This window comes from Cyprinodon variegatus, unplaced genomic scaffold (assembly GCF_000732505.1).
Source record: "Cyprinodon variegatus isolate N-32 unplaced genomic scaffold, C_variegatus-1.0 Scaffold501, whole genome shotgun sequence".
Lineage (NCBI taxonomy): Eukaryota > Metazoa > Chordata > Actinopteri > Cyprinodontiformes > Cyprinodontidae > Cyprinodon > Cyprinodon variegatus.
Genome location: NW_015150954.1, coordinates 397,497 through 469,290, shown reverse-complemented (window position 1 = coordinate 469,290; position 71,794 = coordinate 397,497). Strand labels below are relative to the sequence as shown.

General features: G+C 38.4%; 3 protein-coding genes and 1 pseudogene across 5 annotated transcripts; 2 read left to right on the top strand and 2 right to left on the bottom strand.

The window, feature by feature from the left end:
• Positions 1-12,725, bottom strand: part of LOC107094686 — a 25,804-nt pseudogene extending 13,079 nt beyond the window's left edge.
• Positions 12,726-17,027: 4,302 nt separating this feature from the next.
• stil (SCL/TAL1 interrupting locus) lies at positions 17,028-28,605 on the top strand. 2 transcript variants are annotated; one of them, XM_015390488.1, is made up of 16 exons: positions 17,028-17,379; positions 18,765-18,872; positions 19,281-19,396; positions 19,470-19,657; positions 19,760-20,004; positions 23,181-23,264; positions 23,350-23,436; positions 23,526-23,679; positions 23,749-23,849; positions 23,924-24,032; positions 24,999-26,135; positions 26,322-26,421; positions 26,489-26,705; positions 27,014-27,104; positions 27,472-27,740; positions 27,818-28,605. In XM_015390488.1, the coding sequence occupies exons 1-16, from the start codon at positions 17,300-17,302 to the stop codon at positions 28,386-28,388; spliced, it is 3,657 nt and encodes a 1,218-aa protein (XP_015245974.1). In that variant the 5' UTR covers positions 17,028-17,299; the 3' UTR covers positions 28,389-28,605. The 2 variants fall into 2 exon arrangements, with proteins under 2 accessions (XP_015245974.1, XP_015245972.1); XM_015390486.1 differs by having other exon boundaries at positions 23,746-23,849.
• A 4,546-nt stretch (positions 28,606-33,151) lies between these two features.
• On the top strand, positions 33,152-46,449 carry serpinc1 (serpin peptidase inhibitor, clade C (antithrombin), member 1). 2 transcript variants are annotated; one of them, XM_015390469.1, is made up of 9 exons: positions 33,152-33,177; positions 33,298-33,368; positions 36,895-37,249; positions 38,717-38,932; positions 40,462-40,599; positions 40,742-40,960; positions 42,986-43,160; positions 43,957-44,021; positions 46,273-46,449. In XM_015390469.1, the coding sequence occupies exons 2-9, from the start codon at positions 33,337-33,339 to the stop codon at positions 46,447-46,449; spliced, it is 1,377 nt and encodes a 458-aa protein (XP_015245955.1). In that variant the 5' UTR covers positions 33,152-33,177; positions 33,298-33,336. The 2 variants fall into 2 exon arrangements, with proteins under 2 accessions (XP_015245955.1, XP_015245954.1); XM_015390468.1 differs by lacking the exon at positions 33,152-33,177 and having other exon boundaries at positions 33,272-33,368.
• A 9,647-nt stretch (positions 46,450-56,096) lies between these two features.
• Positions 56,097-64,490, bottom strand: zbtb37 (zinc finger and BTB domain containing 37). Its single transcript, XM_015390482.1, has 4 exons — positions 64,137-64,490; positions 61,939-62,865; positions 61,768-61,867; positions 56,097-58,480 (listed from the first exon to the last, which is right to left on the bottom strand). Exons 2-4 carry the CDS (start codon positions 62,862-62,864, stop codon positions 57,953-57,955), a joined length of 1,554 nt encoding a protein of 517 aa, XP_015245968.1. The 5' UTR covers position 62,865; positions 64,137-64,490; the 3' UTR covers positions 56,097-57,952.
• Positions 64,491-71,794: the final 7,304 nt, after the last annotated feature.

The window sequence follows — 71,794 nt, the reverse complement described above, 5'->3', positions numbered from 1 at the left end:
TACCACCTCCCCCATGCGCGGCTATTGTAAGGGGAAATGTTATTGTCATTTGCCAATATGAAGAAACCAAAAAAATACAAACGAAATAAGATTGATCTTAATTAGGGGATTAAGATTAAGATATGGGATAAGCAGGGGAAAAATAAAAATAAAACCATTAACAGGTAAAAATGATCTCAGGAAATGAGGCAGTCTGCATGGAGCTGCTGGCTTTTCAGGAATCCCTCTGCCAGAGCGATCCTGTAGAAACCGCATCCTGATGAAACAAAGCACACTGAGGAAGGTTAAAACTTTACCTGGTTTTTGGCTTTCAGCATCAGCAGGTTGGTGACGTCCCCGAAAGGCAGGCCAAGGCTGATCACCTCGGCCTCTGTGATGTCGCCAGGAAGCTTGCGAATGTGGATGACCCGCGATGGCTGAGTGGGACCTCTTATGTCACCTTTGAACTTCTTGCTATCGTTGCCATTTGCTGCAGAAGTAAGACATCAAAATGGTTTAAGACAAAGAAAGAAACTTTTGTCCTGATACTACGTATAGGGATATCCCACAGGCATCTACATAACGACCCCATCTATTTCCCCCACAGGTTGAAGTTCCAACCGAAAAACCTTCTTTTGAATCTCGAAGAAACTGTTGAGGTCAATTATAACCCCCAACTGCTGCAGAGGCAGCATAAAAAGTCAGGCTTTCAGCTTTCATTTACTGACCTGTGGTGCTCATGATATACGGGCCGTTGGAGACGCTGGAGAATAGCTCGTCAGATCCTCTCTGGGAAAAAAGAAAATGAATTATGTTTAAGGTCAAACACAACATATTATGGCTAGATCATAGTGTGAAATAAAGGCAAAGAGAAATAAGATATTTTTGATTTAAAGACTGGGAAAATCATATGTTCAATAAAGAGGGCATTTTCACATCTCTGTTGCAAGTAGGAACCCATGATTACATTATCCTAAATTATTAGAAACAAAATTATCGTTTCTACTTCTGCTTACACAGTATTTGTTGGAAAGGCCCAAATAAACCCAGTTTTGTTCCTCAAATAAATAAATTAACCTTACTCTCAGTTTCAATCATTAATTGAAATCAAATTACGTTTTAGAAATCTAAAACCATTGCTGGTTAAAGGAGTGCCGTCTATTCACAGCATCTCTAGTGATGCAGTCATACCCCACTATCAGCAGGCAGCACCCATGAAGCAACATCTTTCACAGGTCTAAAACTTTTTTATATACCGGTAAATTAAAAAAACTAAGCTGGCACAACACTCCAAACGTGCAACGTCACCCTATCATCACCTGCAGGCTGCAGAACCAGAACCTGTTCTGAAACTCCCTCCTCCAGCAGCAGCCCGGGGGGTAAATTCTTGAGTTGAGGTGCTCAATTAAGAACAGATGTTGACAAACAGGCAACGCCTCCTTTAGTAAACTAACCGAACTCTCCCAATCTCCTGCTGCAACATCTAGACCTAATTTTTGGAGCTAAGCAGAACATTCTTTGCAGTCTAACAATTAAAGTCCAACCATAAAAGTCTGCTAAAGCCTTAGCTGACACAGAAAGGTTTATTTTAAACTGCAAATCCATCCAGTTGCTTTGTTACATGTAGGTTCAGCATTTAAATACAAATTTCACACACAATACACAACTGCTTCTATCAACTTTTAAGAATATCAAGAGTTCCCACCTTAAAACTAAGGCTTTTATGGTCTAGAGTGCGAATCAGACCAAGCATGTACCAACAAACACAGTCCTTAATATCTACAGTTACAAAGAGAATTAACTTCTGATCTTTGCATTTTTTTGAAGATAACTTCAATAACTTAACATTTAGGAGGAAAGAAAAGAAAGAAATCTGTTAAGCCTTAGATTTAACTTTATTTACAGTATCCCTTGGGATTACTCCTTCAGAGAAATTTTGATTCCAGTAGCTTATATAGGGTACAAAGAGTTAAAGCAAGATGCCATTAAAGATAAAAAATACCATAGACAATATAAAAAGAGAGTACCTAGTACAAAAAAGAAAAAAAGTTGTAATGTCCTGAAACATTTCCCTTAGATATAAAAATAACTGCACAGTAGAGCAAAGGGAAGACTACACATTAGCTGACTTTGGTTATTTTACTTGTATTGCCGAGATGTACTGACCATATAAATAAGTAAAAATTATTCAGACTAAACAGTAGTTGACTTGGATTATTGCACTTGTATTGCAGAGATGTACTGACCATATAAATAAGTAAAAAAAACAAAATCACACAGACTACAGTTTATATATTTATATATTCTACTGTCAGAAACATTCAACCACACCTTTAATCTACCCAGTTCTAACCTATATACCATATATTATATAATTTCCACTGTTTTATACAAAGAGTCTTTGATAACATTTAGTAATAAAAGATGAGAATATTTTCAAATTACACTGTTGCCTTTTAAACCTTAATATCTGTAAAGTATGTGAAGCTGATAGAATTGATTAAAATTGATTAAAGAAAAATATCAGCAAGCAAAGAAAAAGTACATGTACTCAATGGTCATCCTGGTGAATAAAAAAAGCTGGAGAGGCTCTATTTACACAGCAGAAAACACACACAGAAACCCAAAGGTCCAACACGGTGAAGTAGAAGAACCAGACGCCAAAGTAAAAGTTTAACAGACATTAATAAAGCCTGAAGACCCCTTACTAAACAAGACTTTTTAAAAGATAAAACTAATGTAGTTGCTAAGTAGAAAATAAAAAGATGAACCATGACTGTTACATTACATTTTTCTACTTTCAAAGTCCAGTTTAGCTGCTGTCATCATTTCAATTTGGAGAAACCTAATTTTTTTTTTTTTTTTTTGCACCAAGCTGCTTGGATCTTCTTACCAATCCTCCCATGAATAATAAAGCAGTAGAAACCTGAGCCCTTCCCTCTGCTGACCCCTCGTATCGCCAGCTCATCTGACAGATGCCGAGTCACGGCTGGACCCCGCCCCCAGGCTGCCCTTGGAGACAAAAGAGCCACAGCTCCAAGCAGCAACAAACGGCCCTCCAGGCATGAAATGACTAACAGCAGAGGAACCACAGCCCTAATAAAGGTGATGCTGCAGAGCGCATGCAGCTCGTCTCCGCAGTGAGATGTTTAAGCTGATACGGATATGAACCCAGCAGCATGACAAGGAAACAGCTGACTGTCAGTGCAGAGAAGCTAGAATATTACTGAACTATTTTTGTCTCCGTGTTTGCATATCCAAAGTATCGAAACGGTTCCTTGACCTCAGCGTCAACAAATACCTACAGGCTTAAATCAAACCTAAAGGAGCCCTTTAATTCAGCCCTTATTATTTCATCACTCAGCAATACAGGTGAGAAACTGGAAGCTCATCAGTATGAAGAGACCGAAACTCCTCATCTAACAGAGCTGATCACAATCCAGCCGAGCCAATTAAATCTGAAGGAGGGTTTGTAGAACTACTAAAATTAAAATTTAAAAATAAAAAGTCCTGTCTCCCGCATTCAGAGAACTATCCCATTTAACAATATTTTCACATAGAACAACCATTTATGGGGCTAAGGGATCAGACACCAGAAGAGTCCTTTACTGAGACATTAAACTTGTTTCTGTTTCTGTGCTCCCCTAGAGTCTTCTACCTTTTAAAAGAGTTAGTTATCAAATGTAAGTTTTTACACGATAAACTGCCCAGTTTACCGAAGGTTACCAATAATTACTGAAGAAATATTTAATTTTCAGAATAGTCTATTTTAGAACAATTTTACTGTAGAAAGTCAGGATTAAGTTAAACAGACAGTAGCAATGAACCTAACTAAGCCATCCCCTGGCCTCCCTGCTGGGGTTCTTCTGCAGCAACGATTAAATGACACATTTGTCCTCTAAGAGATTTCCTTTCCCCACAGCCAATCTAACATCTGAATAAATACTCCATAAAACTTCCGATCTGGTTTAGGACATAAACAACATGTCTTGTGTCAGTTGTTTTATTTAGAACATCTCAATAATTAAATATATTCTTTTCCACCTGAGCTTTCATTCTGCTGGTTAATATCAGGTTGTCGTTGAGACCAGACACTCAACCAAAAGGCATTGCTTTGTTCGTTTCTCAGAGCCCTGAGGTGAAACAAGTTTATGAAAACTCTCACATTTACTGAATGCCATCATTGAGCAAACATGTGGATAAAAAAGTCGGTATAACACAAGCTGATGCTAGCAGCGACATGTCCAATGAACAGAGGAGATGCCAGGTGTTACTGATTTACAGCAGAGAGAAGAGACGGAGACATGTTGACTTCATGCTGCCGCTAAACAGAGAAGTTGCTGCTGCAGAATAAATGCATGCAGCCTGATGATACCATGGAGGACGTAGTCAGTCCAGTGCACAAAAAGATGGCTGACATCTTGGGGTCAAGAATAAATATAGATCGCAGGATTCATGTTAGAGATTAAAAGTTCTGTTCTGGTTTAGGGTCAGAAAGCAATGGGAACTGCAAACAATTCTACTCAAGTCATTAAAAGAGAATAACTGGGCATCATTAACAGCAGGATACCAAATGATGAAAGGTTTATGATATTTGTGACAAATTTTCAGTGAAGCAAACAGTTAATAATTTTTTTTCTGGCTGCCATTTTGGATTTTTAAACTAGGTTTGTGAAAAAGCTTTACTAGCTGGCAACCCTATGAGAATCTTCATGTTTGGGACGTACGGTACAATGATTAATGTATCTCTTTTCTGCAGAAATCTGACTGGTTTGATGGTTTCATTAAATTCTGCATGTTAACTAATGATTAAAACTGATTTAAAAAAATGTTGAGGCCGCTGTATTGCTTTTATGCCCATATAGGAAGAACAGACTATAAAGGTGGAAAGTGTGGCCCCTTTAAGGCTGAGGATCTGTCTTAAGAGCATCCAATTTATTCTGCATTCCAGGTTTAAATGTTTGGGATAATTGTGAGCAACCAAAGAAAATCACTTTTAAATTATCCTTGGCCAGAAAAATAGATAAAAACTTGAAAAGGTTATGTTCAGTATGGAGACAAACTGTTCAGATATTAATTCCTGATAAGGTGCAGACCTATTTAAATGACTGATTTAATTAATACGCAATATTTTCATGGCCAAATCACACACTGTAAACACATGAATTTAAAATAATTGTTTTTTATTTAATGACTTTTTTTCTACCCAACATTCGATTTTGGGAATACGCCACAGAAATGGATCATTCTTCACATTCACTCGCAGTGAGAATCTGGGAAAACTGTTATTCAAACCTGGAGCTTCTCTGTATTTTTCCAAGGATCATCCAAGGCGGTTCCTGAGCCCAAAGTGCCTCCCTAACCTGGTGTAAGTAGTCTGCAAGGCCTCAGATTACTCGCCCAAGGCCGGAGGAGGAAACAGGAGAGCTGCTATCACCAGAGGACACCTCCCCCACTCATCCCATCACTTCCTGCTCTCTGATCCCAGTCACTCCTCTGCATTCATGTGGTTTGGCCTCAGAAATGAGTTTTTATCCTGAAACTTGAAGGTGTTTCTACTGTTCTGCTGCCAGATATGCACTGATTACCGCCAAGGAATGTGAGCTAAGTCTCAGCAGACTTCAGGTGTGAACGCACCAACAATGCTGTCACTAAAAAAAACGCAGCCTATTAAACACAGAAAAATAAAACCAGCTAAAATCTAAACGATTCAAGAGATTTGTGAACTAAGTAAAACCTCGTTTTAAAAAATTTGCAAGAAACATTTTTGATCTTTTATTTTCACTTTGTCAGCTTTGTGTTTTACGTCATGTAAAAAGTAAGTAAAATATGACTGTCACATCTAACCACTGGCTACAAGACAGCTGTGGAGCTTTGAAGTGGTTTCTAAACCTTATGCACACAAACAGAAAACAGAGCAACCCTGCAGCTCAACATATTGCAGAAATGTTCACCATACCGCCATTTTATACAGAAACTATTTATTGTGAAATTTCTGGTTGAAGTGGTACAGCTTCCCAGCAGGGCTGCATACCCAAATATTTAAAACTTTCACACTAAGCACTGCAGGAATTTATCGTAAAGGAGGGCTATGAGATACGGGGCAGGAATAATTACAAATGCAAGTATTTTCTTACTTTAAAAAGAGCATTCTATTAAAGTCTCATGTGATCAGATCCATTGGCATTGTTGTCTAAAAAAACAATGTCGTGAAACAACAACTTGTTTTTTAGCAGATCGTCTGCTGTAAATCCCAACACATATCTTTCAGTTTAACAATTTATAATTACTGGATTCCTATGACAAAATTCAGATTGCTGTTCACAAACCTTTACCTGCACTCATCAGAAGAAACAGAACATATGAGATTACATAAAGGTGAATGATGTATATTAGGCTGTTCCTAAATCATTCATCAGGAAAGTTGAGTTTCCTAAATTTCATTGACTTTTATTACAATTAGATTACCTTTAATTTATTTTCAGCTGACCAGATGGAAACTATTAAGAAAAGAAATAGATATAGATAAGGGGGGTCACGGCCCAGTGGTTCGAGCAGTGCGCTTGTGCTCTTAGATGGTTTCAAGTACCCGGTTCGATCCCCACGGCCTCCGCTCTGGCTCCCTTAGCAAAACCCTTAACCCCACACTGCTCCTTGGGCACCGCACAGTGGCAACCCACTGCTTCCCAAATGATGAGTTAAATGCAGAGGTAAATTGCTCCAATGTGATATCAATAAAGTTCAATTATTTTTATATTTTCCTAATAAGTGAACAAACCACAACCAGGAGGTTCCAGGTTGGACTAAAAAAACTTTCCATGTGGACACCTACACTGAATAAAACCTAGAAATTAGTTAGTCTAAAATCAAAAACAGCAAGAAGCTGCTGAATAGCAAACATTATTTTTCATGGAAAACATCTGCTCTTCAATTAAAAACATGAGAGAGAACCAAGCTTTCAGTAAATAACACAAAGGCTTAGTCTTCAAGCTTCAGATCGCTGTCTGCCATCAAACATGCTTGAAACTGAACTTTTATTATTATTTTTTTTTTAGAAATCCCAGACTATTAAATGACTACATTCTCAAGAACAGGTTTCAGTTGTAGCTGCAGCTAGCTGCATCGATCATCAGATTTGGGTTGTGACCACACTGGAGTCACATACTTGACAACTTCTTTATCTGAAAATGATTGTCCATTAGAACATGAAATTGAAACCATAAGGACTTGTAGAAGACTTGCCAGTCTTGACTTAAAGGTATAGTGGAGGGTTTTCTTTAATTTTTTAAAAGACCTGCCCATGTCACTTTAAAAAAAAAATATTTCACATGCACAACCCTATAACCGCTGCAGAGAGGAAACGCCTATTAAACACGTGCAAGAGCTGCACAAGCCCATTTCTCTTTGTGCACGCTTTCTTTCAAAGTTGCCATTTGCATCGCTCATAAAAGCTTACTTTCCAAAAGAAGATTTGCAATTTTCCACTATGTCAGACTCACCACCGGTAAGTGAAAATAGGGATGAGCACGTAGGATGGCCTTATGTAAACATATCACCAGAATTATTGGCAATTAGGAGGACCACTTATTTTGATAAACCACCCGGAAAAAAGAACATCCTCCACTATACATTTAAGACTGAACGGAGAAATACGATACTCATCTCGACATGTAGCAGGCCATGGAAATGCTTTATCCGGCTATCACGCTCGCTAACATGGATCAATTATAATAGTTCTCCTTTTTTATGGTCCATTTTTTAAGCACTTGCCGTCTCTATCTCTAACAGCACAACATTCAAATCAGCCATCTAAACAAAAGCTGATGCCCAGGGCAACGGCGACAGCATCCCACAATGCACTGCAAGATCACATGCATCACACTTTGTTTGCAGAGCTGCAAAAAGCTGACTAAATTAGAACTGGATCTCTGTTTTGTTTTGTTATCAAAGACCTGAGTTTAATAATCTGACTGAGTGAGAAGGAAGGAGGTGTGATCATCGATTCTGAGGGAGCTTAAATGTTTAAAAGCAACGCTCTGTTTCTTTAGCCATACTAAATAATGAGATTAATCCTCAATCTTTTGCTGGAATGTTATTTTAAAGCCCAGGCAGCTGCCACATTAATTATACTAAGAATCCAGAGTTGTTTCCAGATGGCAGGGTTTCCGTTCGGTCAGAAACCAGTGACGATCACAACAGCAAACAAAGCAACAAACCAGGGCTGAAGAAAGGAAAACGGGAGGAAGAAGCAGAGGTGCCTACCTTAGTACCAACTGTTATATCGTGGTGGACACTGCTGAAAAGAGAAGAAAGCATGTTAGAAGCAGCAGGGAGAAAGAAAAAAAAAAATCAACACAAAAAAATCCCCCAAAACAAACAAAAACAGGAAGAAAATTAACAAGGTTATAGAGATGCTGTAAAGGGAGAGGCAGGGAGACAGGAGCCCAGCGGAGCAGGGAGGTTCACACAAAGCAGGGCTGCAGCTGTTAGACCCAAAATCCACGACCTTCTGGGGATCCCGTCAACAGGACTCCATGGTGTCCTTTATCAGGACCAATACGTTGTAGAACTGCTTTGGTTTAATTTATCAGAAGCACTCATCAATTTATCGTAAAGACCCCATTATAATGAAACAATACCGCTGCCGCCTGGCTCTGAAGTGATACAACGCGCTCTCCAGAACCATGTGTGCAATTTACCGTGCGTTTTAGACTAAACTTATAGATAATGTCTCAGTAGATCGGCTGCATTAAATAAGGAAAATATCAAAGTATAAGAGCATTGATAAAATCAATCAGATTTCACTGGGATTTATTCAACTCAAACTGAAATAAACCTGTTTTTCTATTTGTTCTTGGCAGAGATCTGTTCATTTTACCAAATTCAGAACTGGATTTATCCAAACTTTCGGGGAACCAAGCAAAAGATAATCACCTAGGTAGATGATACTATCATTTATAGATTTACCCAAACAAAAAGCATTTAAATTCTCATGACTTTAACTATGTAAATGGTTGTTAAATAGAAACATCTGACATTGATGGTAAGTTTTAAACACTGACACAAGCTGATGTTTGGGAGACTCACTGACTTTTCTCTACCTTTTCCATCCCTCCATCTGGTGTGTCTATAGCTACATCTATAGTTGAAGTGGACCATCGTTGTTTTTGCAGCCTCTGGTCCTGCTATGCCAGTTTGAAATGGAAACTAAACACCACCTAAGTATTTTAGTTCTCATCTTTTTGGAAACTAGAGAGAGTAAACAAGCATTTCTTTGCCAAAAGTCAGCCGGTCATTCTTTTTTTTTTTTTTTTTACAATTTAGTAAATGGAGGAGAGGTAGCGTAGAGACATGGTAATTTCCGTTGCCTGCTATTTTTCCTTCTATGTTTTTTTTTTTTGTTCAACAGTGTGACGTTTATTTAACCTGCTGCAAAGAGGGCTTTAAAAGCTAATACTAGTTTAGGAGAATTTAGATCACATTTTACTACATATACTTAAAATAGGTGGACTTTGCATACAAGCATAACCGATTAAAAGGCTAATGAATAAAAAAATATTAACTCTGTTATAAAATGAAATCTACGACTCTATATGAAGCAGCTCCAACAGTTTTGTAAAAAAAAAAAATCTTCCTGTCAATAAAGGATTTATACAGTAGGGAATTGTAATATGCAAATAAACAGCTATTTGTGTCACCAGAGATGGTAAATGTGAGTGTTTGTCATGGCAGCAGTTTTGTCCCTGTTAACTATCTAAATCAAGCAAAAAGGATTCTGATGGTAAGTTGAAACTTACCCAGATCTGAAGTGGCTCATATTTGTTCCCATATTTGCTGTTTTTTTTCACACTGAAACATTTTACTAAAGTATATGGAGCTGTTAGATTATTTGAGTTAATATAATTAGAAAACATATTGTTAAATTTGTTGGTTCAGGTAAGGCTGTCCAAGCCGTTGACTGGGAAAGTCATGCTCCATAAAGATGTTAAAAAGAAGACAATAGCTGCGACACCAAGTTACAAGATTCCAGTAGGTCCTAGATGTTTTCTTATGACAATAAGCCTTCTGTTTTACAAGTCTATCCCTTAGTCCACACAGCAGACATTTATAAATAGAAAAGAATCAGTATTTAGCCAAAATCCATGCTTCCAGCTTCAGAAACCAGTTGTTGGTCTTTATCCATTTAGTAGAGACCTTTAGAGTGAAACGTTCTGCTAACTGGCTCTTATAACACAGTTGGATGCCATTGTGAAATCTTTGCTTAGTTTTAAATGTAGGATGCAAATGAACAGATGTAAGAGATAAGGCTGAATGCCAACAATGAATCAGAAGCAGTTTTAATTATTAGCATAAGGGTGTGCAAACATCCAGGTCACTGCGACTTTACATTTTATGTTGCTTTTGTACAGGAAGAATGTGATATTAATGGCAGTACATTTTTTGAAAATATCCACCATGTTCTTATTTTTCAACATCCCAAACACAAGTATTTTATCAAAGGTGTGTAAACTTTTAGAGAAATGCTGAGGGAGTTACCCAAGATGAGTAAAAACCGGCTGGTCGAGCTAAAGCTGACACAAAGACGAAGCATAAAACTGGAGGGAGGAAGAGCCTGCAGGGCATGCATGAGTCCTGACGAAGCACAAATATTCACGAGGATCATAGAAGTCGCCTGATTGCACTTTAAGGGATCTTTTTTAGTATTCAACACAGTGGACTGGTCATACAACATGAAGGCTATTAGGATGAGCTAAAACTAATCTCAAACAGGGTTTAACCAATAGAAAATAACATTCCTTTGAAAATGGCTTTAATTGGAAGAATATAAAGTTTCCGTAGCAAACTGATGCAAGTTCAATCTGTGAATAATAGATCTACAGCAGTGGTGAACTGATTGGACACTACTGGAATTTGTAAATACTGATATGAGCATTACAATTTTATATTTATACAACTTTGACCATATTAGGAAACAGTTATTCCACCCTTAATGCTTATGATATGACTATTGCACACTAAAGATTTACTAAACCTTTCACAAACAGCAAGCATGCCGGTAAGAGAAAGACTAGTTCTCCAAAGACGAGAAACAATCAGACAGATATTTATGAAGATTCTTGACATTTGGTATAGATGCGTGCCCCTGATGAAGCAAAATATTAGATTTTAGGTTTCTAAAAGAGATCCAACCACCCTGAAACACCTTTGCCTATGCTCAATCAAACCCAACAGACAACTGTTTTTTTTTTTTTTCAAAATGGTAAATATTTCCAAATTTATTAATAGTTCAATACAAAGGCCAATGTAGTCAAACAAGTGGACCTTGTAATTAGTGAAAAAACAACTTCAGCAAATACAACGCTGGTAAAGTTAGAGATGTAAAAAGGCATGTTTTGCTGCATTCAAGAAGTATCAGGGAATATGAATCTTAAAGGTAAAATTTTTGCTTACACCAAATGTCTTATTTTATGTCAACAACATGCATAATTCTGTATAGAAATGTCACTAAATGTGTTTATGGTAAAACCCCTCATATGTCAACGTTTTTAATGTACTATTCTAATAAGTATTTAATGAGTAAGCACTCCAATTATACTATAACTCTAGAATTACCTTGAAGGTTTCTAGGGGTTAAAATAATCTTAGATTAAACTTAAGTTTAATCTTAACACATTTACAGAACACTGAAAATATGACTAGTTTCATCACGTATAAATATATTTTTCAGCCAAAATTATCTGATGAAAAGGAGACTATTTCTGAAAATATTTTTAATAGTTTGTCATAATTGAGTCAAAAGGCCTTACAATGCTTAAGACCTCACATTTAATACTAACCGAGTCTGACTTTAATTCTTTACACCAACTAGATAGTCAATATATTCAGTTAATTATTACAGATCATGGCACATAATCTTGTTGCTTGAATTAAATAATTAACACCAAATAAACCTAACCATTTAGCAAGCAAAAAAAGAAAAAAAAAGAAAGAAACGAAGAAAGACAAAACCAACCAAATGGTTGTAGTTTCAAAAACATAAGTTGCTTCCGTTTACAAAATGAGCCTCTTCACAAAACTTCATGTTTAATTCGCAATAGTTAAGCTGCTTATTCGTTTTTGAAAGCAAAAAAAGTAACTTACATTAAACGTTTCGCTGGAATAATAAATACTAGACATATCTCTCTGATTCGGCTTTGACATAACTCGAGTAAGTTGCTTTTTATTTGATTTTTCACTTCCTCAAAGTGACATAACAGCAGCAGTGGGCGTGAGACACACCGTTACCGTAGAGATGAGCTAGAAGTTACAGACTCTTCCATCCAATTGATTATTTATCAGACATTAAACCGGACGGTTGAAGGGACTGTGAAGCTCGTTTCTCCACGGAAATAAAATGACATTTTACGACCAGGTCCTGTTAAGAGACTTCTTCCCACAGATAATGGCCCGTTGTGAGGCTAGCAAAGCGGCTAACATAGCTTCGTTTCCTGTTTTTAGACAAGCACAAACTTCAACGACAGCTTGTCTTCATTAATCAAGTGCCCGATGCTGATTGGAAAACTACAAAATATTTTAAGATGTTTGTATATTTGGTCACAAACTGAAGTAAAAGACACAGAAAACTACATATGCAGGAGTAGTGAAGTCGATGTGATAACTCACCCGTCCATTGCACAACACGGAACTACGAAGCAACAGGTTCCAGCCAGCGGCCAACAGGATTCCCCCATCCAGAAACAAGTATCGACCGACAAAATGGCAGGAGGCGGACCTGTGATTGGACAGGATTATTAATTATGTGGGCGTTGCTTTTAAGAGACAAGCTATGATTGGCTGAGGCGCAACAACAAAGAAGATATGTCCAAAACATCAAAGATTGTCTATGCAAAAGATGTACCCCTCTAAACTGGAAAAGTCAATTTACCCAGCTAGACCAGTGGGCGTTGTCCCGAAAAACAAACGCAAACCCACAATTTTTAAACCATGGACGCCCCTTAGCAGAATTAAAATGGGTTTGAAAAGTATCAAAGGGAAAACATTTATAATGAGATAACAAAATCAAGTTTCAAAATAGCTATTCTGAGTGTTTTCTCTTTTTTTCAATTATGAGATAAGGTTTAATTGCGAATATGAAAGAGTTACAATATTGCAATTATGATACAAAAAGCCATGGTTACATTTGTTTTTGTTAGATTTCATCCATAGCTTTGAGGTTTGTACTGAAATTTACAACAAACATTCTCTTTACAATCCTAGTTACGGTTTAAAAAAAATTAAATCTCTAACATTCATACATGAAAGTCTATTTTTTTTCCCGAGTGTCAGATTAAATACAGAAAATCTTACGGACTGTTTGCATTGTATTTTTTGACAAAAAGAGCGCTACAGCAGGTCATTCATTCCTGCTGCCATCAGACTCAACAATGCGACTCTACAAGGCAATAACTTGTGCAATGTATAACGTGCAATTACAATTTTTTTATCCTGTGCAATAACGTGTTTCTCTATGTTTAACACCCAGTACAATAACTATATATATATAAATATCCATCTAAGTAAATACTAGGGTTGCGCCGATGCCAATTTTTGGCCCTGATACCGATACTTGGCTGTGCAGCATTGGCTGATACCATACCGATTCCATCTGTTTGAAATTGATGCGTGTGTGTATATATATGAAGAACTTCATACTACTTGGATGTAAAATAATTGCCATCATGGCTTTGTCAAGCTGCTTCCTACCTTTGTCAAGCAGGAAAAAGACTAATACAAAGTGAATCCAGTAGAACTTTTTATTGCCTACCTGGAATGGGTGACAATAGTTGAATAAACTTTTGGCTCTCAAAATGGTATCGGTGCCCTAGTTGTTGATACTTGCCGATAGCGATATCACCATTTCAGTGCAGTATCGGGGCCCGTCTGATACTGGTATCGGTGCAACACTAATAAACACCCATGTAAACTCCTTCTTCTCCTTTGACTATTTGAGCTGATGTAACAAGTACATTTCTCCACTGAGATAACTAAAGTCAATCAATCAATCAATCAAGTTTTAAGGCATTTTGTGTATTCCCTTCTTTCTCTCTTTGCCTGTTTTCTATCTGATTACACATAAATAAAGTGTTCCTAGAAAGGTAGAAATATCTAAAAAGATATAAAGCTAGAATTCTACGTTTTTACATCAACAGTTTAAAATCAGTGTATGTGAGATGCATTCACAATACCAGCTTTAAACTAAATTTAGAAGCCAGAAAGCAATAGATTTGAGTTGAAAAGGCTATTACATGTAGAAAAGTTTACATTTGTTAGATCGGATGAAGGAAGACTGAAAAAATGTGGAGATGCTTTCATTTTAAAGGGACATAAGGTTCAATATAAAACTCAAATGACTAGTTTAATGTTTTTATGCTTGTCATCTAAACAAAAAATGTGGGTGAACTTCAAATAAAAAAGAATTTTAAAATCATACCAGACTCTTATGACCCTGATTACAAACATATAAAAATTAGCTAGGGTAACAAGAGGCAGATTCTGGTGATGGGAAAGGCATAATTTTTTTTATATATAATCTTTTTGGCTTCTGACAGTAAATCACAAACATGTGACAAAGAATCAAATTGAAAACAACTCAGAAATATTGAAACAATTACATTTTACATTAATTAAGGGTAATATTTTAAGAAGTTAATAACAGTAAAAAAAAATCACAGGTGCTTGGGGAAGATCTCCCTAACATTATACTGCAGGACAAAATAGTAGATTAAAGCTCTGTTACAGAAGAAGTAATATCTGAAACAGATCCTCGGTTCATGTTTTTGAGCTTCCTGTTAGTATACACAAAGCAGTCAGAAAGTCGTGTTTAAGGAACTGAAACGGAAAGAAAAGACTGAAAATGCTCCTCTAAACTTTAATATCAGCACTTTAAGTCATTCTGTTCTTGATATCAATGTGCAAAGAAAAGACCACATAAAAAAAAAATAAAAATAACGACCAGATACAATATGATCCTTTCAAAAGCATTACAATAGCACTGAGTAGCTGGTTTTCTCTCTCTCTGCTGGCCTAGAGTCATGTAACACGCTAATAAATAATTAGTCTCTGTCGCTTTTCAGGAAATGGCTCCATGTGACAGTAAATGATCCAGCAGTACACAAATAATTCAGAGGGTGCAAACACAAAGTCCAGTTTTTAAGGCACAGCACCTGTACCTATGGAAATCCATTAAATAAAAAAGTTTTATTCATTGCTTATAGCTGTTTCAAATTCAGAAAATGCAATCATGGATTAGGTTATATTTAGAAAAGTCAACATTACTATTCTGAATAAAAAGGTCACATTAGAAATATTTTAAATTTTTTTAAAGACAGTAATATTGATCAGAAGCAGCATATTTAAAGTGGACTTAGAAAGAGTTTATTTTGTCGTTTTGTACACACAAGTGTAAACAAAAAGACATTTTAAGTACAGCTCTCTAGACAGTTTCATTTTTTTAAAGTGAAGACTTGATAAGGTATGCAGCAGTGATAAAAATATTTGATGAAAAACAGTAAAGTAATCATTGTATTAAAAAAAAAGTTCATAATTAACCCAATGAGGTGAAAATTGACTGTAATATTAATGCAGATATTGCAAATGCTGCAATAATCTGTGTCTTCATCACCTGATCCATTCTCCCCCCTCTCATAAGCAAAACCACAAGATTCTAAAACTCCCCCATTTGAGGCACTATCTCCTATCTGGAGAATCACATTTCACATAGAAAATTTGAAGGAGCTGATCTTAATTCCTATTGCTTTATAATAAAAATAATGTAACTTGATTTATCTCACTAAATTTTTACAATGTAAGATAAATAAAGTTCAATAATTATTTTTTTATATTGGAGAAATTTATCTCTACATTTAACCCATCTCCTTGGGGAGCAATGGGCTTCCACCGTGAGGTGCCAGTGGAGCAATCAGGTGTTAAGGGTCTTGCTCAGAGAGCCAGAAGGTTTTGAACTCACAACCTCAGGATTCCAAGCTCTATGCCCTAATCACTAGGCCGCCACTCCCCCAATTTACACTTGCTTGTAAACCCCAGCAGATGCTGTGGTTCTTGGCTGGAGGGAGCCAGCAGACGCATGTCAACGGCAAAACACAGAGATGAAATCCACTGGCCCTTGACTGACCTAGAAATTCTGTCCACAAAAGTTATCAGATGGTAGCTCCGCGGGAGGCCAACAGGCACCATAAACAGCTTTGACTTAATACCAACAATGGAAACCAGAAACCTGCTCCTCTTCTACAGACCGGAGCGTTCACAGTAAAGGTCCCTAACTCCATTCTAAAGTGCATGTGGATGTTTTGGGCAAAAGCTAATGTATCCTTGAGCACCCTGCAGAGGGTGTAGAGCCAGTTAAGTGCAGTAGAATAAAAGTAGAATGAAAGCAATAGCACTGTCTTTAAATATCACAATTACTTCAATAATTCAGACACAATAAATAGGCATATATTTGCATAAGCATCTAATATGTCATTTTTATGAGACAAAAAAGACAAAACCATAAAAAAAATAAAACTAATTAAATAAAAAGTTTGCAAACATAGGATTTACTTCAAATCATTTTGCCATTTACCCATGCGTGTCTTTAATAAGGTGAATTTATTAAGTATAATAAAAACAGTCACATTAGCTTCACAGTAATAATGATGAAAAATCTCATATTTAATTCTACCCATATGTGCTAAGAGATTAAAGGTCACAGTTCGAACATTTGTTTTTATTTACATTTATATATCTATTTATGGACATTGGTTTGTAAAAGATTACTGCTCTGTATCTGTATCAAGATCAAAATCCGTGGCTGCAACACGTTGTCATGCCAACAGGGATTCGGCAGAAGAAAAAATATTTTCGTTAACCTGTAGGGGGAAGTATCGAGTAACAGTTTTCTGAGTAGCGCTAACAACTGCTGACGCCAGTCAAACTAGAACTGTGATTGGTCAGACTGAATATGAGAACACTTCCTATAGGTTAGTTCCGCTACCCCGCCAGTAAAATCCAGAATCAGCGCCATAATTAAACGACGCCTAACTTTGGTCGATTGTTTTGTCTTTTGGAATACGTTCCACTAAACAGGGATGAGTTCGGCTTCCGGAGAAATTGACTTACACGTCCAGTAATAATTAAACAGAGAGGAGCTTCGACCGGATAGTGGAGCTAAAACGAAGCCGATGTTTTTGGAGCAGAAGGTTAGCAGCCCGTGTTAGCTGCGGGGACTTCGGTGTCAGTCTCTCATCTGGGGCTCATAGCTTCACTTTTCTGGGGCCCAGCGAGTATGAGCTACCCGGTGAACCTCCAGGCCCTGCCCGGGGAAGTCATACAGGAGGTTTTTACTCCAGAAAACATGAGAGGAAGGTGGGTTTGTTGTGTTCAGCTGTTAGTCAGAGTTTAATGTAACCGATGACTAATTTAGTTGACGAAGGTTTTTAATCTTAAATTTAAAACGTACACATAATGAGCGCTTTGAGTAATCATTTGGTTTAAACTGTTTAGTTCAACTAAATATTATTTTAATACAAAATAAACAGGTGATTATATCAATAATAATTCAGTCACATTTAATCTGATTGTTTGCCACCACAGCCTAGTAATGAACTGGGGTAAAAAAAAAAAAGAGAGAAACAGCGTCAGTGACTGCTGAACAGAGGAAAACAAAGGCAGAAGTTAAACAGCAAAATTATTTCTCATGATCCCTTAAATGAGGAACAAGAGGACATAATCTGATGATTAGTTTAAAATCCCTTTTCTTAAAGCCTTAATTAAACCAATTAAGTTAGATTGCTTTTGCAGTTGTCAGTGACAGGAGAATGAATATGTGATATGAGAAGTTTAAGTCAAGTTCTAGACAAGGGTCCCTTCAAACCTTTGAGTGATCCAAGGTTTGTGGTGTTTTTTAGGAGATGAGACCATTTAAGAAGCTCCACTGATTATGGAAACTAAAAAAAAATAGACTGAAATCACAATTTAGAGCTGTTCCATTCTCTCAGAAATAATAAATCAACAGTCATGTGTACATGGACCTTAGTATCCAGAATAAATGGTCAATCAGTCATGTGGACATGACCATTGAAATGTTGTAAACATGTTCACCTCAATCCATATAGCATCATGTTCTGATTGAGAGGTGTAGTTTATGCTGAACTTTAATTTGCTCAGAGTTTTAAGGAATGTTAGTTATCTCGTCTTTTCTGGAAGAAACAGCAGAATTATTTTCTGAGCCTTTAGAAAGCTGCTCTCAGAACCTGCTGTGGGTCCATTCTGGTTCTCAGAACAGTAAGGACCATAATAAGGACTATTTTTTTGTTTGTTTATGGCAGCGTTCAGGAAATCTGACCACTCTGCACATCTCAGAGTACTTCTACTTTGAATAAAGCCTGGTGCAAGTAAACCAGCATCATGATGTGATTCTAAGATTTTAATCTCATGTGAGAAATATTCAAATTTTTTTATTTATTTAAATCCAGTCTTGTAATTTTGCTCATCGCAACACAGCTGATGATGCATGAAGTCTTTTTTCTCTAATTTAGACTTGTTACCGGCTTATCTTGGAGTTTTTACATCTTCATCTGTATACATGAATGCTGTATTTTAGTTTGGCTGAAACTGAACTAAATGAAACGCCAGCTGAAACAAAACCAGGAGAGAGCCTGTCCACGTTCATCTGTTGTCTCGGGTTGAGGTAAACACTGCTTCCTGTTTCCAACAAGCTTCTCATTGTTTTCTTTCCTTCCTTTCTGCAGAAGGTTCGTAAGCTCCCTAAATCAGCTGACTTTCCCTAAATCCCGCTTAGCTCTGTGGGATGGCAGCCCTGTTGGAGAGATGCTCCGCCTCCAGCTCTATTCCCACAGGTAAACATCAAAGACATGGTTCTGTTCCTGTACATCTGCTGAATCTACGGTGGCTTTGATTAAATTGGATGTTTACCTGAACAGTTGAGGAATAAAATAAAAGGCTGCTAACTTGTTTTTAGTAACCAATGATCTGAGTGTCATGTTCAGAAAGCCTGGTCTTTCCTCTTGTTCAGTTAACCTGGTGATTAGTCCAGTCCATGTTTTGGAGCTGAAAATGCAAATGGTTGGAACTATTCTCTGTACGTGCTTTTTACTTTTTGGACCTGGATTTTCCACCAGGATTTATTTATTTATTTTTGTTCCTGCTGGCTTCAACTTAAATGGGAAAAATAATAAATACACTTCTTTTTCTCTTCATTTAAAGTTTCTAGGTTAGGTTTTTAATAAATTCATCTTCCTTTGCAGGAAACCTCAAATAGTTCTCCTGGAGAAAGCTCTTCGGCTAGCGCAGCGCCACGCCCGTCGCAGTCACAAGCTCGGCCTTCAGTGTTTCTTCCTGGGATCCGTCGCTGTGAATGAAGGTCTGATTCTGACTCAATGTGGAAGAATTCACCTGTCTTCTTAATGCTCTAAATCCTGTTGTGTGTCCTCCAGATGAGGAAGGGGTCACTGTGACCTTGGACCGCTTCGATCCAGGTCGGGATCAAGCAGGAGCCACAGACCGGGTGCCGTCCGCTCTTCTTCCCGGAGATGTCCTGGTTCCCTGCCTGTTCTCTGCTCAGTCTGAGACTTCGCCTGATGCTGTCGTCCTGTCAGAGGCTGAGCTCCATCACTGCTTTAAGGTTCATTTTTGCTTTTTATTTTTTATTTTTTTTGTTTGTTTTTTTCTTACTTCAAGCTTTGGCCAGATGATAAATGTGAATCAAATATTTTTGGTGGTTCAGGCACTGCAGCAGGCGGTCAGCAGCAGACAGACTCTGGATCTGTCTCAGCTGTTGAAGATCAGAGCTCATGTGATTTACTCCCAGACGTCTGATGCTGCAACATTTAACCTCAGCTGGTCGTCCGTCTGTCCCGCCGTTGGGTTAGACGTTCAGCCAGTCCGAGCCGTCCCCATCATCCCTACCGCCCTGCTAAGGTCGCTGACAAGCATCGGCCGCCCGGCGCAGCCTGCTGGCCGACAGAGGGGGTAAGAGACTGTTTACTTTATGCTTTAGATAGATCCTGGTCACTTTGCACTGATCTAGGATACACTAGAGGGTGCTACTGCAGTTATTGGTGAGACATATCGTGTTCACTTCCTGTTTTGACTGCTGAGCAGCATGCTGTTCAGGCTATCTCCATCTAAATTAATTTCTTTTTTTCTGTGATATCTCTGTATCTAAGTAACTCTAACTGTCCAGTACCACTTCAAAACATAGCGCCTTCTGCTTCACTTTTCTACTGAGCACTTGTCGCTTTCACATGGTTTCATTTCCGGTAGTAAGGAGTAGCTAGGCTAGCGCAAGCTTAGCATTGCTATGGCTTCTCTCTCTCCTTCCCTTGACTCTTTTCCAACTCATACTTCTTCCTTTCCTCTCTCCTGCTGTCTGTGTTAGATGTTCAGTTCTTCCTCTGCCTCCTTTAGTGATAATGGGATGTGTAATAAGTGTAGTAGTTTTGTAGCTTTGGAGGCGAGGGTGTCAGAGTTAGAATCCAGGCTTCAGGCTGTTGAACATTCAGGAGGTTAAAGTAGGCCCCCCATGTAGCTGTCCTCCAAAAGTGCCTGAGCAGCCAGGCGATTGGATGACGGAACGCAGAAAGCGTAGTCGTGGATCTCTGCCCATTGGTCACCACCAACCCGTTCACGTTTCTAACTAATTTTCCCCGCTCAGTGACGCACTCACTGAGAAGCCCACTCTTGTAATTATCAGCTCCATAGTCAGAAACGTGGCATTACAGACACCAGGGACCATAGTCAAATGTTTGCCGGGGGCCAGAACGGGCGACATCAAATCCTACCTAAAACTGCTGGCGAAGGATATGTTTAAATACAGTAAGATTGTCATTCAGGCTGGCGGTAATGACACCTGGTTACGCCGATTGGAGGTCTCTTAATCTAGTGTTGCTTCTGTGTGTAAGTTTGCCAAAACAATGTCGGAGTCTGTAATTTTCTCTGGCCCCCTCCCTGATCTGACCAGTGATATGTTTAGCCGCATGTTGTCATTCAACCGCTGGTTGTTTAGGTGGTGTCCTGAAAACAATGTGGGCTACATTAATAATTGGCAATCCTTCTAGGGAAAGCCTGGTCTGATTTAAAGAGACGGCATCCATCCCACTTTGGATGGTGCAGCTCTTCTTTCTAGGAATCTGGCTAAATTGTTTAGTCCTCGTCATGGTTTAACAGACGTCTCTGCAGCTTCTCTACTGTAACCCACTCATTACTACATCTAGACAGTGTCTTGCCCACAACCAAAATCTACTAAATTAGAAAAGATTCCCAAAGGAGTAAATTATAATATAATTAAAATGATTCCAGTTGGGGAACAAGTTAAAATGATTAAATATGCTTTATTTAACATAAGATCTCTTTCCTCTAAAAGTCTGCTACTTAATGACTTGATTTGTGATAATCACAGTGATTTATGTTGCCTTACAGAAACCTGGCTGCAGCAAGAGGATTATGTGAGCATAAATAAGCCAACTCCTTCAAGCTATTTAAATTTTCACATACCCAGAAATTCTGTGTAAGGAGGAGGAATGGCAACAATAATCTTTCAGTCTGACTTATTGATTACTCCAAAGGCAATTAACAATTACAACTATTTTGAACATTTAACTCTTAGTTTCCCTCATATAAATCGCAAAGCTAGAAAACCTCTTCTTTTTGTAACTTTGTATCGTCCCACCAGGTCCTTTCTCTTAATTTTTAGATGAGTTTTCAGAGTTCCTTTCTGATTTGGTATTAAATACTGACAGGGTCATCATAGGGGGATTTTACGGTAACTTCCATGCTGACATATAAGGTGATCGCTTAAGTTCAGCCTTAAAGCTATCTTAGACGGTATTGCCTTTGTTCAAAATGTGAATAGTCATTCCGTAAAAATTCAAAAAATATCCACTGGATTTGGTTTTCAAGATTTGAAGACGTTTCGCCACCTCTCCAGGAAGCTTTCTCAATTCAAATGTCTGGATCCGCAGTGAGTTTGAGTAAAACTCCAGACATTCAGTTTGAGTAAAACTCCAGCGGATCCAGACATTTGAATTGAGAAAGCTTCCTGGAGAGGTGGCGAAACGTCTTCAAATCTTGAAAACCAAATCCAGTGGATATTTTTTGAATTTTTACGGAATGACTTTGACCTGGATGACTGAGAACCTTCATCAGCAATGTGAATAGTCCCAAACATTCTCACATATAAAGCCTTAAATGGCCAAACTCCATCTTATATCAGAGATATGTTGTTCCTTATGTTCCTAACAGAGCTCTCAATCTGCAGGTTTACTAGTGGTTCTTAGAATTTCTAAGAGGTAGAATGGGAGGCAGATCTTTTAGTTATCAGGCTCCTCTCCTGTGGAACCAACCATCAGTTTTAGTCTGTGAGGCAGACATCCTGTCTACTTTTAAGGGTAGGCGTAAAACTTTTCTTTTTGATAAAGCTTATAGTTAGAGTGGCTCAGGTTATCTTGAGCTATCTATATAGTTATGCTGCTATAGGCTTAGACTTTTGGAGGACATAGGGACCCCCATCTCATCATTTTGCTTCATTCTATCTATTCTCACACTCTGCATAATCTGTCAGGAACAGACCAGATAAAAGCTACTATGAGAAAAAGCAGCGAGAGTATAATGGTAGAGATTGAACTGTTCCTGGAGAAAAATATCAGCTGAGCTGCTGCCATTAACACCTTTGTTTATAGATGTTGGAGATCGGCCTGTTTTATAGTGTAGTCCTGTTTCTCTGACTGTGACTAGCTGGATGTGCTCTCTTCATCCTCTGACATGGGAGTTGGCTCAGAGCTCGTCTGCCTGGCTGTGTGTTTCCTGGACGGGGCCGCCGTTTACAGCTGCTTTTTGTATCTCTACTTCTGTCTCCTTGAACCCCAGTCGGCCTCAGCAGATGGCCGCTCACACTGAGCCTGCTGGGAGGTTTCTTCCTGTTAAAAGGGAGTTTTTCCTCTCCACTGTCGCTACAAGCATGCTTAGTGTGAGGGATTGCCTTCAAGTCAATGAGTCGATGCAATAAACTGGTTTTCCTTTGATAGAAAACTTTTAATCAATTTGACTGTATGATCTGGTGAACTGTAAAGTGCCTTGAGATGACATGTGTTATGAATTGGTGTTATATATATAAGCTGAACTGAATTGATTGTTTTTCTTCCTTTCAGGTTTCTGACTATGGATCAGACCAGGAAACTGGTTCTCCTGCTGGAGTCGGACCCTAAAGCCTCCAGCTTGCCACTTGTTGGCCTGTAGGTTCAGAAATATTTTTATGTGTGGTGTTTATAAAATAAGCACACGTCCATAATTTTAATGATTAGGTTTTTCTTGTCCTAGTTGGCTCAGTGGAGTCACACACGTCTACAGCCCTCAGGTGTGGGCCTGGAGTCTGAGGTTCATGTTTGGCTCCGCCCTGCAGGACAGGTGAGATACTGGTTGAAATTAGTACCATCAAACTGTTCTAGGGTTTTAAGTTTTTTCTTTTTAATGTTCCTGTCTCTGCTGGGTTTCAGGGTTCTGTCTGAGATGGGCTCATTCCTCCTCGTCGTGTTTGGCTCCACCCACAGAGCTCCTCAGTTCTTCCAGTGTCGAGTGTCTCAGCGTGGATCAGGGCCCCAGCTGGACTTCCAGCTGCTGACTTCTTCCCAGTCTGTCACTCTTTACCAGGTATAGCTTGTATTAGGTTTGTGTGTTGGGGATGAAGAGGGCTTTGTAAAAATGCAGCTTTGTCAGCAGGTGGCGCCGGTGGATGGTAGAGCTCTGCGGTGCGAGTTGGATTCAGAAGACCACAGCAGACAGGCGGAAATCTTCAGAGCAGCTCAGAGCTCATTCAACAGGTCTGGATGTTCATGCGTAAATAATTGAATAAAGATGAACGTTGAGTGACGTTGATGTGTGATTCTGTCCTCAGAACGCCGCCTCCAGCTGCAGGTCTGTCTGTTAGCGATCAGGACTCTGGAGTCGAGGATGAAGACTTTTCTCCCAGACCGTCTCCAAGTCCTCATCCTCCAGCTCCACAGGTCAGAGATCAGCTCCATCGCCTGTCTGGCTCCTGTCCCTGTTTGTCTTTCAGCCTGTTTCCTGTTTGCTTTCTGGAAAAACACAATGAGCCGATCAAAAATCTGTGGAAAAAAATAAGAGACGTTATTACTGCATTGAAATATCAGACGAAGAGCTTAAGATTATGACAATAAACCAAGTTCTGCTGAACAATCCTGTTTTTCAGGTTTTAAAACAGGCTTTGAGGTATTAAGACTGACCTAAACATCAATGAATTAGGGCACTTCTGATTTCTTGTCTTAGGCTACGTTCACACTGCAGGCCTTAATGCTCAATTACAATTTTTTTTTTTCTAAATCAGATTTTTTTGCATGGCTGTTCACATTTCCAAATATATGCGACTTGTATGTGATCTCCTGCATGAACTGCAGTCATACAACCTAAGTGTCCTGCATGCGCAGTAGAGGATGCAATGACGTTACACGGAAGCATGCTCTGTGTTTACGGAAGTAAACATGGATGGTAGTGCTGGAGAACATCTAGCAATCTTTCCCAACCTTAAAAACTCAATCTTTCCAAGATGGTTAAACATAAATACTACTCTCTGCATTATCAGCCACATTGTTGTTGTTTTTCTTGCATAGCGAGAAGCAGAAGAGTGACCACTGTCAGTTATTAATGACATTCAGGTCGGATGGATGCGACATGGCTGTTCAGAAACAGGTCGGATATAAAAAGATCAGATTCGTATCGGATTCAGGACCACATAGCTAAGCGGCCTCGGTAACATTGGAAAAAATCGGAGTGTGTTGTTCAGACTGTCATGAAAAGATCAGATCCAGGTCGCATATGAGCAAAAAAATCGGATTTGGGTCACTTCAGGCTGCGCTGTAAACGTAGCCCATGTCATTCATGGCAGGTGAGGTCAGATTTAGGCCCCGCCTTTTTCAGCTGAAGCCTTACAGATGTTTATTTGTTTGTTTCAGGTTCGCAGAGTTCAGCCGTCTGTTCCTGAACTCTCCCTGCTGATTGAAAGCAGCTTCTCCTCCAATCATAACGTTGGGACAGATTCTGGCTCCGCCCACAGGCCTCCTCCAGCCAACTGGAAGTCAGCTTCACCCCCCAGCTCCAGTTCCACCACTTCCTCTGCCCCCAAACCTGCTCCTGTTCCCCCTCCTCCTAATCTCCACAGCACCCCGAATTCCAACCTGCAGCAGCCCTGCTCCTGCTGCTCCACCAACAACTGCACCTCCATTTTCCCCTCCCCAGCGCTCCCCACCGCTGCTGCTCCCCACTTCCATCAGCAAACCCACTTCAGCCCCCAATCTGCACCTCCTCCTTCGCATTCCCTTCAGAAATCAGTGCCTCTTTCCTCACAGAACTATGCAACACAACCATCAACACTTCCTGTCTCCTCTTATCAGCAAACCCCTCCTCCTTTTAGCCGTCACTCTGCTCCTACTCATCCTTCCACCAAGCTGCCGTCCACTCCTATACCCTCCGTCTCCCGTCATCAGCAAACTCCTCTTTCTAACCATAAAGCTGCTCCTCCTCCTCATTCCTCTCATAAACGGACTCCTCCTCTCTCCAGCCGTCACACCGCTGCTCCTCCTCATTGCACCTTTAAAAAGAGTCCTCCTCCTTCAGGTCTTCACTCCATTTCTTCCTCTTCCCACCACCAAACTCCAGCTTCTTCCAGCCCCCATGAGGCTCCTGTTCCTCCCTATAGCCCTCAGGCTTCTCCTGCTCTCCCACAATTTCATCAGTGTGTGTTTCCTCCTTCTACTCCTTCTCTTCCTTCTTGTTCTTCTCCTCAAACTGTTCTTCAGCCGCCCCCATCTGATCCCCATAACTACCCTCCTCTTGTCTCTAAACGTCACAGCCCTCCTCCTCCCGTCTACCAGCCCACTTATTCCTGCAGCCACACTCCTCCTGCTCCTCCGTGCCATGGAGACTCCTCGTCCCCTCACCCCTCCTCTCCAGCAACAGACCTTGTCTCTCCCTGGCCCATGCGTCCTCAATGTGGGAATCCCTGCTGTGAGAAAATGGGTGGACTCTTAACCACCGACCCCTACCAGCTCCTACTGCATCAGGACCAGCAGCTGCGCCTCCTGCAGGCTCAGGTAGCAACTGCAGGGTGTTCCTGCTGTCTTTTAAATTCTTGTTTTCCTACATTTTTTTTTTTTTGAAAACATTTCATAGATCATCCAAGTGGTTCTTTTTCTAATATTCAACGATTATGCAACTAGATCAGCTAGAACTTGGTGCACTGGACCTTCTTAATCAAAGCGTGTTGTGGTTGACTGCAGGTCCAGATGCTGCTGGAGGCTCAAGGAAGGCTCCAGCCTTCTGCCCGGCAGGTTGAGACTCAGACGTCAAAGAGCACCGCTAGCGTCGCTGTGGAAACAGGTAAGATCTGCAGCTCAGGGAGTCTAACCCTCCACAGGTTTCCTCCTCTAAACCTCTGCTGTTTCAGGTGCCAGTCTGTTCTGGGGACAAGCTCCTGATCAGCCGCTTCTTCAGGAAGAACCGGAACCTCAGCCACCCTTCCTGAAGCCCAAACCCTCCTCCAGATCTCCCCCTTCATCCTCCTGCAGCACCTCCACCTCCTCACATGACCCGTCTATGAACAAACCTGAGGAAGGAGAACACATCCAGCGGCGAACGTCCTGCTCCTCATCTGATCCTCACAGGTGAGACTCTACCTAAGCTGGATGACCTCACTGATCATATGATGACCCACCGAGCTGCTGGGCTAAGCCTTCAGGGAGAGGAGCTGCCAGCTGTCTGTTAAGATGCTTCCTGGATGCCTCCCCTTCAACCTTCTATCATGCAGACCTCTCCAAAAAGAGGGTCCTGGACAATATTTCCTCTAACATGGTTTATATGATTTTTCACCTACATTCCTGTAGGTGAAAAAGTTTTCTGATTTATTAACAGGATATCTTGTATTCCTTGTTGAGATTCAGTTCAGTGTTCTGTTTGGGTTTGTTCTGTTCAGTGTCAGCGGTCTGCAGAGCCCGGTTCTGGGAGAAAGTGTCAGCATGTACAGACCTCCAGAAGAGCAGCAGAGCTTCTACAAGAACCTGATGGTAACTCCCAGCATATGATCTGTAATTAGATGCAAACAGGGATTTAGGGCTGTAATTAGATACAAAGATCAGTGGGCTGTCTTTTTTTCTTCTAATTTGATCAGAACAGAAAGAAACATGATGGTCAGAGACGCTTTTCTTAGATCTACCCCAGTTATCTGAGATATTGTTGCCCTGCTAGGTATGAAATTAACCAGCTGTTAGGACTCAGAGGAAGAATTGTTTGTTTTTTCATGTACTTTAAATGTTGATCTTTAACTTAGTTTTAACAGTTATGGAGGAGGTATTGGAGCTTATGCAGCGATGTTCGGTCGGTTTCTTCTCAGAAAAAATTTTTTGTTTTGATTTTTTTTTCCAATGTCATCAGACTCAACTCAGCAGCCGTCTTCAGGATGCAGATGGCCAACAGGAAGCCAAGGAAGACAGAAGATGGAGTTTATCTGTGTCGGAGCTCTCGCAGTCTTCCCAGCGGTCCTCATCCCAGAGGAGGCAGGATCAGAAGAAGGAGCAAAGGAAGAGTCCTGAAGGAGATGATGTGATCCGGGCCACCCTGCGGCGGCTGCAGCAGCTCGGAGTGGAGGCGGAGGATCTGAAGGAGTCAGATGAAAATGAAATCAAAGCTGTGGAGATGGCCAGGTACTGAGTGCAGTCAGGCAGAGTTTGGTTGGATCAGATCTTTAACACTTTCTGATCTCTGTAATGTTTCCTTTCAGCACCTTGGCCACTATCAACCCAGCAGCGGTCGTCTCCAGGCTGAGTGTTTCTGAGCCGACCGTCAGCGCTCTGTTCCCCGGAGGGAGCGTGGATCTGAGTCTGGAGGCCAACGCCATCGCACTTCGTTACCTCAGCCAATCACAGCTCAGCCGGCTGTCTCTGGGAGGCCACGCCCCACAAACCATCCCTGTCCCTTCCTCCTCCAGTGAATCACTTCTGTCGCCAAGTAACATGTCTTTAGCCACCAGGAGGTACATGAGGAGGTATGGCCTGATCGAGGAGGATGGTGAGGAGGAGGAGGAAGAGAAGGAGAAGGCCATAATTTCAGAAGTCCGTCAGCCGCTGACCGAAGCTCTGAACGTGAAGCTCCTCCCACAGAGTCAGCTGATCCGGGACCTGCGGCCAAAAATGCAGCTTTTAGCTGGAACCACCAAACCGGACTCAGAGGACAAGGAGAACTGTTCTGGCAGGAGGGCTCCGATAGACCGAATGAGAAGCCAACAGCCAGAAGGATCAGTGGGGAATATCCTGGACCTGAGCCGCCTGAGGGAGCTGCCCAAACTGTTCTAAACCTCTGCTGAGTCGAAGGACCAGAAATAAATCTAAGCACCAGCAAGGAACCTGGACAACCCCTTACCACACATGAACTTCAATAGTGGGTTGGGATGATGTTGAATTTATTCTGCTCTTTCTGGTGATCTTCGTGTTTTTATTTTATGTGTCATCCCCTGGTTTTTATGTGAAACCTCTTTTGCACTTTTTAATATTTATGATTTTCACTAATAAAATTGACTTTTAAAGTTTTAAATTGTTGCTTTAATTGAAATTACATTTGGTAATCAAATACATTTGGTTAGTTTATTAAAATATAATGCACGTTTTCAAAGTTTTTTACTTTAAAAATTTAGTTTTATTTTAAGATTTTTTTTTTCTAAATCTTCATTAAAGATCAGAATAATATTTCAAAACAGATCAAAAACAAAGTTTAAGGAATACAGTTGTCAGAGGAGAAAATTCGTTTTTTAAGTAAATCATGAATACGGTATATTGGTATGATGCCTGGCGTTTGTATTGCTACAAATCTTTAGAACTATTTCACAGGATGATTGTCTAAAACAGGAATTGTCTTTAAATCTGCTCTTGGGATAAAAAAATGCCCGGTATGGAAGAAGCTGATATAGAACAGAGATTAATTTCATTTCTAATTAATTAGATGACCAATCCCAATTATATCAGGAATTTAGAGTCTAGACCTTTAGCTAAAACCAAGCTTCCAAATAAAATAATGTTCTGATGTCTTAATGTGGGACAAAGAAAAACAGCTATTGGCATTTGTGTTAAAATTATATTTTAAAAGTAATCCCCATGTACGGATTTAAGAGGGATTTTTTTTGTTGTTGAAAATATTTTACTTGTTTTCTCAGATAAAAAAGAATATAATTTTTTTTCACGTCTTCAGAGGGAAATTCAGAATTTTCAGGGAAAATTTCAGTTTAAGAAAAAAAGCAGTAAATAAAAGCATCGGCTACTCATTCAAGTAAAAAAATAAAAAAAAAAAGCGAAAACAGGGATATTAACATTAATATTGTTGAAAGCCATGGATGCTACATTAAGTATAAAGCAATGCTGGAAATTAAGAAAAAAAATTATATAGTTGATTAAAGTAGCAACAACCTGCTCAATCATTTGCTCATTTTTTCAGTGGCTTTCGGAACAAGCAAAAATCTTAACAGATGCCAGGAGGAAGGATCTGCTGTAACGTCCCTTTAGGGCACTTCGGATCCAGTAAACAGTGTTTATGAGCTCTTATGAATTAATTAATAAAGGTTTTTTCCTTAATGCCAGCACCTGTTGGCCATTAAAGTTACCACTAAGGTATGTTATGTGTTAATCAGTGAAATTATAGAAGAAGACTTGCCCTTAGTACTCTGTTAAACTGTATATTAGTTCACAATAAAATGCATTTGGTAATAAATATTCATGAAACAATGAGTGAAGTAAGCCTACTCATGCTTGATACCTTGACCCTCAATAAACTGAGTATTCTGGATAGTATCCATTACCCTCTGCATAGTACATTCACTAGGCAGAGGAGTACATTCAGATGCACACTGCTGTCCTGTTCCACTAAAAGGTTTCAGATTTCTTCTGTTCCTTAGGCCTTCAGACTGTTTAACTCCCATCACTGCAAACAAAAACACTGCTGCACCCTGGACAATCTATCCTTTATCGAAGGATGCTTGTGTAGGAAATTTGCATGCTTTTGTTTTTGCTGACATACATGCTCTTATTGTATCATACATGCCTATTTCTAGAGATTCTAAAGATCTTGGTGTGTGCATGTTTATGTTATGTGGATACCTTAAATTCAGAGGTGGGTAGTAACTAGTTACATTTACTTGAGTTACTTTTCTGAAAAATAAATACTTTTAGGACATTTACATTTACAGCATTGTGCTTTTTATTTTACTTGGTAAAAAATATTTTTAAGTATCACTACTCTTACTTGAGTAAGATCTCTGGCAACTCCATCCATTCTGAGTGGAAAAATAACCTTGTTTTGGAACAAATATGCACAATTGAGAGACACACTTTCTTCTTTTTTTTTTTTACTACAGGTAAGTTAAATATTATTTTTTAACTGCTTAGTATGTCATGTGGTTTGGAGGTAGAGAGATAATACAGAACACAGTATACTAGTTTAACATACTCTACATACTCTAACTATTGATTTAGTAAGTTTTGTAGCTCAATAAAATATTAAATCAGTTGTTATGATCACTGATAGTCAGTGGATCAGTTACTGGGTACTAGCCTTTTTACCAAATACCTTTTTACTCCCACTTCAGTAGTATCTACTTTTTACTTTTGCTTCAGTATAAATCTAATTAAGTAGTGTTACTTTTACTTTGTACAATTTCTGGGTTTTTTTACCCACAGGAATTGCCACAGAAATATCCCCACCAAGGTTTGCAGAGGACCAAAACGAAATGCCTGCTGCAAATGTTCAGTTATCTGAATATTGACAACCACAAAATAAGTTGCCAGAGTTCAGTCAACTTTTGTTAAATTTTTCGAAAAACATTTCGACAATACCTATCAGGGAGTTTAGACTAAAAACAAACAAAAAGTTATGTATATATCAAAATTTTATATATCAAATTACACTGTATGTAACTATGACTCATTTGAATGATTTAATGGAAAGAATAGATACTATTTTTGAAACTTTTTTTTGCAAATTTGGAAACATTTGAAAACAGAATTATCGCTTCAAACACTAGGGGGAAATACGAGTTTACATATAAAACAACCTGAAACAAGTTTCTACTGTTTTAACTACTGTACAGACATCATGGGTACCTCTTTCTTCATTTGTTTATTCTCAGATATAAAATATTTTTTCCTTTTCACAAACTCATTAGTAACCTCTGTAGTTAGAAAGCTTTTCTTCATAACTTTAAGTAACTTGACAAATATTCAGTGACTATCTGCAGATGAGACATAATTAAAGTGTACATTCCCCCAAAAGCACAGAAAAAACATGTTGAAAACATTTATTTGTAAAAATAAGAATAGCAAAGTAGAATCAGTTTCAAATGTCTGAGCAAGGCTCTAAATATGATCCATACAAATGAAATTATGCTTATATCTATGAACTATCTAACATGTCTCAGTAAAATATGTTGATTTAAACGCTGGTTGTATTTTTACTGTTTTTATTTATCTGTATCACTATTCTTTATGCAAATTTAGAATGCTTAAGACATTTTCCTATTTTAAGGCAAAAATTCTATTTTGCTATATTAATGCTCATGAAAATCTTTGAATTCTACACGGAAATTTGTCAGAAGTACATGTCAAGCAATCCTTTCAACATTGTCATCCATCTAATTAAATGGATGACAATGATATGTCAAATTCCATATCAAAAAGATTTCTAAAATTAGAAATGAGAAATCTTGTCAAGAAGTGATGCTGAGAAGCTAGTCCATGTATTTGTTCATTAAAGGCCGGACTCTCCTGTGAAACCATCTACCAGTTTTAGTCCACGAGGCAGACGCTCTTTGATAAAGATTATAGTTAGAGTGGCTCAGGTTATCCCGAGCTATCTCTATAGTTATGCTGCTATAGGCTTAGACTGCTGGAGAACATAGAAACCCCTTTTCATCATTCTGCTTAATTCTCTCTCTATTCCCCCATTCTGCAGTATTTGTTAACTGATTCTTTAACTTTATGTTCTCTATGCTTTTCCTGTCATAGGTGTTTCATCTGGTCTGATCATATTTTGGCTGTGATTCCATCTTAAAGAGAACCATCATCTGGGCTGCTATCAACACCTTAGATCAGGCATCCCCAACCTCGGTCCTCGAGGCCCGCTGTCCTGCAGGTTTTAGAGGTTTCCTTGCTCTAGCACAGCTGATTTTAATTGAAAGCTGATTAACAGGCTTTTGGTCTACTGCAATCATTATAATCAGCTGTGCTAAAGCAGGGAAACCTGCAGGACAGTGGGCCTCGAGGACCGAGGTTGGGGATGCCTGCCTTAGAATATAGATAACAGATTTGGACCTGTTTCTCTCCTAGACACAGCTAAGGGCTCTGCTTTTACTGCAACTAACTTTATGTGCTCTCTTTCATCCCTTTAACATGAAAACAAGCTCATCTGCTCAACTGTTTCTTACACAGGAGCTAGTTTACTATTACCTTTTCAGATAACGAAAGTGTTGACAGATCTGTGTTTCTACGGTACTTCGTTTTGTATATCTGCTTCTGTCTCCTTTAACCCCCAGTCGGCCTCGAAAGAAAGCAATCCAATCACCTTAGATAGAAACTTTAAACCAATTCTTATGCAAATCTGATTGAATTGTCTCTGTAAAGTGACATTTGTTGTGAATTGGAGCTATATAAATAAACTGAACTGAAATCCGTTTATAATCCAATACATTTTAAAATCAAAAATTCCGTTTCCCTTTAAATTTAAAATGGAAATAATGCTTAAACAGCTCTAAACACTATACATTTATTGGCGTGCAGGTGGTGCAGTTGTTAGCGCGTACGACCCATGTATGGAGGCCTTAGTCCTCGACGCGGGCGACCTGGGTTTGAATTTGGTCTGTGGGCCTTTGTCGCTTGTCTCTCCCCCTCTCTCACACACCCTTTCCTGTAGGCCTACAGTACTGTCAGAACAAAGAGCCACTAGTGCCGTAAAAACGAAAAAAGAAAACCTTTTTGTTAAAATTTGAAACTGGAAGCAACTCAAGAGTTTAAGTAAAAATGAAAATAGAAGGATTCTTTTATTTTTTCTCCAGGGATGTTTGTGCTCCAGTGTGGGGGTTTGGAGCCTCTCTGAGCTGTGCAGGTATTGATCAGCTGTGGAGGCCAGCTAGTCATCTTGTTGACAGCAGCAGACGTTCCTCTCAGTTGTTGACAAGAAGCGGGTCGATGTTTCAAAGGTTGTTTTGGATTTTTTGCTCTGTAGGACGCTGACCTGAAATCAGTACAGACTGAGGACATCTCCATGCCTAAACCCTCACAGCTCTACCTTCCCAGGTAAATTCCAATGTTTTATTTCCATTTTTCTTGTTCTGTCATTAAAATACATGGCTGGGTATTAAGTAGAGGTGTTTGATGCAGAAACATGTTGCAATCTGATAACTTGAACTTCAGCCTTGTTGTTCTGAGAGGTTTATCCACGTTCAATCAATATCCACAATCATTCTATTTAACTTGAGTATTTGGATCAATAATCAGAGAAAAGTGTTTTTCTCCTCTGATGGTTTGGTGCTGAAAACTGTTTCATAATAAATTGAAAAGTGAAATTTTAGATATAGATATCTAAAACATGTAAATTATTTAAAGACGGAAACATAAATGCATCAATGCATCAAGCTAATATTTGTTGTCATGCTTAAAAGAAAACCAGACTCAAGACAAAACATCAGTTTTATGTAGGGAATTTTCTTTCTGCATTGATTCTTGGCAGAATTGTTTTAATTGAGTCACAATTGAGTGTTTTTTGTTGTTGTTTTTTTTAACATCAAGGGGTCAGACCTAAACCAGGGCGCTTCAAACCTTCATGATTTTCTGGTTATTTTGGATTGGTGTTTTGGATCATGGGAGCTTGAGCTTAAAGTCATGAAATGACAGCAAGTCATTATCCTTTCGCATTTTTGTTAGATAAAATATTTCACTGTGGCATTAATTGTGGTAAGTTTCCCAGGTCCTGAAGAGGCGGAGAAGGCGACCATGTTTGAAATATGTGGTTGTCTTCTGAATTTCTAGTGTCAGAATCTTACAGAAGGTTAAACTTTAGTCTCATCGGTCGAATGCATGTTTTACCAAAATTGTGGAAAATATGAATGTGTTAAATGTTAAATGGGTCCTATTATTCTATGGGTTAGAAGTAGTTCTGCCATTGGAGCTGCCCATATCTCTTTCTTATTGTTGAACTTAGACAGTAACTGAAAGACATGAGGCCTGCAGAGCTATAGAACAAAAACAGCAGAGCATGATAGGACATAATAGAAATATCCTTTATCCTCCATTAGGGGGCAAATTCAGTGTACTTAAAGGCAAACAGAAGCATGCAGATTCACATGAGGGTAAAAAATTAAACACATAAATAACAATACAAGGTTGTACAGTGAGAGAAAATTTACAGCATAAGAAAAGTTACACCGTAATTTCATGAACAATCCTGTACTTATGTAGATTTTTTTGAAAAAGCACAATATGTGCATGTTTTAGACTTTCTGTATATTTGCACGAAAAACAACAAACGACTTCCTAGATATTAATAAAAAAAACTATGCTATTATAGCTTAACAGCTACTGGGAGGGAGAATCTGTGATAACGTTCTGTAGGGCAACGAGGATGCATCAGTGCGTCACTGAAGAAGACTTCTGTTTTAGATGCTGTGTGACCTCTGGATGATTGAAACACCTGGAAGGTTCAATTCTTTCTCCATGTGTAGATGATGGTTCTCACTGAGTGTGGTTCAAAAGCATCAAAAACCCAAACTTTATTTTATTGATTTAGTTTCCTATCTTTTTCTTTTTAGACTGGGAGATAATTTCTTGTTTCTGTTTTTCATCTTTAAGCCTACTTCATGCTGGCAGACAGTTTCTAAGTGTTTTATTTTTATTCACAGGTTATTCAGTGATTGGGCTTCTGTATTGCTTGTGAAAGTGAAACCAAGAATGTTGATAACTGCAGTTAATTTGTTATTTATTGGGTAGAAAATTTCAATTTATTTAATAATGCTTACCAATATTTTATCTCATTTTCTGTTGATATTAAATATCTAATATTTGAGGTACACATGTGGACTTGTTGGAATCGTTGATACCTCTCGTTTAATGTACAAAAAAACCTACATTGGTCACAAATATGAGAAAAGTAATACTAAATAATAATTCTATGAAATTGAGCAAATGAATGCGAGACATTGCTTCTCAACCATGCATCAATATATAAACATTTTTTAAAAATAAACTAATGAAACAAGGCTGAAAAAAAATGGTGCCTCTAGAGAAGACGGAAGATAATGTGACCATATTAAATCAAGGGGTGTCAACTGACTCTCATCCTTTTGTTTAATCTTGTAATCAGTCAGTGGGCCAATATGTACAGTGAGGAAAAAGTATTTGAACACCCAGCTAGTTTGCAAGTCCTCCCACTTAGAAATCATGGAGGGGTCTGAAATTGTCATCATTGACACCTATGATGACAATTTCTTTAAAAAAATCCAGAAATCACATTGTACGATTTTTTTTAAAAACTATTTGTATGATACAACTGCAAATAAATATTTGAACGCCTGAGAAAATCCATGTTAATATTTGGTAGAGTAGCCTTTGTTTGCAATTACAGAGGTCAAACCTTTCCTGTCTTTCACAAAGGCAAAGGATGTATGACCATCCAAGCAGCTTGATGTTCCTGTTACTACAGCTGCACATATTATAACGTAATTTAAGACCCAGAGGAAGGAAGCCAAACTCTCTTGACGTGGCCACAAAAGGAAAATTGATGACAGAGAAGGATAATATGAATGGTAACAAAAAAAAAAATAAAAACAAAAAACTTCTTAATAAATTGAAAGTGAACTTCAAGCTCCAGAACATCAGCGTCAGATCGCACGATCCGTCATTGTTGGAGCCAAAGTTGACTTAATGGGAGACATTCAGGTAGGACACCATTGTTGGAAACAAATAATAAAAAGCAAGACAGGACTTCGACAAACTACAAACTGCATGTTGACAGACCAAAAAGCTTCTGGGAGAATGTCCTATGGATATGTGAGAGAAAAAAATGAACTTTTTGTCAAGGCCCATCAGCTCTATGTTCACAGAAGGAAAATTGAAGCATATCTAGGAGAGATCACTGTCCCTACTGTGAAACATGGAGGAGGCTGTTCTGTTCTGGGGCTGCTTGGCTTAATCTGGAAAAGGGTGTTGAATCTAAAAAAAAAAAAAAAGACGATCAAGGATTCTAGAGAGAAATGTGATGTCCAGTGTCACAAAGCTTAGTCAACAGGATCATCATCAACAGGATGATGAACCAAAACACACAGCTGGAAACAACCCAAGAATGGCAAAGAGGAAAGATTGACTATTCTGAAGTGGTCTTCTAAGAGCCCTGCCCTATTTCCTATAGAGCTCTTTGAAAAGAGCTAAAACATGCTGTCTAGAAAAGGCAACCTTCAAAGCTGAGAAAACTGGAGCAGTTTACCTGCTGAGGGGAGCAGAATCTCATTGACAGTAACAGAAATCATTTAATTGCTGTAATTGGCAAAAGTTTGTGTGAAAAAATATTAAGCTAAGGGAACCATCATTTTTGTCTAGGCCTGTTTCATGTTTTTTTTTTTTTTTTTAAGATCATTCTGTTGAAGCCTAGTTGAAATGCGATATATGAATTTCATTTGTTCATTTTCATAGACTTATTAGTTTTCCTTTCATTAAACGATGGGTACCAACAATTTTGTTTATATGTATTTAAGCCAAAATGCCTTCACTGATTCTTAAATGCTCTATTTTTATAAAGCAATTAAAATCAGATACCTTCTCCTCCATCCAGGATGAGGACTTCTGACTACTTGTTGATTTTGGCATTCCTGCCTTTACTGTCCACTGCTCAGAACCTGGACATCTGTAACTCCCGACCCAAAGACCTCCTCTTGGAGCCACGCTGCGTCTACCGCAGTCCTGACCCAGAAGAGTCCGACGAACCAACCCCAGAACCACGGCCAGTCAACCCCAGAGTATGGGAGCTGTCTAAGGCCAACAGCCGCTTTGCGCTGTCCCTCTACAAACAAATGGCGCTCAGCAGGACCCCTGAAAACAACATCTTCATGTCTCCCCTCAGCATCTCCACTGCATTCGCCATGACCAAACTGGGTGCCTGCAACCGGACACTGGAGCAGATAATGAAGGTTGGAAATCTCTTAAAACCTGGCTTAAAAAAATTGGGCTTGAAAAAAAGTTATATTCTATTCAGTGCTCTGCAAAGCTGTTTACACGCTTTGAATTATTTGATAGGCCTTATGTTTTTCACTATAGATTAACAAAGAGTAACTTATAACTGTGAAGTGGAAGGAAAATAATACATATTCTTAAGCTGTGTCCAAATGTCCACCCTACCCACTATATAGAGCACTATATAGGGGTTACACAATTTGTCCAAATGTCTAGTGGATAAAAAAGTAGTGGACTCAAAATTTCCCTTGAAAAGTAGTGTGCAACAGAATGCTTTGCAAGAACTCCTCTTGCAAAGCATCATGGAATTTGTTTTGGTAGCGAGAAAGAGAACAGATGGTGCAGGCTGGAGTCATCAACTGGGAGCAATGGAACAAAGTGGCAGCAGCATCATGATGTGGGGAAGACCTCCAGTAGTCAAAGGGAAACTAGTCAGCATTAAAGGGAGAATGGATGGGGCAAAATAAAAGAGAATCCTAGAAGAACCTCTTTGAGGCTGCAGAATACTTGAGACTTTGCAGCAGGTTAACCACCCTAAATAACCAACCAACCATATTCATGTGATAAAATGGCCTAGTCAAAGTCTGTCTTATAATCTGAGGCCAAACCCTGGAATTCATAATCATAGAAATTCTCCATCCAGCCTGTCAGAACTTGATTTGTAGAAAGATTTGTTAGAGACATGCCGAAAAAGGACAGTCCAGTAAAACGATAGCAGGGTAAAATGGCAAATATCACTAAACAGAGTACTATACTGACTTAAGGGTCTAAATGCCAATACATAAATCCCTTTTATCATTTTTATTTGCTTATAGTTTGAAAACTACATTTCCCTTCCCGTTTACAAAAAAATCACAGCTTTCTGTTGGTCTAAAATTAAAATTCCTATTAAATACAATAAAGTTTGTGGTTTTAATGTGTTATTATATGTAAAGATTTAAGAGTATCAAAACTTTTAAGAGCTGTTGTTGAAGGAAAAAATTAACGGCAACAATTTCTGCTCAAAGAGGAAGTGAAGTGACTGACATGACATTTTTTATTAATTGGAAAAATAAAATAAGATGCATTTTTTGTTTTTAGATGTAGACTAAATGCCTTCTAATTCCAATCTCTCTAGAGTTCAGAAAACCTGAATAAAACAAAAGGAAACCTCAGCCAGTAAAAAGTTATGTACCACAGATCTGTGGAAGTGGGTTTATGTGAGAGATCATGTTTGTACATTCAAATAATTGAACTTTAGTTTGGTTTTGTGGGGCCAGCATTGGTTTAAGGAAGTGGTCCAAAGTGAATTTAATAATGGGACACTTACATCTACCTAAAAGAAAAGGCAGGTTTTTCAGGCCAATTTTTGCTCTGCAGCCAAAAGTAAAAAGTAAAAATTGTTAGTAAGTGACTTTTTCTTTCTGTTTGTTTTTCTTTTATAGGTATTTGAGTTTCATACCATCAAGGAGAAGACGTCAGATATGATCCATTTCTTCTTTGCCAAACTAAACTGCCGTTTGTACAGAAAGAAAGACAAGACCACGCTGCTGGTCTCTGCAAACCGCCTGTTTGGCGACAAATCCCTCTATTTTAACGAGACATACCAGAACATTAGCGAGACTGTGTATGGGGCCAAACTGATGCCTCTCAACTTCAAGGTAATGATGTATATTAAACATTTTACATTTAAAATACATTTCAAAATATCTACGGTAGCTTAAAAATAACTTGTGGAAATAACCTTAAACATGATGAAGCAGATTAAAAACTCAAGTTGGATTTTCAAACAAATTTGAGTTTGTATTCAATGAAAGCATAAAAAAAAGAAATTCTGAATGGTACTGTTGGAGCTACTGCTTTAAATTTGTATTAAGTAATAAAAAAGCAGAATATGATGAAGTATGCTCCACTCTGTGGGAGCATGTTGTATAGCAGCATAACTACAGAGTTGATTCAGAAAAAATCAGAATGAATGGTGGGAATGGTAAGAAAAGTGCTTCAGTACTTATGAATTGGCATCTTCATTAATTGAATAATGTCTAAAACTTTACACTATAAAACGCTGATAATTAATTGAAAGATTTTTATTGAGTCAGCGACATTATAGTATATTATGCTTCCTTTTATTTCTATTTGTATTAACCTGTAATGTCAAACAATCAGACCTATAGCTCTCAGGTTGGGCCTGGAGCTCAATTCTAGCTGAGACAGCAATATTGATTGCTCAAAATATCATTTGGTCAACTCGGAGTTGAGCTAAAAAAAAAAAAAAAAAAATCCTGTATTTGTGGCACATGCTGTTAACTCTTAAAAAAATACTCAGCCATTATTTTGTGTAGAACTTTTTTTTAGTCAGGGCTACATCAGAGAATTTCAGGGCTGTGCAGCGACCTGGAGGGATCAAGGTCTATTGTAGGACTCCCTATAAACTCTGCTTCTCTTTACAGGTGTACAGAAATCACAAATACAGTCACCAATATTTGGCATTCCCAGACATATAGCTTTAATGTGAGACATTTTAGATTTTAAACTGACTTAAAAAAAGTTCAGATATTCAAAACCGACCCAATATTGAGAGGGGAGTTTTATTAAGGTTTCTCTGCTCTTCTGGTTCTGACTTTTCGACTTTTCTAGTCATGTATAACCATGCATAACCAACTGTTGACCAGAATGTTAGTATATATGACACGCAGTGTTAAAGCATTGGTTTTTCTTTCTTAACCAACCTTAAACAGGGGAGTGGATGCAGATTTCAGCTTTAAAAAACCTACAATGCAGCAAATTAGTTGATTCCTTCCCACTATCATCATAACCCCCACCCCCTTACAAGGGAACAGAAGACTCTGCCTATTCAGCCAGGCCAACAATTCCCTTTAACGACCCCCCTTTCAGAGACATAGACAGGTATGGGGTATTGCAGGCTAACAAAGAAGCCAAAAGACCCCCATTCCAGCGGGGTGGACCCCTTCAGCCGTTTCAATTTGCATGTTTTCTAAGCTAAACAAGGTTTTGTTAGGCTACTGTATAAAGCATTGAACTCAACGCTATTTCTGACATTTTGAATTGGAAAAAGCTTCCTGGATGGGAAGCGAAACATCTTCAAACTTGGAAACAAAGTCCAGTGGATTGTTTTTGAACTTTTTTTGGGAACTGGAGCCATACCTTTAACGGTTCCTCTCATTGGTAGTCAAACCCAGAGGCTGCTCGGATCACCATCAACGATTGGATCTCCAACAAGACAGAGAACAGGATAAGGGACACATTGCCATCAGGGGCTTTAGACTCCAACACAGCTTTGGTCCTTGTCAACACCATCTACTTCAAGGTTGGTGAAAAATAAAATAAAAATCAAGACATCATTAACACACAACGATGATCTAATGCATTAAAAGTAGAAATTGAGTTTTTTTTCTTTTTAAAAATAAGTGTTCACGGAATTTCCGTAACATTTCATTTCTGCTTCTCAGGGTCAGTGGAAAAACAAGTTTCCCAAAGAAAACTTGGTTGCCTCAAATTTCTACATAGACGAGAGTCGCACCTGCCAGGCCAACATGATGTACCAGGAGATCAAGTTCAACTACAAGAATCTGCCCGATGAGAAGGTGCAGCTGCTGGAGATGCCATACAGAGGGGAAGACATCACCATGGTGCTCATCTTGCCGAGCAGAGGCCATCCACTCAGTCAGGTAGTCCTGCTCACTGCCTCCATGCCTTTCTTTTCCAATACCTTCTCCTCTTTTTGTTTCCGAATAGTAAATCATTTGGTAGCATTCTTCAGATGTACAGGTGGTGGTATACCATTTAAAAAAATGTCTGATATAAGGCTATGTGGGAGAAACCTTGTATGTTTGCAAGCCAAAGGTTACATAAATTATAAGTAGAAAAAGTTGGAGTGTTGGCCAAGTGGGTTAGAGCAGAGCGCTTGTTCTCCGTGAAGGTTCCAAGTATCCGGATCCCAACAGCCTGCCCTCTGGATCCCTGAGGAAGACCCTTAACCCCACACTGCTCCCTGGGCGCCACACAATGGCAGCCCACTGCTCCCACTGCTGGGTTGCAAAGGTAAATCACAGTCATTAGCTGATTTCATCCTCAATTGCCAAAAAAATTATAATAATATGAGAGAGAGGTTGGAAGTCAAGCTTTAAAATAACTGATCCATTAATTATTGATTAATAATAATATGAATTAATGTGCTTAAATGTTAAAGTTGCAACTATTATGTAATTTAGATCTTAATAGAATATATTGAGGTTTTTATTTGAAATTAATAAGTGTCATTGAAAAGGATATATTTCACATATCTCAGAATTACGTTTTCTATAGTTGCATTTTTAATTTAGTGCCTTTATAAAATCCGTATTGGGAAATTAGCCTTTAGCACTAGTTAGCACTTAGAACTTTGATTTAAGTGGCAACAGGATGGAGTTTACCCTGCAACCAGAGGATTATCATGCACAACCCGCATTGTCTATTCCACTTCACTTGCATTGCCTACTGATGGTGGTCAGAAGGCCCAGTGGCGCTTGTGTATGGTAGCCTTGCTTCTATCATTGACCCCCAGGATAATGTAGCCTGCCACAGTTAGTGTGTGCATGAATGGGCGAATGACTGAATGTAGTGTAAAACACTTTGGTTCAGTCTCCTGACTTGAAAAAGTGCTATATAAGTACAGGCCCTTTTCCATTTAAATTCCCCTTGCATTTACCCAGCTTCAAGAACATATACAGTAAGACTAGGACACTCGGGTTGAGTTGCTTGAACAGCTCCGCCCTCCCCCATCCTCCCTCCATCTGCAGGATGATGTATAAAGGATCCTCACTAGTTCAATGGCCCCAGCGCCCACGAAGGCGCCAATGGTGCCCAGAGTAGGCCAGAGATCACCCCAGTAGGGACCAAACCAAGGCAGCTTTCATCAGCACAACATAGGCCGGTAATCCATATTATGTTCTTAATCGGAACGGTAGGCCATGGTAGTGCTGCATTCTGATTAAGACATGGAACTGAGCTGGTTACCCAGCAAAGTGTGAATGGTACAAACACAAAGATTCATGCTACTGAGTCTGACAGGGTGATCTGCCCCGCATATGACTGAATCAAGGAAGGTTTTTTATTGTATTCACTGATTCTTTTCAAATAACTCAGAAATCAAGTATTTTCAGTCTCCAGTAAAGTGTCCCAGAAAAGGGCTGATCAGCCAATTAAGAAGCAGGTTAAGGGTAATATGAGATTTGTATCAGGACAGCCAATATGGACAACTTTAATTTTTCTTATTTTTCGTTGTGAATTCATTATTTCATGACTGAAGCTGTTTTTACATTCAAAGTTTCAAACTAATTCTACTGAATAACACACAGGCTCATTCACAGGGTTTACCATATTTCAATGTTATCAAAATCAGTTGTATTTAAAGGTTTCTAAATTACAAAAATAAGACCCTTTTTATTTTAGAAATTTTGATTTTTATGAAACCAGTTCTGAAAAAAAAAAACATCTTTAAGACCTTAAAATATATTTTGGAGATTCTAAGATATCACCTTAAGAGGAATTATTTTTGGCTAAACCTAAAATTCTGAGCAAATGTGTTGGTGTAATGCAGTAGAAAGCAGATATTATCAGAGATGCTCTGTGCACCAAATAGATATCCCTAAGGATTATTAAAATACCCTGAGAACACTACAGAAAATCTCCTCTCTGTGTGGTTCAACCAACAGGTTGAGGCACAGCTGGACCAGAACAAGCTCAACAGCTGGTTGGACCAGATGAGAGAAACCAGCGTCTCCGTCTCCATGCCTCGCTTCAGGGTGGAGGACAGCTTCAGTCTTAAGGAGAAGCTGCAGCAGATGGGCCTGACTGACCTGTTCAACGCAGACAAGGCCAGCCTGCCAGGTGCTTAGAACCAGAATCAGCTGCTTGATTCTTTAAACCAAATAGACATTAAAACACACACTCACAAAGCTTTGTTTTCATGACATATGGGGACATTTCATTGGCATGCATTCATTTTATATGCCCTAAATCAGACCCTTACCCTAACCTAAAATGAATGAATTTAAACCTTAGCCCCATATGTACCTGCAAGTTCCCACAATTAGGATATTTTATAAAATACATTGTACAGACCACACACACAACACAAGTGTGTGTGTGTATGTGTGTATGTATATATATATATATATATATATATATATATATATATATATATATATATACACACACACACACACAAACAACCAATTTCTGATGTGAGGGTAATCATTTATTTTGTAATTATTTAATCACCATAGTTACATTGCTACATTACATTTTTTTTTATTTATATTCCAAATTTTTGGTTAAATCTACTTATTCAAAGGTTTTTACACATAATGCCATATGGTTAGAATACATTTTTATTTTTTGTCTCTTTTAGATGGAATAGTGCTGTCCTCTATCTTAAAATGAAAAAAATTTGGAGGGTTTAATGAAAAAAAAAAAATAAATTTATATTTATATATATATATATATATATATATATATATATTTTTTTTTTTTTTATTATTATTTTTTTTTTTACAGTTGCTTCCCAGATTAGACATTAAACTCTACTTTCAAGTGAAAGGCAGCTGTCAGTTGCTCAAGTGTTAACATTTGGTATGAAGTCCCATGATTGCTCCTTAAGTGCATTATTGCTGGTGTGTTTCAGGAATCCTGGAGGACGGCAGCGAATCCCTCTTTATCTCTGACGCCTACCACAAAGCCTTCCTGGAGGTCAGTCACACAGGGTTCATGTTTTTTTATTTGTTCTCACTGAAACAACATGTTGGTAACACAGTCTGCCGACAACCCCCCTTTACATGGTGGGTGTTCAAACATATCTGACTGAATTCCTGATTGGTTAGTTTCGTTTTGTCAGATAAGAGTTCAACTTCTGACAGCAGATTACTTTAAAAGCTTGGGTTGGAAGTAAGGAAGACACCCACTATTATTTCATAAAATTGGAAGTTCGGAAGCCAGGCTTGGTTGGCAGACTAAGTCTTTCTTATGTTGTTTTTGCTATTTGGAATTTATAAGCGCTGGCTTGCTTTGAGTTGCGATATCAATTGACCCAGTGAACTTTGGTCAGGATCAGGTTTCAAGCCCACTAAGACTCTTTCCGGAAAAACTCAAACTGTAGCTCCTACCTCCTGTTCCTACCTCCTATCCCATCATCTTTTGTGGTGTCAAAAGTAAGAATCCTATCCAGGGTGGGAAAGGAGCTTCGGACTGCTGTGCTGAATCCAGCTTACAGTCTTAGAGCCGTCATTGCCTGACAGACATAAACAATGCTTGTCAAAATAGGACTACAGCCTTCTGGAAAATAATTGCCAAAAAAGAACATCACACTAATCTTTTTCGCTTTATAAAACCCAAAACATATGAAGATGTGTACATTTGCATGTATCACACAAGTACACATACACGTAAAGTATTGTGGGCAAGCATATAGCCCCTAGCCACTGTTAGGAGCTATACAGTATATGGCATATTAACTGCTAACTGCAATGGATATAGGAAGAATACACCTTCTTACTCCTAGCTCTTTCCTAACTTCCAGCACTCTTTGGACAGCTCTTATTAAGGCGGCTGCTGACGCACCTTCACCTAGCCCAAGTCTCCTTATAGACATGAGATATTCTGATGGGACTAAATTCAAACTATGCATCTGCTTGACAGTAAGGAGATGCATCACTGATGGACATGTTTCCCACCCCATGCATGGAGGTGTTGCAGAGCTGGACAGCTCTTTTAGTGATAGACTGCTGCCTCACAGATGCTCATAGGAACACTTCCACAGGTCGTTTCTCCCAGCTGCGTTCAGACTTCATATTCTCTGCTGCTCAGTCAATAGCTGTTGACATGTTTATGGTTTACACTTTCTTCCCAGGTTCTAAGATAGCTTGCACACACCTTAGCTAATTAAGGATGCTATTGCACTATCATGGATACTGCATATTGTTGCATAAATAAGCTGGAGTCCATTATATTGTAAAAGAAATTCCACTGTGCATACTTTTTTATCATTTGCTCTTTGAGATTAGACTAGTTTTTTTTTTTTCTTTGTTATCTTTTTCATTGCTAATAATTGTAACTGTCTGTATGTATGCAGCTTAAATGAATCCAGCACTAGTCCATACATGACAGAAAGGGTCACTTATTGTTCCCCCCTATTATTTGGTCTAAATGCATGATGCATTAAAAAAATAGCATTGAGTCATGAGCTGCATTTAATGAAAAGAATTTCATGCAATAAAATAGATTTTTTTTTTTACTTAAGCAAATCTATACACAAATATGGAAATATCAGAATGTTTTGTTTTATCGTCTTATGAAAAATACTTTGCCCTATAAAAGACATATCTCAATGCTGGTTTTACTGAAAGAAAAAAGAATTAATTTCATCGTCCAACATCCAAGACCAACCAAGATTCTTGCAGACTAAGATCTGACTAAATGAAAATCTGTTCAGGACACAGGGAATAAAATGCGGAAGAACAATTTGACTAAATTGTACAATCAATTACATTTTCATCAAAGTAATTAGGCAAACACTTATTCAAAACAGTATCAAAATCAACACTGGTTAAATATTACATTAATATGGAGATGTGAATGGAAAAAATGTCTTAATAAAAAGGTGACAAGGTTTCAAAGAATTATTCATCTCCTACCTGGTTTTATTGGACCATCAATAAATGGGAAATATGGAAGCCATGGTATCCATATTTCCCTTTTTTTAATTAAAAATTTTAACTCCCAATAGCTTTCTACTTGTGAAATGAGTGTCCCGAACATGTTTAGCCATGGTTTAGTAATGAACTTTGTGAATGATTGCATGGTTTGCATATGTACACGGAAATACTGACTAGTTCAATGGGTCTTGCATTTGGGAGTTAAAGATTGGCTTTTTAGAACGGGTTTTACGAAAAATACCTCTGGAAGCCGGAATCGCAACATAAGACTTGTGTGTGTGTGTGTTCAGGTAAACGAGGAGGGAAGTGAAGCTGCTGCCTCCACAGCTGTCGTCGCCGTCGGACGCTCCTTGAACCTAAACCGCGAGTTTTTTGAAGCGGACCATCCATTCCTGGTGATCATCAGAGAGTCAACTCTCAACACGCTGCTGTTCATTGGCCGTGTGTCCAACCCCTGTGAACAATAAAACTGTTATCTAACAATGCTGCCAACATCTCTGCTGCTTTATGTAATGTTTTATTGGTGTATATAACATCTTTGTTCAAAAATGTACAGGCATGTTTGACAATTATCTAAAATATAAAGCTTTGGAACATATACTGTTAAGAAGAGACTGGTCAAAACTAATCTGGCAAACCAGAGAAATAATGTACCACTTATGTTCTACACATTATTGATACGGTACTCTTTCAAAATAAAATTTCTTTCAGGGGAAAGAGGGACATTTAACATAATCTCAAAGCTGATTGACCAACTAATGCCTGCAAACCAAAGTTTGGTTGTAGTCATCCATTTATTAAATTTCTCTCTAATACTAACCACAGATTATCAGTTAGATTTGGACTTGAACTAGGCCATTCTAATGGATAAGTATGCATTTATTTAAAACATTGTAGCTCTGTATGAGTCTCCATCTTGCAGGTGAACCATTGCCTCCGTCTCAGGTCTACCGTTCCTCTGCAGAAACCCTAAGGCATTCCAAGGCCAGCCAAGAGACAAAGTCCTTCCAGCATGTCCTGGCCCCTCCCTTGGGCTTAGGATGTGCCTGAAACATCTCCCAAAGGATGCATCCAAGGTGCATCCAGAACAGATGTCTCATCCACCTCAGCTGTCTCCTCTCAATGTGAAGTAGAAGCCGTTCTGAGACTCCCGGATGGCCAAGCTCTTCACCTTGCCTCCAAGGGTGTGCCTGGCCACCCTACAAAGAAAGCTCATTTGTCATGCATCAGCTGCATGGTTAAGTTGCTAGAGTCGGACTACCATACAGGAGACCTGGGATTGAATCCTGCATGGAGCATATATATCATCGGGATAGATAGCAGAATAAAAACAGGTTTAAAACAATTCCATGGGCAAGCCCATGGCGGCTAAATGCCTCATAAGAGAGTGAATAGGGAACAAACAAACAAAAGGTATAAAACAAACGTAGAAGCTTTGATCCATAAATTGTTTCTATGTCAGAAAAGGTAACGGTAAACTACCTCACCGTGGGGCTCTCTATGGGAAACAGTTAAGCAGATGAACTCTGAGCCAGTTTTCATCTCAAAAGGATAAACGCGAGCACATACAGTTAGTGACGGTAAAAAGCTGAGGCCATAGCTATGTCTAGGAGAGAAATAAGACAAAAAAGAGAAAACGCCCACATCTTCTATTTCAATCTGAAAAACTCGCATGAAATGACAATAAGGAGAAATTTATTGATACAATACTTTATCTTTGGCGCTCAGACCTCGGCAGGAAACATAGCGCTTAATTTTAATAGATATGCTTGAACAGGAGAAAAGAATAGGGCTGTTTCCCCCCAGGCCTGAAACTGGTGGTGGAGTGGAGATACATGAAGTTGGTCAGTCTGTAGACTGTTGGTTATCGAGACGGTATGCTAAGCTTTATGGAGAGACTCAGTGGAGTACGTGAGCTGATACTAGAGCTTTTCTTGCAGACCTGGAAGATGGAAGTCCAGTTAGATAACACAGGTTGAGAGAACCTGTCCATGATGAGCAAGCATGAAGCGACAGTGGAGAGGAAAAACTCCCCATTGGGAAGAAACCTCTGGCCACACCAGGCTCAACATGGCGGTCTTATGCCGGACCGATTGAATGAGACAGGGAACGCAGTAAGAGTCCGGGAGGAATGACACTCCGATGAAGCTTTAGCTGTGATGATGGAGGAGGAGCTGGAGATGGGTTGAATTGGTGTCATCTAAATAAAGTCACACAGCGCATCCGCTGCCTGCACACAGGAGCAGACAGTGTGGATCGGAGACCTTTTAAGCTTAACTTTGGATGCCGATTGGCTTTTTTGGAGGTGTGGTTCAAAGCTGATTGGCTCTTATAGGTGGATATAGGAGAGCAATCAGTTTCTTCAGTTGAACTTCCGCCTATGCTCCATTTATACTCAAAGCTGTTAATGGCAGCAGCCCCACTGATAATTCAGAGGGATTGCTGTAGAGGCAAAGACCAGCAATCAGCTGCTTTTCCTTAGTAAAAACATGTTACAAATCTGACTGTGTTGTCTCTGTGAAGTGCCTTGAGATGACATTTGTTGGGAATTGACACTATAAAAATAAACTGAACTGAATAAAAAGAGAACCATACTGGACCACACTAACCTCCTTCAACAAAGTCCAGTTAACGTCACAACTGCAGACATTCAACAAAGACGTTGTAGATGACCGTGTTGACTGAGGATTTTTCCACTTGGTTTTCTGAAGTCCAAACTAATTACAGAAACTTTGCTCTGCACTTCAAGGAAAGTGGATTCTGTTCCACCCACTGTTAAAGTCTCTACAACCCTGATTTCAAATTATGTTTTGACTTTATTCTGCAAACATTTTATTCCTTGATCCTCACCTTGGCCCCATGAAGAAATACTTTAGGAAGACCTACTGTGGCTAACACTACTTTTGGAGTTCTTCAATGACTGCCAAGTCAGCAGTCTTCCTCATGAATATTTAATTTGAGAAATTATAAAAATTCATGCAGTGAATTTTTTTTTTAACTAACTAAATCTTGAGTCATGGGGTATTAGAGTTGTATTACCTGTAAACCAATCATCAGGGAACTGCAAAAAAAATGTAATGGTTTAAAATTTTTTCTTTCTCTGTGTAATAGATCTATATAATGAGTTTCGCTTCCTGAAATCAAGGATAATAAAAAGCAGTGACCTGATAAAACTTCATTTGTGATAACACAAAGATATTATAGCTTTGAGAATTGGCGGTTACCGATATCGAACCGAAACAAAATTAGCACGAATCAATTTATACTGTAGAATGTTAGAAAAGGTTTTATCAAGTAATATTACTGAAACGGGGAACAAAAGGAATGAAAACAACTCAAGAATTAGTTAGAGAAACTTTAAACAAAAGCAGTGATTTGCAGAATAGAAATATTGGAGCCGAGGGATGCCAACCAATAAAATCCAATACCACTTTTTTTGGCCAACATTGTACGGATATTAACATGGGCTCGGCACCTCCCTGATACTAAACACTGAACTTTTTAACAATATTGATTGTTTTTTGATGACGCTGCAGGTCTATAGTTTGTGACATGAAGAAAGGAAAAGGAGAGTTGCTGCAGTTTTACACTTAAAGTGCTTTATTTCATCAGGAGAAACAAACTGTGAGTGATCTAGTGGTCATAGTGAAAAAAGTTTCTTCACATTTTCATCTTTGAACTAATCGACCTTTGGCCTTCACACACAACCTCCCCCCCACCCCTTTTCCAACATGATTTAGCAACAGACACATGCAAAATAAAAACATCTTCACATAAAACCTTCCAGGTTCATCAATTAAAGAGCTCGTCAGGTACCTCCATTAAAAATGTACAATATTAAAAGATCATTCACTAAATTTCATTTTCTGCTTCAATATATTAGGATATACTTTGAGGAATCGACAGTAAAGAGTAATCTCATTAAGTGATTATGTTTAAATGATTAGATTCATAATTAGGCATATTGTGGTCAGTTACTGTATATTCTTTATACTAAACATTAAATTCACAAAGTAAAAAAAAAAAAGCAACAGTAAAAAGCAAGTAGTTTCAGACTTTAAGCTAAAAACCAAAGTTTGGCATTTTGCAGAGAAGCAGACAGTGTTACCAAGAACAAACAATAGTATAATGTAAAAACCTAGATGATGATGATAATGGTGAGGTTTGGCTGTTTTTCACAGTTTAAACATGAACATATTTAAAAAGTAAAACAATAAAAAAAGAAGGACTAAGTCAGAGGCAAAAGTCAGATTTTGTGCAGGAAACCGCTTTAGTTTTGTCATAATTTTCTTNAGTTGTATTACCTGTAAACCAATCATCAGGGAACTGCAAAAAAAATGTAATGGTTTAAAATTTTTTCTTTCTCTGTGTAATAGATCTATATAATGAGTTTCGCTTCCTGAAATCAAGGATAATAAAAAGCAGTGACCTGATAAAACTTCATTTGTGATAACACAAAGATATTATAGCTTTGAGAATTGGCCGATACCGATATCGACCTGAAACAAAATTAGCATGAATCAATTTATACTGTAGAATGTTAGAAAAGGTTTTATCAAGTAATATTACTGAAACGGGGAACAAAAGGAATGAAAACAACTCAAGAATGAGTTAGAGAAACTTTAAACAGAAGCAGTGATTTGCAGAATAGAAATATTGGAGCTGAGGGATGCCAACCAATAAAATCCAATACCACTTTTTTTGGCCAACATTGTACGGATATTAACATGGGCTCGGCACCTCCCTGATACTAAACACTGAACTTTTTAACAATATTGGTTGTTTTTTGATGACGCTGCAGGTCTATAGTTTGTGACATGAAGAAAGGAAAAGGAGAGTTGCTGCAGTTTTACACTTAAAGTGCTTTATTTCATCAGGAGAAACAAACTGTGAGTGATCTAGTGGTCATAGTGAAAAAAGTTTCTTCACATTTTCATCTTTGAACTAATCGACCTTTGGCCTTCACACACAACCTCCCCCCCACCCCTTTTCCAACATGATTTAGCAACAGACACATGCAAAATAAAAACATCTTCACATAAAACCTTCCAGGTTCATCAATTAAAGAGCTCGTCAGGTACCTCCATTAAAAATGTACAATATTAAAAGATCATTCACTAAATTTCATTTTCTGCTTCAATATATTAGGATATACTTTGAGGAATCGACAGTAAAGAGTAATCTCATTAAGTGATTATGTTTAAATGATTAGATTCATAATTAGGCATATTGTGGTCAGTTACTGTATATTCTTTATACTAAACATTAAATTCACAAAGTAAAAAAAAAAAAAGCAACAGTAAAAAGCAAGTAGTTTCAGACTTTAAGCTAAAAACCAAAGTTTGGCATTTTGCAGAGAAGCAGACAGTGTTACCAAGAACAAACAATAGTATAATGTAAAAACCTAGATGATGATGATAATGGTGAGGTTTGGCTGTTTTTCACAGTTTAAACATGAACATATTTAAAAAGTAAAATAATAAAAAAAGAAGGACTAAGTCAGAGGCAAAAGTCAGATTTTGTGCAGGAAACCGCTTTAGTTTTGTCATAATTTTCTTAAAAAAAGATGTTTCCCCATTGTTCAGAGGGAAAACAATCTTAAACTTTAGCAGTCACTGGTTTAGGGCATCTTTATTTTGATGCCTTGATGATTAGGAGTAAAAATAATCATGAAAGAGGTTGGATCTGACCAGCGCCCCTGAGTCCTTCATTAAGAACCAGAGATAATCTAACTTGTAAAAAGCTTGTTTTTGACTGCAACTGGCTTGAAATGATTTGTTGCTAAAAGAATATATCCCTCACTGCCGAGACAAACGCCAAAGACAAAAACATTTAAAAGGCAAATGAATAAAGGCTGAACCTGAAATCTGTTGAACTGCAACTTAAAAACAAATTATATCCATCTGTTGAGGAGGACAAACTGGGTTAATGTCTTTGTGTGGCGAGCTGGGCAACATGTCCTAATTAGTATGTATGGTACTTTGAAAATATATTTCAAAACACAAGATGTCTGAGCCACAGTCAATACAACTTAATGTTATAGAAAGCATAAAAATGAAATATAGCTTTTAAGAAATGTTGCAAAATCCTCTAAATTTAAATCACACAAATTCCATTAACGAGCTCACACAAAGCTAATGAGCTAATGGGTTAGCATAGCAGACTACAAGATAAGTGAGGTATTCTGTTGCAGGAATATTATTTTAACTTCTACGAATGTCTTTTCTTAACTAACAGGTTACGAAACTACAAAAAGGTCAGAAATCTATTTTAATTTTTAAAAATAATTTTATAATTCTTAATTTTTGCATGTGTAAGTAGTATTTAATAGATATCTGCCTAATTATGCAGTTTCAATTTTTACATATGTACCCTATTAGTGGGAAGTAAAAATTCAAGGCCAGGCAATTTTGACAAACTAATTTTCTCGTCTATGCTTGTAACCAGTTTAGAATGGTTACGAAATGGATTCGGTGCATCTAATAGCATCTGAAGCTATAATTTGTTTAATTTATTTTATAAAACCAGATAACTGACAGGAAATTCTAAAGCAATTGTTTTTAAAAAGGAAAAATACCGGTATATACGTCTATACATAAATGACATAAATCTCATTTTAGTTGACTCAAAAATAGCCCTAACATGGCAAAGAGCATGTTTGTTTTTAAGATTAATATCAAGGCAGATTTTAACATTTATCACAAATTCAGAAAGGATATTTTTATGTTTTTTTCTAGATTCAAGGGACAAGATGATGCTAAAAAAAACATTTCAACCATGTTTGACTAAAAAGTGAGACGAAAATGGTTAAGACTTGTTCGGGATGGGCTTGAAATGTTTTTTTTTAACAAATGCAATCCAAAAATTTGTAATTGATTTAGATATTTACATAATTGGAAACATAGGTAGGTAAAATAGGTAGCATTTTATAGACGGCTGGTTAAGAGAATTCTGCTTAAATAATATTTAATATTATTGTATTATTAATAGAATTAATATTCTTAAATTCTAAAGTCACAAATTTCAAACAATTACATAAATATCCCCAAAAAAAAACAACATTACACATTTTTCCAATCTTTTCTTGATGGGTGAAAATCAATTTAAAGGTTTCAATTTTAGGACGATTTAAATATCAGCCTTATTATGGTATGGTTAGAAAGTGTTAACTAATAAACACAACAGTCTGACAATTATTAGTGCTCCTTTTCAGCTACCTCTCATTAGGCAAAACAAGTCAGAAATAACTGGTTTAGAAAGGCTTTTATTTTAAAGCAGCTATCCAATTAAGTTTGTAAAGGTAAAAAAACACTGTTTTTAGGAAAACTAAATTCAGCTTATGTATTATTCTGGAAAATTATACTTCATTTAATTTGCTTTATTATGGAAATCTGACTTGATGTGATGATTAGAATTTTTTTCCAAAAATATAAGAAAAAAAACCCAGCCACTTTTGATGTCATTGCCTCAATTACTACTTTATAAGAAAAAAATTTAAATAAAAAAAGACCAGCTAAGATTTAGCACTCTCACCACCTTTAAAAGATGTTACTAGATTATTATGATCTTTATTTTTTTAATGTAAAATTTAAAGTTTTGATGCAGTTATATATGAAAAGACAAAGACTTAAACCCTGCTTTGAGATGCATTTGGTAGCCAAACACCTGCTTGTAAATTTGAACAAATGAAATAACTATAAGCTCACTTTTTGCTGCACATAAGCTGCTGAGGTCCTTTTTTTCCCATGAGAATAAACTACTGTTGTTTAAATGTGAAAGATAAACATAAACAATTTAACCTGTGCCCTGAAATATCAGATCACTTTAAAAACACCATACCTACGCCAAACTAGTGGGGTAAAAAAGAAAACACGTGAGCAAAGTTAAACAAATGATTAAAATTATTACAAATGTTTTTAGTTACGATATATATAAACTAAAGGCAGCAATCAAGAGCAACGTTTGTCAAATCCTTTACCGACTTTAAACTGCAACCTGTTTTAAACGTGGCTAGAGAAGACGTACGAGGTCTTATGGTTTAAGATATTTTGCTTCATATTGCCCAGCATCGTTTTTGTTTTTCTTGTAATCCAGTTGTCACTCAAAGAAATATGTGTTTTACCTGCTGCTAGTGTGTTTATTTACATTAAGGCTCTGTTTACACGACAATCATCATTTGTAACAGGATTGTTTTCCCTGTTTATCTTAACACATCTACATGGCGTTTTAATTGCGATCTTTGTGCAAACTAGTAGAAACTTTAAAATCATGTAATGTCACTGCCACGCCACCAGTAGGGGCTGTATTCTTTGCAACAGGTCTCTGGTTGCTAATGCTTTCTCTTAAAGAGATGCCATTTTTCATGTGTACACAACAGGGACCGTGCTGCGTTCAAAACATTGCACACGTTTTCACGTCCAGAAAAATGCAACAATTGTAATAGAAACAAGCAGCAGGTGAACAACAAAACCTTTCAATTTTTGCAAAACAATGTCGTGTAAGCAGAGCCTGAATTTTTATTCCTGCAGTGTGCAAACTGCACTGAGGTTAAACCGTTACCACTCTGCTACAAAGGGGGGAAAAAACAAAACAAAAACACTTCCACTTAAGACAGGATAAAAAAAGAAGGTCTTTATACCTGATAGATCCTGGTTAGGCCTGAAGTGTGAGCGTGGCGGCGGCTCTTGTTGTGGGATCCGAGAACAAATCTCGAGTCTCTCAGTGTGAGGATGGAGCCACTGGCTTCACTTGCATAAAAAACATTTACTGTCCACTGAGATTTAGATTCACAGTCCTGTAGAAAACAGTAACAGCGGATCCATGTGCTACCTCCCAACTCGCCATAAGTCTGTTTTTACACTCCTAATTCATTAACATATATATGAAAAAAAAACATCTTAGTAGTTTAAATACATCTGATAATATTCGTGGATTAGTTATTGTTCAGTTTTTTTTCTACCATGACTCTTCTGCTGTTAAGTGCGAAGTTTGGGCTCTTTGGAGGACCAAAATGGCCGCGCCGCTGTCCTTTGGTTGCCAGTTGCTCTGACGTACACCATATTGAGGATTATAAGTCCGCACCAATGGCAAGGTAATTACATCCAGGTTTGATCTCCTTTTTCTTATTCATTTAAACCCAGATCATCTGTCATCAATGATGCACTACTTCTACTGCACTCTGCTGTTCATTTTTATCAGCCTCTACTTAAAACCCGTTTATTTCTGTAAAACTGAATATAATAAACTTCACCTCAGACTGAATTTTAATCTACCAAAATCATATCTCTGAATCTGAAACCCACTTGGAACTGGAGTGGTAAAGGTTGATGCTTAAACAGTTTCTTTAATCTGGTTTTATACTATTTTGTTTAGTTTTCAATGTATTTAATTTTTCAATGATAAATGAAATACAAATAATGTAAAGACAAAAGAACTTTTTTGTGTAGAAGTGGAGGTTTACAAAAAAAAGTGAGTGGCAAATAATGTTCAAAATTACAGGAGTAACAGTGTAAATTATATATCCAAAAGTAAAACTAAGAATTGGAGGCCTATAACGGTTCAACATTACTCTAAAAGCTACTTGTATGTCAGGAGTGCAGAAGATATAATGCATCAATGACTGCAACAAATGTTTCTGAACGGTTCCTGATTATTTTCTCCTATTAAACAATAAGATTCACTGTCAAATGCACAGAGGTGTACAGAAATGATAAACAAAAGTAAAAAATAAAGACATGCTTGTTTATAAAAAAAAAAGAAATATCTGAGAAGACTGATGGAGATCTCTGTGTAAGTGGACCAGAGTGTCCCCCAGGTGGTGCTGAATGTGCAGCAGCTGTATTGCGTAGTGATGAGAGGTAATTATTGAGCTGTGTAGCTTATCTGAGACTGTTTGTTATTGTGAGTTTGTTCGGTTGTTTCACACGCTGCCAAACGGTTCAAACTAAATCTACGAGATCCTTTAAAGGTTTCACTGCCACAGTAATGAAACATCAACGTGAAATGAGTAAATATTTTACAGCTAATTTATCTAAGTCAGTGTGACTGGAGTTTCTGTTGGCCGGTTTCTTAAAAAAAAAAATCTCATTTGAAAAAGGTAGAAAACTTAAAAACATACCATCTTTTGGCTCGGTGTTAGAGCAAGTGTATCATATAGCAAGGTTATAGTTTAACACAGGTTAAAATCTATATTATGATTTTTATATAGAATATATTATAAATGATAAAAGATTTATACTTTAAAACTATTCTAATAAAAAAAAAAAAAATCAGAAGAATGTTAGATTTTTTCATAGCTGATGTAGCATTTCAAGCCTTTAGTTAAACTAAACCAGTATTCGAAAAATTACTGAGCTCTAGTATTGCTTATTGGACGATTTAAGGATTTTAATTGCCCTATTGGACAAAAACAGCTATCCAACAGCTCATAGAGCCACAGTAATTTTAGATCAAACTTAAGCTGTTTCTTAATTCACAAGAACCCGAGTACGGACTCGTGTTCTCGCCAAGTATGTTCTTGACGAGAACACAGGGAAGTATGAACTCTGTGAGAACGGGAGCACGCAGCATAATTGGTCAATTGGAACAGAAGCGTACTCGTGACGTCCCTTATGTTCAAAGCTAGTCTGGAGCTGTATTTCACCTCCTGTTATTAATAGTCTCTAGATAATAAATCATGACTTCTTTCCATTTAGTGGGGGAATAATAATTAAGTCAGTCAATAATTAATTCAGTCAGATAAAAACGAATCAAATAAACATTTTGCCAAATAAAGCAAAAAATCTATGCTATGCCGAGAGAGGGCTGCTGCAGACAGGCTAACGTTAGCCCTGGCCTAGGAGGACCGCTGGTTCCCGCAGTCCTCTAAACATCGGAACTTTTTTATAAGTTACGCACTAAATCAGTAAATGGGCCGTATAGTGATGCTTAAAAGTATAATGTTCTTGCCTAAAATGATCTTAAAACGTACTTAAGTAGAACAAAAAAGGAATTACTAGGACCTGGATGATTGAGAATCTTCACCAGCGTACCTTAGTAGAACAACAACAGAAAACATTTTTTTTTTTCAACTTAATACTCTAGAGCTCATTGAGCGCTCCACTGGAAGCTGCTGCTGCAGCGGTGCATGCTGGGACATTTGTCAAACTCAAGAACGGACAAGTCTGCTTTGATGCATGCACAGTAAAGAGGCAGGGGCGAAAACAGCATCCAGGGACTTTGTCCGTTCTCAGTCTTGTGTTCTTGTGAATTGGAAGGGTACTAGGACTGAGGCTGATGACGTTTCACGAGCACATGAGAACGCACAAGTACTCATTTAGAATCAGCCTTCATTTTATGTCCTTGTATAAATGAGGTCTTTGAAGGCATCGAAACAAAATCCAAGTATAATGCCTTTAAACTGAGGTTAAAGCTGCAGATATTGTTTGTAGTGTAAACGGACGAAATGTGACGGATGTCAGAAACTCCAGTCACCCCTGACATAAAACTTTCCTCATGAACAAAACTGTCACTGTGGCACTTAAACAGCGCAATGATTATTATTATTAATGTTAGCATTATTAACCTGATTGCTCCAGATTGTCTCAAGGCAAATAAAAAGGATTTGATCTGTTAAACTGGCACTGACTATTTTGGCAACGTCCTCCCCCAGACTCCCCGGATGGTCTTAATGCTGCATTGTGAACCTGGATATATAAAAAGTAGAAATCTGCAACAAAAAGTTAACGGAGGCAAACGAGAGCCACTGACTTTGTGGTGTATGAGGTTGTAGGAGTGTGTGGTGTTTCTTCATCTTTAGCTTAATCTGTTCTGTCTGGTTAGTGAGGGTAGATGCGGTTTAAAGCGGTAAGAATCTCATTCTGGACTCTGAGGTGTGCGTTGACTTCACACGGATCGGTACCCTGTCGCATTTATACGCAACGGGATCGGACCCGCTCCCAATGCTGACTCAGCATCCTCCATTCACTGAGGTCAGTCGGGCCCTGTGGTGGAAACGGAGGTCTGAGGAGCTTCTCCGTACTGGCCTCCACCGTTACCGCTCCCACCGCCACCGGCTTCAGGCTCCTCCTGGCTCGGGGAGGCCTCGTCGTTTGGCCCTCGGCTGGAGGGGACTGAGGTGGTGGTGGTTTCGGGGGAGGCACTGTGGGCCTCCTGGGGAGCACAGCCCGGGTGGTTCTTGCGGAAGTGTTGGTTGAGGATGGCCTGGAAGGGGAAGCTCTTTCCGCAGACGTGGCAGTGGAAGGGCTTGTTGCCGGTGTGCTTGCGGATGTGGTACTCCAGCTGGTCCTTCCGGGTGTATTTCTTCCCGCAAATGCGGCAAACGAACGGCGTGATTCCCATGTGGAGACGCATATGCCGGTCGAGGCTGCCTTTCTGGTTGAACGACTTGCAGCAGTAGATACAAGTGAGCCGAGGGTTGTAGCGGAACCAGCGGTCTCCAACCTGCTCCCTCAGGTAGTCCTCATAGCCGCCCATATCAAACGCTGCCTGCTCTTCCCCCTGGGAGACAGAAACAAACATTTCTTTAGCTGAAACTAGACAATCAGGATATTTACCAAGTGTCTGTTTGTCATCCGTTTGTCGTGTCATTCGTTTTCTAAAGGCTCCCACATAGTCAAGCATACCTATTCCTAAATTTCCCACACTGCCGTGGCATCATCTGACATGTTTTCCCTCTAGCTATGCCAAAACAAGAGAAACAAGGTCCAGACGGGCCCCTCAGTAGTTTCTTCTCCCACCTCTTGGTGCGAGGAGAAAGGAGAGAGAGAGTGGCTGCTGCAGTGGGTCCTTGTGACCGGGAGCTTTGAGTGGTTGTCACTGCCTGCCATCGTCTGAAGAGCCTTGCCCACTGTGTTCCCTTTAGAATATTTCAGTATGAATCGTTTCTGGCAAGAAGCACTTTCCCAGTGAATAGTGTGGAGAGACATCTCGTACACAGACATAAATATTTTTCCTTGTGTACACCTGTCTGACACATGTCTGCCTGAGTATGTGGAGGCCTTAACCTTGCTGCACGCCAGCTGGAACAGGTCATGTTGAGGGAAACCTTGTCTGCAGGAACATACTGAACTCTCATACACAGAATTATTGTATATATATAAATAAACACCCAGTTTGAGTTTTTTTTTTACTTTTTATGTAGTTGAGCTGCTGTGTTTGGGACCATTGGGCCTCATGCAATAACTGTTCATATGAACAAATTCGTTCCTCAATTGTTCGTACAAGTGATGTAGGGGAATATGTTCCATTACAAACTTTTTCCTATTTCTTTTCTTCTCTCTGGTATAATTTTACAAGTGCTCCAGGCTTGTCGTAGGATGTAGAAAGTTGGAGAGAACGAACCTATATTTTCACTAAATGACCATATTTGATATAACTTGGAAGCAATTGTCAATTTTATTAAAGGGGAACACCGTTTTCTTTTTTTGTTTTACATTAACCCCTTTGATTTTACGTTATAACATCATGTTCTACTCACCCATATGAGTTTTGTGTCATTTGGAGCTTTTCTGAAGATATTTGGTTGTGTAATCCAAGTAACGTTTTCCTATGGGCAACAAGTTGAAGGCACAAACTAAACTGCTCATGATTTATTCTTTATGGTACGCCAGCATTCATAATATGTAGGTGAATCAATGTTCCCCAAGACATCCACAGTTATTTTTTTTATATTTATATTTTTTTAAAACAAAGCAGAGTGTGTATGATGTCATCCGCGCGCGCCGGCAACATTCATTCATCCTGTATGTTGAACTGCTGCTAGTTTTACTTACATGCCTGGAAGATGTCTAGTGCTACTACCACAGATGATCTCGCTCTCGAAATGGATTTGAATGATTCAGATTAGCTAGCAGAATGAATAGAAGGGGTAGAGCGTAGCCGCCTGTGGCCCAGGCTGCCTGTCACAACTCCAGTCCAGCATGTGGATGACGTCATACACACTCCGCTTAGTTTTAAAAATATATAAATATAAAAAATACAACTGTGGATGTCTGGGGGACAATGATTCGCCTACAGGTTATGAATGCTGGCGTACCCTAAATGATCAATTATGAACAGTTTAGTTTGTGCCTTCAACTCGTTGCCCATAGAAAGACGTTACTTGGATATAACAAAACCAAATATCCTCAGAACAGCTCCACATGACATAGAACATGATGTAATAACGTAAAATCAAGGGCCCAATGTAAAAAAAACGGCGTTCCCCTTTAATATGCTGATCTGTGTCTGTTTATTAATCCTCTCTATTTAGGTTATCATGTGTCCAAAAGTGATCGTTTTAAAAGTCCTTGGACTTTTTTTTTTTTTTTGAGCCTTTCTCCTCTAAACCCTCTGAAGTAGCAATTCTGTAGTTGAAGCTACAATGGGTAATAATTACATGTTATCCACAGACTCAGTTTTAACCTTAATGTTTGCATTGCCTTTAGAAGTGCTATTTAGAATTACATTGGTGCAGGTCTCCTTTTTATAGAGGCAGGCTTCTTTTGTGCAACGGCAGTGCAGAGCTGATAAACTCTGATAAGACTGCAGTAAGTTAGGTCTATATAAAATCTATATCTACACAGACTAAAGAATACTATTTATTCAATCATCCATGTAAAAAAAAACAAAAAAAAAACCTCATCATCACTTGACAGGAAAGGTGATGCAGACATTGCTGAACCCATTTCGTACTATGACGGCCTCCGTATTGTTGGACGAAGAGAAGTGGTGGGGGGAGTGGTTCATGCGGCAACAGTCTGAACATTAGATGTCGCTGAAAATTACAAACTGTAACTTTAATTCTTTTTCTAATTGTCCTTTTTCCAAAATCTAACCGGTAACATGCTAACTTAGCACTACGTAATCTGAAATAGAGCTATGCGATTTATTAAAAGTTCTATAAATAATGAAACCTCAGAGGCTGGGCTGTAGTTGCTGGTACATCCACTCCTGCAAGGAAAGCTGTCTGAAATGTTTTATCTCTGATTTGTTACAACTCACTAAACAAAACCTGCTGAAATGTTTACAATTCCATGCAACAGCATATAGCCCTTTAAGTTAAATTTTACTTTCACATAACAACTACAAACTTTGATTATATAACCAACTAATAGAAAGAAAATATACCTTGATTTGTTTTCAAAATCCAAATCTAAGATGAGTCACCCTTTAGTCTGATACACTTAATCCATAACAGGAAGCTAGCTTAGAACAGTTAGCTCCTCACTCTATAAGCAATAAGTAAATAGTTTTCAGCTAAGACATCTTTAAAACACATTAAATCTGTTAAAGACTGATTATGTTTAGATAAGACAAAAGTCTTACTTTTTGCCCTGCATGAAAATGAAAAGTGAAGGAAAACGAATAAAAAAATCAACCTGATGATAAGATATGGTAGTGGTAGCGTCATCCTGTGGGGATGATTTTCATCAATAGCTTTAGGGAGGCGGGTCAGAGTAGATAGGTGAAGCTAAAATTCAGGCAATCCTGGATGAAACCATGTAGAACGACCATAAACATTGTTTCAAAGCTGCTGTGGTTTCGATATGATCCAATTCAGAGCATATTAGAATTTATAAATGACTTTATAATTGATGTTCAAATATAAACTTCATCCAATTTAGCCATTCTCCAATGAAATCATACTCTGAAAGACCTACAGCTATTAATGGAGAAACATACTCTTCTAGAAAAAGGGCTCTTATCCTTTTGCAGGCTACTGTGTAGAACCTAGATTTGGCCTTAGTTCCAGAGGTCCAAAAGTACATCAAGTTTCATTTTTCTTTTACATTTTGTGTTCTTACTTGTGAGCTTGGTTGCCGCAGCTCGTCTGCTCTGTTTGGAGACTCACTCTTGGCTCTCTGGCGCTCTGTGAGGACGACCACGCTGCCAGTGGGACTGAACCTGAACCAGAAACAAGCATAATCAAGTTTCTCCACTCAGTCGGGTCACACCTGGAGGTAACAGGAACTCACCGGTCGACTTCGCTGAAGCTGGAGGACGCCTGCCCACTGCGGGTTACAGGGCCTCCCTGTGGGGCCGTCATCAGCGTGCTGCGCCCTGATGTGTCAATCATCATGGTGCCCTCCTCTGCGGAGGCCCCCTCCTCTTGATTACCTCCTGCTCCGATCCAGTCCTCCGTCCTCTCCGTCTTGATCCTGACTCTGTCCACTCCGGTGCCCTCCTCAGCGCTGTCAGTCCGCTCCGGCTCGCTGCCCGTCTCCATGTACCACTGACCAGCCCGGTTTATGCGGAGGATGGGCTCTTTGCTCACCCTGCTGCTGGTGGTCCCAGGCCCCTCAAGCCCACTGTGCTCCACTGTCGGCGGTGGGCTGGATGGCTCCTCTGCTGGGCTGACCACCTCAAACACCTCTGCGCCTCCTCTGGGACCAAGAAGCCTCAGACCGCTGTGATGAGCCCCTCCTCGAACCGCAGCCTCCATTGTCCTGCTGCTCCGGGACCCCCGCATCACCACTTCCTCCTCCCTGGAGGCCTCGTCCACGTCAGCCAAGCTGATCTTCAGGTGGATGCCCTCCAGGATCTGGGTGCAGCGGTCGATAATGTGCTGCATCTGCAGGAAGCTGGCAGCTGTCAGGTAGCTGATGATGTCCGCCAGCTGCAGGCAGAGGCGGCCCGTGTAGCAGAAGGTCAACAGCTGCTCGAATACGGACGGGTTGCGGATAACAGTCAGCGACACGGTGCTCATCTGGCTCAGAGACATGTGGTCGCGGAAGTACGGCGAGCTGGCGGCAAGGACCACCTTGTGTGCACGGAAACTCTGGCCCTGAACGTTGACCACGATGTCACAGAGGCGTCCCTGAACGCGCAGCTGGTTCAGGTGTGACAGGACTGAGTTACTGAAGTCAGGGATGTCCAGCTGAATGCTGCCGGTGCGCTCCATGCTGCAGCCAACAGGAGGACCATAAAAAGATCAACTGCATGATCAAAAGTCTAACTTTCAGAATCTTTAGTAATTCATAACTTTATTCATATATTTATTAGCGATTAAAGAATTATAACATTTACTAACTCTACAAAAACAACCTATAAGGCACTATTTAACTGCCATCGAAGTCAGAATAAATAATTATTTAGGTTAAAAATATAGAGTTGATAAATACATACATTTCTAGTAACAATAGTTACATATTAAAAGCATAATTTCATGAATATTATTTGTTTAATTTGGGGGAATGAGTCTTAATTAAGGCGAGAACCGAAAGGTTGCTGCCGCGGGTTGACGGCAGTTACCTTTGAGGGTCGGTTCCTGTGGATCAGTAACGTGGTTCTGGAAATTGGATAAGGTGCATGGTGCAATAAAGGACTGAAGATTCTGATTTTCTCTCAAGGGAAAGGGGCCAATGAGGTACATTTTTGTTTAATTTACTGTTTACTTTGTTTGACCGTTATGATGTAACGTGAAGAATTTCTGTTGAGTCATATATTGTATGGTCGCATTTTTCCTTTGATGTCTTTACTGGGAAATAATTAGTTTTATTTGCTTTTGTCTGCATATTTTGACAGTTCTCATGGCACACTATCATGATTCTTGTGTGATTAAAGCCAGTAAATAAAAGAACGACTTGGTTTCTTGATTTCGACTTGAGAGGGAACTACACACTAAATTGATGGATCTAAACTTTTTAACTCTGTACTTATGAACGAGTCAAGGTGAAGCCTAGTAACTCGATAACAAAGCACTAACTACCAAGCAGGGTGGTGGCAGCATCATGCTTTGGAGCTTATGCTCAGCCAGTGTACAGAGGCCCTGGAGTTTAATGGCCATCTGTACCATATCACTAGGTGGATGGATCTTCAACTGTATAGTGGAAATTTAACCAATATATTTAAATGGGTTTAGCTTTATGTGAAACAGAATCCTAAACAAAAGTAGAGATGTGAAGCAAACTGTTTTAAACAGTTTCTCTGGTTGTATATGTCACAACATTTAAAATCAACGTGTTTTTTTATATAGTTTTTTTTTTATTATTATTTTTTAATCACACATAAATAAAATACTGAACTTCAGGCTAAGTCGATGGAAACTTCTAGACTTAAGTGTATCTATATTTTATTTAGACAGGATCCATTTGATACCAGCTTGTTTCCAACATGACACCGGAGCAGGACAGGTCTACCTGCTGGACCCAGGTGAGCAGGGAGGGGGTCTCACCTGAATGTCGGGGTCTGGTTACGGGATGCGGGGGGCAGACGGCTCTTCAGTCCAGCGGGGCTCCCTGCATTGCTGACTGGACGGTGGATAAGAGGAACGCTCTTCGGCTGGGTTCGGCTGGGAACGTCCCGGCCCGGCGGGCTGCAGCTCCACCCGCCTGATCCTCCAGGCTGGTCGCGTCGTGTTCAGGGCCGGGTATCGGCAGCTGAGCTCGGCCTCCGCTCCAACAGCAGCCGCTTCGCCGACATTCCTCTGGAGGTCCGGTTTGGTTCAGTGTCGGTTCTGTAAAGGGCTGCAGCGGCGGCTTTTCATCTTCCTTTTTCAGCAGTGAAGAGCCGAGGCAGCAGGAAGGAAGGAGAGGAGGAAGAAAATTCGCAATGAATTATGGGAAATGCTGTTCTTTAGCAGTATCTGCACCGAATTATTCTAGTTTTCAAAGACTACATTTCCCAGCGTGCCTCTGACAGCGGAAGGGTCACGATGGCACTTTAAGAGTTTGGCAGAGTATTTTGCTTAGTGCTAATGTTAGAATATCCATTAGAACAGAAGTTCTGATTACACAAAAACTTTAATCATTATTTTTTGTTTATCACGTGACTGTTCTATGCAAGTATGCAGGGTCTGATTTTAGTCTGATTCCTTGGAACTTTCACAGAGAAGTTTGAGAAAAACAGAAAAGTTGAAATGACATGTCACTTCTGCACCATGCATACTATGGCTGAGCTGCTACAGTAGCAGGGCTGTCAACTCTCACCCATTGGGAGTGACACTTACCCATCTCAGTGTTTTCACACACTCTCACTCTCCATATTCCTAATTTCTCACACTAAAAAAATGACAGATATTAAAATTCACCTAAGTCTAGTTGAATAATCTCCTGTTGGAATTTAGCAGTAAATAAACCAACACAAATATTTTAATTCTTAAAGCTTCCAGGTTTGCTTCTCAAACCCATAGGAGGTCCACAAAAAGAAAGAGAACTATTGCATTTTATTTTTTAAAAGATCAAAAAGACCATCCACATACAGAGAGGATACCTCAAGTTATCCTGGATTCACAGAGGAGAAACCATAGGGATGTTCTTATTTTAGTATTACGTATCATATTCATTTATTTTCATTTTGGTCTATTGAATATATTAAAAAACTTAATATCAATTACATCTTCCAAACTGAAACATCCAGAGAAGTGCCATCTCCTGTCATGGAGAGTTTTTTTTAAATAAAATCTACAGCCTCCTAGAGGGTCTGATTGTTTAGCAGTTTTGTCAATTGTAAGAAAAACTAATAACATAATGAAGGAAGCTTTTTATTCCTTAGCCTATTACCATATATTCATACACAGTGCAATTTGCATGGGATTCTATGGAACTGGTTGCTGTATCAGTGCCAGGAATCTAGTAATAGCTTATTAGTTCCCCATTGTTTAATTTACTTGAACTGCAGAGAATAATTAGTGAACAAATTTGTGAAATTCTTAGTTTAAAGTATATATTAGATGCAGGTATTTTAGTAGGTCTCATTCTGCTTTACTTCAATTATCTAAAAATCACCAGAATATATAAAAATAATTTCTATTGTGAGAAAAATGTTCCACATAACTACAGAGCACTTATTGTTACTCAGTAACATTTACTGTTTTATTAAAATTCCACATTCTGACACTTTGTTTCAGTTAAATCCTCTGAAAATCTCCAACCTATTTTCCCTGACTGGGTTTCCTGTCCAAACTATTTCAAAATCTCACCCCAAGGTTTTGTGAAAAGTTGGCAGCCCTGTAGTAGTTAGAGCACTTATTATAAAATGTATAATAAATAATTTAAAGAGTATTAAAACAGAGAAGATGTAGACATAAATTAATTTTCATAATTTTCTTAAAAGGCTAATTTAAAACAGTATTATCAATGAGACAACAGATTTCTAATTATTTAAAGCCAATTGGAGCCTGAAGTCTGTTTAAATAATTTCAGGCACATATTTACAGCCAATGTCTATAATACCGTTTGTAATATGTCTTTATTACTTTTTTTTTCTTTAGCAAAAAGGGTGGTTTGTTGCTACCTTGGTCCCCAGATAAAATGTCAGAAAGTCTGCAGCATGGTGTTAAACACATTTATGTTTTTTCTCGAGGTGCTAAAGTCTCCAAAAAGTAAATCTTTGTAAAATAACAATTTTAAATGGAGGTAATTTATTTAATGAATCTCAGCTGATTTTATAGCAGTCTTTGGTTCATCTATATTGTTGGATCTGTTGCTCTCATCCTGATAATACCCTAGATTGGGCTCTGAAGTTTATATAGAGACAGTTTACTGATGATTCTCTCGACAATGGACAAGAATCGGCACCTTTGGTTCTGTGGGCAGATGCCAGATTCTTCTGGTAGCTGAAAGCAGCATCTACCTTTAGCTACCCAGCAAAAAGGAGCATGGGCTGCCCTATAACTTCCTGGTAGGGAGGTGAGTCAACTTTAGAATTTAGAAAACACAGTGGGTGCTATGGCACCCAAAATCCTCAATGACTGCTGAAACTTCCCACAGTTATTCAAGTAGCTTGGATACTGAGCCTCTCCTATCTTCTCCTAGACTCTGGGACCTTAATTTCAGATATTTTAATCAATAAATTAGAGATTTTGTTTCACTTAAAAACAGTCCATTTATTTTCCCCTTTGCTCAGGTCCCTTCTTACAATGACCCTGTTTCATTGCACTGGAAAAACAATCTAGAAATAAGTAAAATTTACTCTTAATTTGAGTAGGTAAATGTGATAGTTTGCCAATGGAATGAGTATTTTTACTCTTAAAATAAGATAATTAGATAATATGCACTTTAAATAAGACAATGCCATTGTGTTTTTTTATATTTTTAAGTTTAAATTGTCCTGTTCCATTGGCAAAATGTTTCTTTTACTTCCTCAATCCAAGAACAAATGCACTTATTTTAAGAAAAAATGACTTATCTAAATTTCTATTTTTTTCAGTGTAATAGTTGAACACTAGGAATGGGAAAGCTGTTGCTCCTGTTCTGGATTTGTCTGTGTGCTTCAGCTCCTGAACCTCTAAATCCAGCTTTGCTTAAAAATCATCCTCAAAGGCTGTGTTGCCTTTGGACCTTTTTAGCACATTTCAGTTTAATTTTAAACCAATATGCTTTGTTGTTTCTCACAGCCATGAGATAAAAATGGCCAACCAATAACCACAGCAGAAGCAGACTCTTTTTATCTTTCTTTCTCTGAGTTTTGTAGGACAGTCTGGAACCAGGAGAGTCCAGATAATACAGCAAGCTACAATCTCAGCCACACTTAGGACCACTGGAACCCACTGTTGCCAACTCTTCAACAAGAAAAGTCTCTATTGGCTATTCTTAAATCGGCTAGAAGTCACTACATGACATAATCAGCTAATTTGCATACAATGATTTAAAATTAATTAATGTTTAAAACTATAAATGAACTCTGTAAAATAATTTCAAGCATTTATTACTTCTTAAAATTTGTTAAACATAGAAACAGAGTTGCTAATTTTGCAAAAGTGCTCTTACTTTAACATTTTAAAGCTGGTATATTAACCAAAAACTGAATAGAAAAATGCAGCAAAACATCATTCACAACAATATACTACAAATGCAGAGGTCTAATACAGAATGTTTGCTCTTTTCTAAGTTAGTTTTTAGGTTTTCTAGGAGAGCATTTCTCTGCAGTCACCTAGGAGTCTTCTTTAAAGATAAATAACATTGCTCAATCCATTGTATATATTATGTATAACAATAAATTAATTTAAACAGTACTAATGTATAGATATTCACATAGCTTTATCAGCATGTACTCTAATCAAAATCTTGTCTGTCTTCAGTGATTTATTTAGAAAATATAGATGTTGTGCACATTCATTTTCCTGTTAGTTTATTTTGATCAGTATAGGTCTACCATAAGATGTTTTTGGCACCTATCAGTTTTCAGCCACCCCTCAGTGCACATTGGCCCCTATGACGGACCCTATGAACAATTTCTAGAACCACCGCTGGTCAGGTACCATGCTGATGTGGTCACCTCTGGGAATCCCTTAGCCACCCCAGTAACAATTTCTTAGGACCTCCACTGGTTGGAACCCCATAATTGTCCTCAGAACAAAGATATATTACTAATACCAAGTCTGGCAGCAACAGTGAAAGTAGTTTTTTTTTAGGTAAACAATAAGTTAATTGTTTTTTTAAAATTAGGTTTTTACTGTGTTTCAAAAGCAAAACTTAAAAACTAAGCTTATAAATTAGCAAGCAGCTAAAACATTCAAGTTTTCTTGAATCAGACATTCCAATGTCTGAAGTTTCATTAAGTTATAAGAAACATAATCAATACATGTTTAAACCTTAATAAGTTATACAAGAGGATTACATTAATGCGTTTACGCTTAAATATTGAAATATAACCAAATGGTAGATACTTTTAGACGAATTCGCTCATGTCAAACAAAAACAGATCATTCTTTATTTTTTCCATTTTCTTTTAAGAATTCCTAAACCTTCTGTTATTTCCTTTAGAATTATCACATGGCGGTAATAAATTATTGTTTAAATGGTACTGATATCAGATTAATTATTAAGATTTTTTAAAGTGATGTTTATCAACCTCTTCAATTTGTATTCTTAATTGGTTTAAACACATATGAAATTTTCTACATTGGTTTTTAAAGCCAATTTAACCTCATTCCAAGTTATTTAAGCTTAAGTCTTGCTTTTATAGATAAAAACCTCTCTGAAATGTGATATAATTGTCTAATTTTATTGGTAACGGTCAATAAACATTTTTTCAACTTTTCTTTTACCAGGAAAATATTCTATTAAGATCTGGTTTATAATGATGTCCGTACCGAGAAGTAAAAAAGAAAAGCAAAACAAAGAACAGTCTTTCAAAAATATGTCTTTAAATTCCACATCTTAAAAACAAACAGGCTTCGATATTTTAAAGTTATTCATGAGCTTTTTGTACCGACTGTACTGTACCAACTTACCTCTCAGAGGTTGGTGTAAAATTGTGCATGATGACTCAGAAAGTTTGATCAGCAGGTTGGTTTGTTAGAAAACATAAATTATCTTGACAGGTGTGGCATTTTTTTAATTAAGAAGTGCCTTGGTCTACAGCAAAGTTATTTTTAATGCAGACCAGCAGTAAACTGAGCACTTTGGGTTCAAAACTAATGGCTTCTGAGACTTTTTTTCTCATTCTTTTCCTATTCTTCTGTCACAGTGAATGTAAACAGAAGCATGTGTTCCCTTATAAAACAAGGGCACCAGTATGCAGTCATGTGAATTAAATGACGCATCAAATTGGCAAATTTAGCTTTAAGGACTTTTTATAGGTCATTTGATGAATCGCCTCAGCCCTAATTTTATGGCATATTTAAAGCAACTTCAAGTGCAATTTGAAGGAAGAAAGCCTGAAAACAAACACTGCTGCCGTTTCCTTTAGGGGGGAAAAAAAAATCATCATCCATGGAACCCAGTGACAATCTGTTTAACGCTGTGCCCAAAGGAAGCTATTTATAAAGATAGTGGCCAAAGACTGTGCCTTGAGGTACACTATAGCTGAGTAGAAACACTCAGCCTCAATAAAGAGAACATTTCTTGCTACTGGGCACGACCAGAACCAATAAAGGGTCACGCATTTATTAACTTAAACTGGGATCTAAAAGCACAAGAGCAGCAGATGATTAACCTTATTTAGCAGGTACAGATAACATGAAACAACTGTTACACAAACGGTTAGCGACACCCTTCGATTCTCAATGTGAAAAGCAGCTTGATCTCTCAGCAAACATGCTGTATAAAAGGGTGTCTCTGCTCCTCTTACTCTAAAAGTTTTCTCTAATCTGCTCATTAACGCTGTTTAGAATCAGATGTTTCCTGTTGTTGCAACCAGCCTGTTTGGATCCTGAGTTTCCACTTATCCTTGTTTTGGATTTTTTTTTCTGCCCTGCTTCTTTTTTATTTCCTAGTTTTTTATTATAAATTATTATAATTGCACGAATCTTCGCTGGACTTTGAGAGGCTTGATTCTGTTTTTGCAAGGGAAAAAAAGCAAAAATGTAATTGACTGTAACTCAGAATGACTGCTTTAATGAGCTTTAAATCATAACAGATTTAATAGCATAAGAGATAATAGCAGAGAAGTCAATACACCTTTAGATTTTATTTTATTTAATCTTATGTTTAAAAAAGGTTTCTTCCTTATCTCTCTCCATGGCTCAGATCACTTTTGTTTTGTTCAGACTCTCAGTGCAGGTCGTTTGGATGTTCAGGCTGCTGTTGGTCATCTGAACGGTGATGGTGGTTCCATTGGCACCGGACGACCTCCATGTCCGCTCTCTGAATGCTTCCAGCTGATCGTCACTCATCGAGACCAAACAATCGACAGATGAAGTACCGGTAACTAAGCTGGTATCTAAAGACATCCAAACAGAAATTTTAAAGGAATCTGAAAGCAAAGAAACTTGGGAGGTGAAGGGATGTTGTCTCAGTCAAATCAATAAACAAAAATTAACATTTATTATTCATCAATAAACACAAAAAAAACTATTGAAACTTCCTACAAACAAAACAAGAGAGACTTTAAGGCTATTGTGGGCTTCTTAAAGGCTAATGGACTATCAGGGAGGCAAATGTTGACCTACCAGATAAGAAAATCAGGTTACCTGTTGAGGTACTTAAAATGCAATTGGGAATTTATACGATACTTAAGACTGATAATGTATTTAAGAGACAGAGAGAGGATGTACATGGTATTTATTCAGATCTAACAGGATAAATATAAAAAATCTTGGGACTTTAGTATCTGTCAACTTATAGGTTATATACAGACTAACTACAGAATATTTTGAGGGTATCACTGAGTAAATAGGAGATACTAATAAGATACTTTATTATTTACTGCGGGTACCTGCATCTACTTTGAATAAAGCTAACAGGGTACCTACAAGTGGTTCATTAGATACCTGCAGATTACTACCATTATGCCTGCAAAGAACCTACAAGGTGATGATATTTTCTTATGATTTGCTGCTTATATTTTCTGTTTCTAACTGCAGACATACCAACAACAATAAGTGGCTGCTGGTTGCTGTACTCAGAGCGGATGGCGAGAAATTCGTCTGGGTCATACGTGCAGGTGAGGTTGACAAGATGCAGCACGCTGGGTTTTATGTATTTGATGAGATTTTTGATTGTAATGTTTCTGCTGCAGGGACCCTCTGCGATGATATATGGGTTATAGAAAGTGCAGGAGGAAGGGGACTCTCTTTCTCCTCCTGCACAGGTCACCTCGATGATGTCTTCAGTTGAGAACAAACGGCGGTTGATTGACAGATGGGGGCTGGGTCTGGTACCTGCAGAGTAAAGATTGTTTTTACGCTATTTCATATTAAAACATGTGTCTAAAATCCAAACATTTTTGGTAATTTTTTAAAATTTATTAAACATCTTACTTAAAGTGCTTTCATGTTTACCCTACGATGTAAAAAAAAACACACTTCCTACCCCATATCATGAGACAGGAGAATGCACTACTTTATGGTTTCAGAAACATAGGTTAAATGTAAACTCTCTTTCTGAAGAAGCCTTTACAGACTGATAAACTCTCACCCCAGACGGTCACCGGTTTAGTGTCACTGAA

Excerpts from the sequence above, each read along its gene's own strand:
- stil (XM_015390486.1), top strand. The coding sequence starts at position 17,300 with ATGAGCTACCCGGTGAACCTCCAGGCCCTGCCCGGGGAAGTCATACAG. Across the intron at positions 20,005-23,180 it reads CCTGCTGGCCGACAGAGGGG|GTTTCTGACTATGGATCAGA; the intron begins GTAAGAGACTGT and ends TCTTCCTTTCAG. Across the intron at positions 23,437-23,525 it reads GGCTCCGCCCTGCAGGACAG|GGTTCTGTCTGAGATGGGCT; the intron begins GTGAGATACTGG and ends GCTGGGTTTCAG.
- zbtb37 (XM_015390482.1), bottom strand. The coding sequence starts at position 62,864 with ATGGAGCGCACCGGCAGCATTCAGCTGGACATCCCTGACTTCAGTAAC. Across the intron at positions 61,868-61,938 it reads AGCTTCAGCGAAGTCGACCG|GTTCAGTCCCACTGGCAGCG; the intron begins GTGAGTTCCTGT and ends TTTCTGGTTCAG. Across the intron at positions 58,481-61,767 it reads TGCGGCAACCAAGCTCACAA|GGGGAAGAGCAGGCAGCGTT; the intron begins GTAAGAACACAA and ends TCTGTCTCCCAG.
- serpinc1 (XM_015390469.1), top strand. The coding sequence starts at position 33,337 with ATGCCTAAACCCTCACAGCTCTACCTTCCCAG. Across the intron at positions 33,369-36,894 it reads TCACAGCTCTACCTTCCCAG|GATGAGGACTTCTGACTACT; the intron begins GTAAATTCCAAT and ends TCCTCCATCCAG. Across the intron at positions 44,022-46,272 it reads ACCACAAAGCCTTCCTGGAG|GTAAACGAGGAGGGAAGTGA; the intron begins GTCAGTCACACA and ends GTGTGTGTTCAG.